A 72,089-nucleotide genomic window follows, 5' to 3' on the forward strand; every position below is an offset into this window, starting at 1 on the left:
ATGATCCCCACAGACCCACATTGTATGATGATCCTCACACAGTTTGATGGCCCCATAGGCCCTCCACAGGACCTCCAAACAATATGATGAAGGTACGCACAGTATGATGGTCAGCACATTTCCCCCTCACACAGTAAGCAGCACAGTGGCTCAGCGGTTAGCACTGCAGCCTTGCAGCTCTGGGGTACTGGGTTCAAATCCCACCAAGGACAACATCTGCCAGGAGTTTGTATGTTCTCCCCGTGTTTGTGTGGGTTTCATCCGGGTTATCCAGTTTCCTTCCACACTCCAAAGACATACTGATAGGGAATGAAAATTGTGAGCACCAGTGGGGATAGTGCTGATAATGTCTGTAAAGTGCTGTGGAATTAATGGCACTATATAAGTGAATAAAATAAATATATACCATATTTTGCGGATTATAAGCCGCACCCCAAATTTTGCGGTGCAAAATAGGAAAAAATATTTGTTGTTTTTTTTTAAATAAAATGGTGGGCCTTATAATCCTTTTTACCTGGGGGCAGTGGTTGTGGAGGGGGGGGGGGGTCATAGGAGCCAGGCTCACACAAACCGGAGACTGGCGGGAGAGAAGGCTACGGCAGGAGACGGGTGATGCTGCGGCCCCGCCCTCAGAAGAAATGTCAGTGATTCAAGGCGGTGGTGGTGGCAGTAGGAGCTAGGCAAGTTCAGCGAGGCGATGCTGCGGCCCTGTCCTCAGAAGTCGGCGGTGAGCGGAGGCGAGGTTCCCTATCCTGTACATAGCCCTGCGCTGTGCTTTTGTAAAATGGCCGCCGGAGCATTCGCAGATCAAGATCTCTAGAGAACTCGGCCAGCTCCCGCCGCCACCACCACCGCCTTGAATCACTGACATTTCTTCTGAGGGCGGGGCCGAAAAATCGCCCCGCTACTGCCGCAGCCGCCGCCAACCTCCTGTGCTTGGGACCCCTATCCGCCGCCGCCCCCCAAGTAGCCATAACTTTTCATTATAAGAGGCACACCCTTTTTCCTCCCAAATTTTGGGGGAAAAAGTGTGTCTTTTTAATCCGAAAAATACAGTGAGTAAAATAAAATAAATAAATAATATTGGCCCCCACAGTAGTCCCCACCACAATATGATGGTTGCCACAAGCCCCCCACATCATATGATGACCCCCTTTCAGTAGTCCCCATCACAGTATAAGACCCCACAGACCCTTACAAGTCCTGACTAGGAGAGCATGAGCTGCCGTGCAGATAAATGTGTGTAAAGCAGTAATTTATACAATTTATTAATGTTCAGCTCTAATCCCCTCTGGTCCCAGAAGTTCCTCCTCAAGCCTTTTGGTGATCGACACAGGACAGTGTGACAGTAGCTCTAGCTCGGTGTGAAGGAGGCTTCCTGACTCTCTTTGTGCACAATCACAGCCCTCCTCCCCATAAACCTGTAAATAGTTAGCAGAATTCTATTTACGACCCCTCCCCCTGACTTAACACCCGCACATCCAACAATCAGCATGCAGGTGGAAACTCATCTGACTGAGTCATTTCACACAGAGAGCCCAGCGCTGCCCTGCTAACCTGCAGTGTCAGCTGAGTGTCACCCCGGCCTCCAGGACGCTCCCTCTGTCTCCATTAGCCAGGCTCCAATGATCACCACGCTCCAGGTGCTCAGCTCCTCTCTGCTGTGCACGCAGCGCAGTGATCTAGAGGGGCGTGTCTATGGAGAGAGCAGCCTACTCCGGGCCCCCTGAACGCTGGGGCCCCATAGCAGTCGCGTGGTCTGCCTCTATGGGCGGTACGCCACTGCGTAGCACCCCATCACTCTCCTTCTTGGTCAAATAGCCCTTACACAGCCTGGAGGTGTGTTTGGGGTCATTGTCCTGTTGAAAAATAAATGATGGTCCAACTAAACGCAAACCGGATGGAATAACATGCCGCTGCAAGATGCTGTGGTAGCCATGCTGGTTCAGTATGCCTTCAATTTTGAATAAATCCCCAACAGTGTCACCAGCAATGCACCCCCACACCATCACACCTCCTCCTCCATGCTTCACGGTGGGAACCAGGCATGTAGAGTCCATCCGTTCACCTTTTCTGCGTCGCACAAAGACACGGTGGTTGGAACCAAAGATCTCAAATTTGGACTCATCAGACCCAAGCACAGATTTCCACTGGTCTAATGTCCATTCCTTGTGTTCTTTAGCCCAAACAAGTCTCTTCTGCTTGTTGCCTGTCCTTAGCAGTGGTTTCCTAGCAGCTATTTTACCATGAAGGCCTGCAGCACAAAGTCTCCTCTTAACAGTTGTTGTAGAGATGTGTCTGCTGCTAGAACTCTGTGTGGCATTGACCTGGTCTCTAATTTGAGCTGCTGTTAACCTGCGATTTCCTCAGAAGCAGAGGTGACTCTTGGTCTTCCTTTCCTGGGGCGGTCCTCATGTGAGCCAGTTTCTTTGTAGCGCTTGATGGTTTTTGCAACTGCACTTGGGGACACATTCAAAGTTTGCCCAATATTTCGTACTGACTGACCTTCATTTCTTAAAGTAATGATGGCCACTCGTTTTTCTTTACTTAGCTGCTTTTTTCTTACCATACTACAAATTCTAACAGTCTATTCAGTAGGACTATCAGCTGTGTATCCACCTGACTCCTGCACAACACAACTGATAGTCCCAACCCCATTTATAAGGCAAGAAATCCCACTTATTAAACCTGACAGGGCACACCTGTGAAGTGAAAACCATTTCCGGTGACTACCTCTTGAGGCTCATCAAGAGAATGCCAAGAGTGTGCAAAGCAGTCATCAAAGCAAAAGGTGGCTACTTTGAAGAACCTATAATATAAGACATATTTTCAGTTGTTTCACACTTTTTTGTTAAATATATAATTCCACATGTGTTAATTCATAGTTTTGATGCCTTCAGTGTGAAAGTACAATTTTCAAAGTCATGAAAATACAGAAAAATCTTTAAATGAGAAGGTATATCCAAACTTTTGGTCTGTACTGTATACCAGGATAGGGATGAGGGGTACCATGTGACTCGCCCCCTGGGCCGTGGGGTACTCGGAACCGGGCAATAGGGATACGATGGGGGTAGTAGTGGCGACCCGGTCCCGTGGCTCAGGGTGATCAAACCAGTGACAGTCTTTTAGATGTTTTAAGTGATGTCCGACTACGCCACCCGTGGATTGCGATTATTAGGAACCGCCGCTGCAAGACAGTCCCCTGAGGTTGATGGTGTATGCAGCTGAGATTATATAACTCCCCACGGGAAGAGTGTAACCCCAGGGCAGTGCGGTGGATGGTGGGGGTGATGGTGCAGAGAGTCCCAGTGCCGTTAGTGCTGGAGGAGCAAAAGAGTACACAGACAACGCACTGCAGTCCAATGTCTTTTACTCACAGTTCAGGTGCTCCGGGTCACTTCTGCGCAACCAGTGACCACCCAAGCCGTGCAGTGTCCACCAGGTGAGGGGCTCGGTCAACCCCCAGGCAGTTCAGGAGCATGGCACAGGACCCCCTTCAATCCTTTCTCTGGCCTGCCTCACCAGTGACCCACTTTTGTCCAGCTGCCGCGGATCTGCGCTGGTAAACGTGGGGCCCGTCCCCCGCTGTCCTATATGGTGCCTTCCTAGCAGGTTTGATGAGGTGTCGCACCAATAAATTATCACGACCTCCGATCTTTGGCTGAGGGTAGTTTCTCCTCCACCAACTTGGGATCCGGTACCCTTAATCTGCCTGACCCTTCACCCTGTATTCTCGTGGGTTCTTAGGGTCCCTTCTACCTTCTTGTTCCTGAGCCCTTCTGTTTCTTCCTCTCTTTCTCTGCTGTTCCTTTCTGTTTCTGTTCCTTTCTGTTCTTGTTCCTTTCTGTTCCTGGCCCTCTCCCTAGGCCTGCCTCATGGAGCCGGGCCCAGACTGAGCCACAGTTCCCTGTCAGCCCTCTCTGGCCGAACTCCTTCTCTCTCTTCTCCTCCTGCTTGAACTGACCCAGAACTAAGATGGTGCCCACCTTTTATACCTCCCTCTAGAAACATGAGCCCAGGTGACCAGCAACCAATGGGCTCCTATCTACGCTCAGGAACCAACCCCTATCTGCTCCTACATCACTGGGTATTCCTCCCCCTCCCCACTCCAGCCAGGGACATGGTCTGTCGTGCCTGCATTTCTGTCTAATGGGAGCACCGTTGAGCTGTCCCTCGGAAATGGGGTGAGTGTGCTGTATGCAGCTAACTGAGACCTGGTCCATATTCCATCCTTACCCGGGAGTGGAATATCACACCTCTGGCAGAGGTGCAATACCCCTGTAGCGGCCGAACCCTCGGGCCGCTACACATGCATACCAGGATGAGGGATGGGGTGCCATGAATACCAGAATAGGGATGAGGGGTACCATGCATACCAGGATGAGGGGTAACAGACATACCAGGATAGGGATGAGGGATGGGGTACCATGCATACCAGGATAGGGATGAGGAGTGCCATGCATACCAGGATGGGGGTAAAGGGCCCATGCATACCAGGATAAGGCTGAGAGGGCCATTCATACCAGGATTGGGTATGAAAGAGCCATGCATACCAGGATGAGGGATGAGGGGTGCCATGCATACCAGGAATGGGGATGAGGGGTGCCATGCATACCAGGATTGGGGGTGAGGGGTGCCATGCATACCAGGATTGGGCGTGAGGGGTGCCATGCATACCTGGATTGGGGGTGAAGGGTGCCATGCATAGAAGGATGTGGATAAAGGGTGTCATGCATACCAGGATAGGGATGAGGGGTGCCATGCATACCAGGATAGGGATGAGGGGTGCCATGCATACCAGGATAGGGATGAGGTGTGATAGGCATACCAGGATAGGATGGGGGCAGCACATAACAGCATGGGATAACAGGATTGGGAAGCACAAATACCAGGATGGGGGCAGCACAAATACTAGGATGGGGGCAGCACATACCAATAAAAATGCTCGCCACCCGGGCGTAGAACGGGTTCAATAGCTAGTATTGTATAAAGCCGTCAGTCATCACTCCTAACTCCTCCTAACACATGCATGTTCCATTTGGCTGAGCATGTGTGTGCTCATATCTGAGAAAAAGCATGAAGACCCCTAAACACATTAGTGCAAAGTCAGCTGAACCCGCCAATTTACTATATCTCACGTGTATTGTGGGGCTCTCAACCCATGACAAACTGCAATGTCCCATACTTTTGTTTTAAGCTTTTGCTTTGAGATAAGTCGCACTTAGAAGGGCCTGGCAGTCAACTACTCCTCTTTCTCCTTAAAAACTGCACGCCTATTTAGGCAGAACCACCTACATGTGTATAGGGAGGACAGGCAAGATGGCTGACTGCCCTTCCTGCATTATACAAACATGACTTAAATGTGTAGGCTCTGCTGTTTATGATTTTTGTAGGACTTTTACTGTTCCAATCAAAATTTTTGAACCCCCATTAAAAATTAGGTTTCTTTGCAAAATTCACAAACTTTCTGCTGTTTCCAATAAACCAATCAAACAAGAACAGTGTAAATGAGGCAAAATAAATAATATAACATCACTACTGCATAAGAGGCCACTAATAATGGAGATTATACAGAAACTTTTATAGATTGTTCTTCTTTTTATTTTTCCATAAATGATGTTATTATCATGGAAGGTGATGGAGCAGATGATGATGATGACTCCACTCCTCAGGCCTCGGCTTGCACTTGAGCTGTTTTTAGAAATCCAGGTCTGCATCACACATGACGGAGAGGTGAAGAGCAGGAATGTTTTCCTGAATCCCTCTAGGATGTTCATCCTACAACACTGCGTTCAACCATATGGCCTTCTTTCTGTCCATGTCCAGGCAGGTGAAGGAGCAGCCGCTTCCTTCTGTCTGTTCATGTCCAGGTGGGTGAAGGAGCAGCCGCTTCCTTCTGTCTATCCATGTCCAGGTATGTGAAGGAGCAGCCGCTTCCTTCAGTATATCCATATCCTATTAATGAAGGAGCAGACGCTTCCTTCTGTCTGTCCTTTTCCACCACATTGTAGATGAGTCGTCCAGATGGTGACATAGCAAGTATGACTGGAAGAATTCCTTCAATTTCAGCCAATAATTACTTACTATGTTGATCCAGAGTAAGGCGAAAAATAACCCCGAAGACTAGTTGTTGGATAATCCTCATATCAGGGGAAAAAAATTCCTTCCTGACCCCAAATATGGCGATCGGAATGAATCCCTGGATGGTTGGTCCTCTAATCTACTTGGATGTTATCTGGTGGAAGCTCGGTAGGTTTGTCAAAGTCTAGTAAATAAGAAAGTCCAGTGTAGTTGTATCGTCCGATTAAAGGTTCATTCCTAGATGTTGCTGGAATGGGGCTGATTTCTCTCAGCCTAATACTCCTGTAAGAAGAGAAATATACACGTCTGAGAATCATCCCCTCACATACAGTATATACTGTATACATGGGGTGCAAGGATAAGGTGTATAGTGTGTATGTGTGTTACTGGGCAGTGATATAGATGTCCCTATATGATATACTTACAGAAGTCCCATGGGAATGGTGGATTGGCTGTGCCGGATTCCACTTTGCTCCAGTCTATGGAGTTGAAGAACGGATGGGATCTGATGGACGATATAATAGCCAATCGAGAGAATGGAATTTTGCAGAGGAGCTGGAAAATGAAAGAGACCATTAGTCATTATATTATGTATTATTAGTAGCAAGTTATTACACAATGTCTATGAACTGTCCAAATCTTATGTTCATATCTTCTTATCACCCTCCATCATCCGTCTTCATCTGATCCTACTCACCCCTTCCATGATATCGATGGCATCAAGGCAGATTCTTGGTGGATAACAAGGAACATCATTCTGCAGTGATTCGCAATATTCCTCTTTTGAGCCGAGGCTATAGAACGGCTGATTACCTACAATCATCGTAAATAGTAGGGCGCCAAAGGAAAATGAGTCCACCTGATAGTTGTGGTCTTCTCCATACATTATCTGTGGGAACATGAGACAGGAGATGAGCTGAATACACTGGTGAGTGGATTTACGCACAGGCCATGAGGACCGATCTGTGATTAGATATGAGCAGGATACATAGGCATCAGAGTATTACTCAGTCCTATCAGCATCAATCAGACGGAGGTTCCTTACCTCTGGCGCAGCGTAACCAATAGAGCCTACTAATTCATTAAATGTTTCCTTCTCAAACACTTTTATTGCTGATGAGCCAAAGTCAGCGATTTTGATGTGTCCGATGTCATCTAGGAGAATGTTCTCAGGCTTCAGGTCACTGCAGGAAAAAGAGCAGATACTGATTGTGAGGAGGATAATTCATAAAAAGAACTTTATATAATAGATATGTAAGAAAGGAGACAACAGGGAGTCAGAGGTGATATATTTATGTCTGTAGCTGTACTGATTACCGATGTATGATGCCTCTTTCATGAAGATATTGGATTCCGCAGACCATCTCTGCTGCAAAGAGCCTATGGAGAAGAAAGTAGAGGATCAGTGGTTACACACACAATCATACAGAGAGCATGAGGAGATCACACACCTGTCCCACGAACATGCACATCTTCATTTTCTCCTGTTGTCATTGTCCATTGCTGGGATTACAATGTACGGGCAACAGATTATTAGGATTCAGTTATAAGACATTTACCTTGTTGCCTTTATATCATAAGGCATTGATTTTTCCATGTGATCAAACAGGTCTCCTCCAGCCATGTAGTCCATCGCTATGATGTATTGATTAGGTGTCTCCATAAATCCCCGCAGAGAGGTTAGGAAGCGGCATCCAGTGGCCCTTTTCAGGACTTCTATCTCAGTAATGACTTTGTCCTCAGCGCGACGACTCTGGTCCATGATTTTGACAGCCAGCAGTTCTTCACTGATCGGATCTGATGCCAAGATGACCTGAAGGAAAATCACAACAGATCAGACCAAACTCTGTCATCCCACAGGAATCAGTCTAATGCAGAGCTGGATAATGTGCGTCTCACGGACCGAGACAGCAAAAAGGCTGTCCCAATGCCACCGCTATCCGCACATCCTCAGTATGCAGACACAGGTAAATACATTGGTGGAAGAGGGGCTGCCAACTACTTCTTCCACCAATCAGCATGTGAGACAGCAGACGTGATGACTTCATTACATCGTGTCTGCTGTATGGAAAGTCAGTTCACCGGAGACAGGAGCAAAGTGTTGGGGGAACGGGACCGAGGTGAGTATGTGCTGGTTTCTTTTTTTCCCCCATATATGTATGAGATGTTTGCATGTATATAGGAGGCCATGAGGGGCTCATACTGTATGAAGGAGGCAATGTGAGGGCTCATACTGTAAATAGTAGGCAATGTGGCGGCTTATACTGTATATAGGAGGCAATGTGGGGGCTCATACTGTATATAAGAGACAATGTTGGGGCTCATACTGTATATAAGAGGCAATGTGGGGGCTCATACTGTAAATAGGAGGCAATGTGGGGGCTCATACTGTAAATTTGAGGCAATGTGAGGGTTCATACCTTAAATAGGAGGCAATGTGGGGGCTCATACTGTAAATAGGAGGCAATGTGGGGGCTTATACTGTATATAGGATGCAATGTGGGGGCTCATACTGTATGTAGGAGGCGATGTGGGAGTTCAAACTGTATATAAGAGGCAATGTGGAGGCTCATACTGTATATAAGAGACAATGTGGAGTTCATACTGTATATAGGGGACAATGTGGAGGTTCATACTGTATAAAGAGAGGTAATGTGGGGCTCATATTTTATATAGGGTCTATGTGAGGGCTCATATTGTATATAAAGAGGCTATGTGGGGGCTCGCTCTGCATATAGAGAGGCTATGTGGAGGCTTAAGCTATATACAGGTTGCTATGTGGGGGCTCATACTTTAAGGGGCAATTTTGGGGCTCATACTGTATATAGAGGGCTGTGTGTGGGCTCATACTGTATATAGAGAAGCTATGTGGGGGCTTACACTTTACGTAGGAAGTTGTGTGGGAGTTCATACTGTAAATAGGGGGCTGTTATTGGGCTCATACGGTATATAGGGGAGTGTCAGCAATACGTAATTTTGCTCAATTTAAGTGATAATATAAAATACTAATTATAATTGTAATAAATATGTTAATTTTAATATTGAGCAGAATAGATTGGGGAACACGGAAGAGTAGAAATTCACACTTACTTTTCCGAAGCCTCCCTCTCCAAGATCTTCATGGAAATTGAGATTGGAAAGTTCAATATGATTTTCTGTGCCGACCAATTCTCTAAAGGGTAAAATACGGAAACTGGCTTCATCAAGGTCTTGTACTGGCATGACCGCTGTGCCGGAGGGTGTCTCAACGCTTCCATCTGCTGAGATGATAAAAGAGTTATTGATAAATATAAATACATTACATTTTTAATCAAATTTCTGTAATTAAGCTGAAAATGTCTGACATTTGTGCCCTGATTCATCCAAACTGTCGAATGTAGAAAAATTGTCCTGTTGCCCATAGCAACCAATCACAGCTCAGATTCCATTTTTTCACATTCTATGGAACAGTGAAAGCTGCATTGTGATGGGTTGCTGTGGCAACAAGGAAAGTATTTCTGCAATTTTGATAATCAAGGCCTGTCAACCCCCAGTCTATTATACTAAACTGTTTCATTCTTACCTGGAGCATCTTTATCCAGTGATGTGTGTGGTGGGGAAACAATCAGGTGTTTGGTCTCTGGGATGGAGATGTTCTCATCTGGTGACCTGGCCCTTTGTAATGCACCATTCCCATTGACAATGGGTTTGGCATAGAAAAGACATCTCCTACATTGGACAACCCAGTCTCTGTTGTTTCTGATTCTCTTCTGGGCTGCCGCTCTTTGTAGGTTTTGAGTCTCTTGGCTTTCAGAACTGGAGAATGAGACATGTCTGGGTCTTCCTTGGCCAACCTCTTCCAGCTCTAATTCTACGCTGATGATATTTCTTCGCTTATTGAGGATGGCATCTTTGTTCCTCCTCCTAATTTCAGGGACAAGTTCTCCGATTTTTTTTATGGAGATAAGAATGGCCCTGTGAAGTTGATTATCTGCGGAGTCTGCAGAGTCAGATTCCATGAGGTTCTCCATTTTCCTTTTCTCTATAAGGATCTCGTGTCTCTTGATCTTTCTCATTTTCTCCAAATTCTGTCTTTTGGACGCCATTTCTGAGGCGTCAGTGTCCATGTCCAGTACTATAAAGTCTTTTCGCCCTAAAGCGAACAGTGGTTTTTGCTCTTCAGCAATTCCTCTCCTCTGTCTTAGAACCCGATCTCTTTGGGCTCTTCTCCTCTCTTCCTCCATTATAAAATTAGCTTTTGCTTTGTTTACAATGAAACGCATAGCAACTACCTCACCCTCGAAAGTCTGCAAGGCAGTGACTTCTCTTCGGCCGGAACACTGGGATATAGAAGGTGATGATGTCATCATACCAATTATGACATGTATTTAATTGTGATGTCATCAGACTAGGGTCCTGTTTTGCGTTCATGAGGTCTCAATGGAGACATTATACCAGGACTTTAGTTTGTATTTTTGTCATTAAATGAAGTAACACTTGTTAAATGGTGATCTTTTATCTCCATATTAGCAGAATCCTTCATTCTGTCTGTTTTTCTCCATATTCTTTTATTGTTTAATTCTGTCCAATTATTGTACATTTTGTCATCAGGTCCACAATCTCCATTTTGTGGGGTGTTCACATTTAGCGTTTAAGCTTCAGTTTATCCTCCTGGACATTACAGGAGAGCTGTACCTTCCTATATAATGTATTTTTGAACTGTTGACTCCTTTTTGCATTATGTGTCATAGAAGTATCAGGTGGTCTTTGTCATTTTATTCTAGTTCCACCTTGTGACCAGGGCCGGCTTTAGACAAATTGTGGCCCTAGGAAAAATTCAAAGTGGGGCCCCAGATTCTGAAATACTGCGCTAACAACAGCACTACAGTCAATTCAGTGCATTGAAGTGAGTTTTGAGCTAATAACAATGTCTTTAAGCGCCAAGAAGCCACTCAGAAGAAAGACAAAAGGAGTGAAACATATCACAAGGTTGTGTTCTTTGCTGACTACAAGCAGTTAAGCCACTAAAAACACAGTTTCACAGGTTTCCTCACTCTAGTTGTAGCCTACAAAGAACACAGCTTTGTAATATGTTTTAATTCAGTACATGAAAAAAATAATATGTGGAAAATATGTAAATCAAAAAATATTATTACAACGTTGAATTTTGCATTGAAGGCTTATTTGTCACGCATGCACAATATCATGCAATGTCTTGTGAATACAGTCTTGTCATCTATATGCTTAGTCCGAACAATCATATGTGTGAGATCTTTTCATTACCATCTGTAGATACTTAGAACTAAGTAAAGAAATAATAAAGTGCTGCTGAGACCAGCATAAATACAGCCATAGATATCATTTTACACTTTGCCAAACACAAATAATAAAAAATAACTTAACATCTCTTACAGGTTTAGTCAAAGGGATCCACAACTTAAATAACTAGAAAATGTTCAAGCAAATGGTTTCTAAAGGAGCCCTTACAGGTCTATGTAATAAAACTGGCAACATAGCGAATGCTTTCTAGAAGCGAACCTTTCTGGCTTTTTCTGAAGCAAAATCTTTAATTATTTTGGAGAAGTCCAGATTTCTGCGAATGTCCCGCTCAATTACAACCTCAGCTAGACCAACAAAGCGATCTTGTAACATTGATGACCTTAAATTATTTTTTATCACTTTGAAAAGTGAGAAACTTCTCTCGCCTGACGCTACGGTCACAGGAACACTCATTAGGACACACAACTCCACACTAAGATTTGGGTACAAATCCAATAGGTTTGTACAGTAAATGTAAGTAAGCATGTTCAATGGTGAATCGGAAACATCATCTGGGATGCTCCTAATTGCTGAACACATTTCAAAATTCAAGTCATTGAGATCAACATCACCCATTTCTTCTGAAGAGTGTTTGCAGCATTCTACAAGCCTCTGCTCATCTTTCACAGCTTCCATTTCCTCCTTCTTAAAAAGGAACCCAAAAAGGTGGTAAAAATCTTTCACCTGAGAAAATCTCTCAGTTATGACCACAAGTGTCGCATCAATCAAGGTTAAAGACAAAACCCTCTTCACCATTTCCTCGGGAGTGCTGGACGTTCATAATCAAACATTTTTCTTTTTTTTTGTTTTCTTTTTATTGGCAATGAAAACTCTACATCTGCTTCTTCAGCTATACTATTTGCAATATAATAACCTGATTCAAAACCATCTTCCCTGTAATCTTACAGAAAATGAAGTACAGATTCAGTTTCTTAAGAGTGTCCATGCCAACTTTTGTTTTCTGAAAGATCTTGCTTGCACCATTAATATGTTATAAGACATCATACCAGGCAACAATGCAAGTGATGCAAACTGACCAGAAGAAATGTCATTCTTGGCCTCCGCAGCTTTTACATCAGCTTTTTTTGATGCAGCACAGATGACAAGGTCTTCAAGCGCAGAACAAACTTCCCTTAGGTCGTAGCGAAGAACTTTTACACTGTAAATCCGACATTCCCAGCGAGGAGAAATAACTGTATTGCCCAAACATCAATGCTATGATGTGAGTGCGGAGGGAATCTTCCCACATTCACCAAATTATACCAGATCTTAACAACCAGTATATATAATGAGGAAACAGAGTTATGATGGCAAAAAAATACATATTTTATTTTATTAAAGACAAAAATTCATATAGAAAAAAGACAACTGTAAATGTGCAAGGGACAGCAACAGCTGTACAGCAAGTGGGTCCACAACCCAAAAGGAATGCCTAGTAAACATTGCAATTATAAAAGGCTGCAGGCATGAATCATAAAGTGCAGCACAGGTAGGGCATAAAACCATACATCTATATTAGCTAAATGCCAATGATAAACGTGTCCATGACATCCGTATCAATTACCCCATAACTAGGCACGCTAATAAGGTGATGGTCTTACCAGTGGTAAGGGCTGTGGGTGAACTGGCAGCACAGTGGGCGTAGTGGAGTACCCCGACGCACGTTTCGAGGCATCCGCAGCCGCTTTCTCAAGGGGCGGTAGCAAAGAAATTTTACTCTGTGAATCCAACATTCCCAGCGAGTATCAGACAGTGATTTGATGGTCAGGTTGGTTACATTTTTCTTTGAAGTTGCACATTGCAGTGTTGATGAGCTGAAGAGCACATACATTTGCTGCAATACTCCAAAGAATGTGACAGAGAGAACAGATGATTTAGCAGCATCAATGATGACTACATTAAGAGTGTGGCTACTTCAGGGCATATACAATGCTCTTTTATTCATGGCCGATGTAAATACTTTTATGGCCAAATATGACAAAAGCATTTTCGGACTGATACCTTTATTAGCTAACCAGAAAAAATATATATGCAAGCTTTCAGAGCACAGAGGCTCCTTCTTCAGGCAGGATTGCAAATGAATTAATAAGACAAATGAATAAGGCATCATCCTTTACACCTCATGATCAAATGTCCTGCTGTAATATCTCTTAAATGTTGTGCCTCCTAAAACCAGGTGAGGAACAATCAGAGAAAGGTATAATAGAAACAAGTCACCAATTCTGCATTTATCACCCACTCCTGGTTTTGGCTCCCACTCCTGAGAAAAAATACTGACCAAATACTGATAGTGGGGCCATAGCCTAACACTTGTTCTCCAATAGGCAAATAGTGCTCCATCCTTCCCGAGTCTCGCCGTATGTCTAAGCAGTACTGTACAGTCACATATGGGGTATTTCTATGTTCAGCAGAAATTGTGGGACAAATTTTGGTGCCATTTTTACCGATTTTCCTTTATGAAATGTAAAATTTGGGGCTAAAACTAAATTTTTCTGGAAAAGATGTAATTATTTTTCTTCACTGCCCAATGGTATAAAATTCTGTGACACCTTTGGTGTCATTATCACTGCATCCCTAGATGAATTCATTGAGAGGTGAAGTTTGTAAAATGGGTCACTTGAGGGAGGTTTTGTAAATTTTTTTGGAAAATTGAGAAATTGTTGATCAACTTTTAACCATTCTGACTTCCTAACAAAAAAAAATATTTAAAAAACGATGCTGATGTTAAGTAGACATGTGGTAAATGTTAATTATTACCTATTTTGTATGATATAACTATCTGGTTTAAGGGTATAAAAATTAAAAGTTTGAAAATTGTGAAATTTTCTCCAGAATTTCCCATATTTTCACAAATAAACACAAAAAATATCGCTCTAAATTTACCACTAACATAAATTACAATGTGTCGCGCTCAGGAGTTATTACCTCATAATGTGACACTGGCCAGAATTGTAAAATGTGGTTTGGACAGGAAGGTGAAAATAGGCTTCAAGGTGAAAGGGTTAATTACATCTCCCATTTGTGAACTTTACATCAGCCTCATTTTTCCATTACTTTTTTATTTTGTTAGAATGTTATAAAGGTTAAAGCTTTAATAGCAAATTTAGATCTTTTCAAGAAAACTTTCAAAGCCTTTTCTACGGCCCTATTCAGGCTTGAAGCGACTTTGAGGGACCGACTTATTGGGAGATTGGGAAGTGATACCATTTTAAAAACTGCACCCCTCAATGTTGCTGCTGTCAGAAAGTTTGTTAACCCGTCACGTGCTACACAGAAATTTACACAAAGTGCCATAAAAAAATGAAAAATTTTATTTTTTCCACTAAATCATTGCTTTAGACTAAACCTAGGCAAAGTGCGGCCCATGAACAAAGGAGGAGAACAGCTCAGCATATATTGCAAAAAGTATTTATCTAGTAATACACAATAAAAACACAAATAGGAAATCAGACAATGTGGTAGTGTCAGATGGTAAAGTGCTTACAGGTCTGGTAAATATATTATAATATGCTTGTAATATATCCGTGAAATTACACAATTGCACGTTGCCCACAATGATAATTGAATTATAAATAATAATAAGTTTAAACAAGTGAACTAGGATAGAAATCACAGGATTAACACATATAACATGATCCCACTGACTGCTAAATGAAAGGGGATGGGGGTGAAACAATGTTCTTAGTATTAAGCTATGTGCCCATCTCTAAAGCCAAAATCATGTTACAACCAGCGGGATAATTACCTGACAGGGAAGCACAGCACGGGCGGAAGTAAGAAAGTGGTGAGGGTGATAGCCCAACGTACGTTTCGCGGCGTCCCAGGCCGTTTTCTCAAGGGCAAGAAGTGATGTCCTCATAGTGACCCAAGATGCATATATATTCATCTCTCCCCTTAGAATCTGGAGTGCAGACAGCTGGTCGGTGAGGCACGTACCAGGTAGTGGCCAGCTATACCGGGGGTGTGCCTCGCGGATCACATGATGTGGGGCCAGTATGCCACACACGGCACATGCGCGCGGCTCAGGGAGCACACTGCGCATGCGCCCCAGCCGTCAAACCACAGAACCGCGCATGCGCGGAAACGAAGTCCCACGCAGGCGCAGGGTGGCCCTCAGACGGCCAGGCGCGCGCGCGCCGCAATCCCCACTGCGAGCACGCGCTCAGCCACGTTAGGAAGCAGCATAGCAGCACTCATTATAAAAGAATTAGGATAAACAGGGAGAGCAGCGGTGAGACAAAGAGGGAGCCTAATGATCATAGATGGAAGAAGGGCCAAAGAAATAGATACTGCATACAGCAAAGTTTTTTTCCAAGAAAAATACATATAAATCTAAAAAATCACATAAGTATAATTAGCAGCAATTGTAGATTCTGATGATCATAACTTCCGTCTAGGCATGAGATCCAATGTGTATATCCAAGTCTCACTGATCTCCAGACACAAGTGGGGTTATAAGGACTTTCAGGAGTATGGACTAATAAAAGAGGAAAAGAAACAAAAGAAAAGACAATGATTAAAACCATTAGAATTAAAATCACATGAAAAATAATAATTCCTCTTATAATCACCCAACCCACATGTGTAAGTACATACATGTGGGGATAGAGGTATACAGGATAAACTTACAGCTACAAAAATGAGTGCAGCCCATGTACGGCCCTCTGGCTGTTCCAGTCCAACTCACTGACCTAGACAGCTACAGGGCTGAAAACACTGGCCCACAGGTCGCACCATTCGACCACCTGGAGTCCCGATATCACAGCTATCTGCCTCCTCAAGAAGCAGATAACTGTCAACACAATGGTGGAGGATGGAGCTGCTGGTTCCTCCTTCCACCACTCAGTTTATGGGACTCAGACAGCAAATGTGATGATGTCATTACTAGTGATGAGCGAGCACTAAAAAACTCGGGTGCTCTTTGCTCGGGTCGAGAAAATCGTAATGCTCAGATGCTGAACCCGAGCAACGAGCCCAATGTAAGTCTATGGGAAACTCGAGCATTTTTCCAGCGGTTCCCCCCGCAGAGATGTGCAGGGGGCCTAAAAATTGCCCTAAACAATGGGAACAGTGCTGAAATGACATGGGAACTCAGGCATCTCTGACTCTCAGGTCACTGCCGTGAACAATGTTGTCAGAGTATTACGCCACTTTTACGGACCAACAATAAAACATACAAAAACTAAACCAAAATGGATGTTCCTGGAAAAAATGTTAAGGGACATTTTTTCCAGGGTAATGACTTGTATATAAGGCAAAAAAAACAAACACAAAAACAAAAATGCTCCTTTACACCTTGGGCTATGTTCACACGTAGCGTTTTTGATGCGTTTTTGCACTTTTGCATTGCTTTCAATGGTGAAAAATACATTCACCAGTAAATGTAATTTTAACATTTTACTATCTTATCTGGTCATGTGGTGTGTGACACATCATCAGACACATCCATACAGTGCTGAAAAGACATGGGAACAATATATGGAAGACCCCTGGAAGCATCTCTGACTCCCAGGTCACTGCCCAAAGCCGTGGCCATCAGACGTGATCCTATATTACTGCTGTAAAAATACAGACATTTTTGGCAACGTGACAAATATTAAACCCCATTTAAAATGGACAAGGTGCGTGGCAAGGGATGGGGAAGTGGACGTAATGGTGATGGTGCACCCAGATGCCGAGGCTGTCGGCAAGATGAAACTGTGCCTACTAAGGAAGCCACAACATCGCCATTGGATTCAATGGGGGGCAAAACCAAACACATACACAACACCTTCAAACGGGCCCAAAAGCTGCCAAAACACATCAAATTAGGGGCAGACACCAGGAAAGTGGCATCAATTGACCCAGAGTACAAGTAATATAATTATTATTATTTATTCTTATAGTGCCATTTATTCCATGGCGCTTTGCATGTGAAAAGAAGTCACCGACTGCTATAAGAGGAGAGAAGACCCTGCCCGTGAGGGCGCACAAACAATCGACAAGGGATGGGTGAGGAAACAGTAGGTGAGGGTAGAGCTGATCATGCAGCGGTATGGTGGAGCGAAGGTTACTGAAAGTTGTACGCATGTCGGAAGAGATGGGTTTTCAGGTTCCTTTTGAAGGTTTCAACAGTAGGCGAGAGTCTGATATGTTGGGGTAGAGAGTTCAAGAGTAGGTGGGAAAATGCACGAGAGAAATCTTGCACAAGTGCTTGTGACCAGGGACGGTACATCTCATTGACGGCACACTGGATTAATATTGTGGAAGCCGTGACCCAGTCGCACCCTGGGACGGAACACGTCTTCCCGACACATAGAATTGTGGGCTCTGGGTCAATCAAGCTTCAACACAATGTTCACAAGGTCTCCTACACAATGAGCAAATTATTCATGATGATAGACGCCACTGTCTCCTTAGCTTGCTGATGGTACTTTTCTGTGGGAATGAGCTTGTCTCCAACCAGTCTGGAATATTTCTAGTGAATTATGGCACGCCATGGTTTGCTATTAGCACCTAGTACCAGAAGCGAAAACATCCACAATTTTCTTCTCAGAAATTTTATTTGGTAGACTGAGTGGCTGCCCAAACTTTAGTCTCTCAAAAAGGAGCTGAAGACACTGAGTGGCAGAAGGTGCAAGTTCCTCCAGCATGTTAGACATCAGAGGAAGAATAGAGAGGGCAGCATGGTGGCTCAGTGGTTTGCACTGCAGCCTTGCAGCGCTAGGGTTCTGGGTTGAAATCCAGCCAAGGACAACATCTGCAAGGACTTTGTATGTTCTCCCTGTGTTTGCATGGGTTTCCCCCAGGCTTTCTGGTTTCCTCTTCAGTAAAAAAAGCAGCCACTGAGTGTCCGGGAATCTTCACACAGACTTTTCTTAGCCAGGGCTGCTTCTTGACAGGGTTGGACGGGCCCACTAGAGAACAGGAGAATCCTCCAGTGCGCCCTGCCTTCTCCTTCAGGAGATTTCATAGTGCAAACCTTGCAGCTGGTATGGGGCTATTGAGTGGGAGAGAAAGGTGGGCCCTCAGAATCAAATCCTCTGGTGGGCCCAATGATCTTCAGTCTTCACAGCCATATTTTTTAGCTCAGTGAAAGGACTGGCATAGAGGGAAAACGTATCTACTCCGGCTGTCATTTCTCCCAGGAAGTCCTCTAATGCAGCTTGTTCCATAAGCAATGGCAGCCCGTCCAAAATCAGCCCACACTTCTTGGTGGTGCTTTGACACACAAAGATCTTTCTTTATGCCTTGAATTTCATGACTACAGAGTTGGGCAATGGCCTGATCTACAATGCATTTGAGAAATAATGTGTAAAAGCACGTCCAATCCACAGCAAAAATGGAGCCATAGAGTGCCCGGAAACCTTAACCTAGACTTTTCTTAGCCAGGGCTGCTTCTCAGCAGGGTTGGATGGGCCCACCAGAGAACCAGAGACTCCTCCAGTGGGGGCCCTGGCTTCTACTTCAGGAGAGTTTATAATGCAACCTTGCAGGTCGTGATGATGATAGAGGCCACCATCTCCTTAGCTTGCTGCTGGTATTTTTTTGTGGGAATGAGCTTGGCTCCAGCCAACCTGGAATATTTTCAGTGAATTCAGGCACGCCATGGTTTGGTATTGGCACCGAGTACCAGAAGCGAAGCCATCCACAATTTCCTTCTCAGGAATTTTATTTGGTAGTCTGAGTGGCTACCCAAACATTAGTTTCTCACAAAGGAGCTCAAGACATTGAGTGGCAGTAGATGCAAGTTTCTCCAGCATGTTAGATACCAGAAGGAGAACAGAGAAGGCAGCACAGTGGCTCAGTCATTAGCACTACAGCGTTTCAGCGCTGGGGTTCTGGTTCCAAATCCCAGCAAGGACAACATCCTTAAAGGAGTTGTCTACTACTTTTACATTCCACGCGGCACCCCCGCCGATCAACTATTATTGGTGCCGACGGCGGCTGCTGCCGGCCGGAAGTGCTTACCTGAGGGGCTCCACCATCAAGTGGTAGTGGCCGCTGCGGTGTACTGCACATCCGCCTCCTATTCAATTGAATATAACAGCTGATCGGCGGGAGTGCCGCGTGCGGGACCCCGGCTGATCATACATTGATGCCCTATCCTACGGATAGGACGTCAATGTAAAAGTATTGGACAACTTCTTTAAGGAGTTTGTATGTTCTCCTCGTGTTTGCGTGGGTTTACCCCAGGTTCTCCGGTTTGCTCCTCAGTAAAAAGGCTGCCATACAGTGTCCGGGAACCCTCACACAGACTTTTCCTAGCCAGGGCTGCTTCTCAGCAGGGTTGGACGGGCCCACCAGAGAACCGGAGACTCCTCCGGTAGGCCCTGGCTTCTCCTTCAGGAGAGTTCATAATGCAAACCTTGCAGGTCGTGATGATGATAGAGGCCATTATCTCACTAGCTTGCTGATGGTACTTTTCTGTGGGAATGAGCTTGTCTCCAACCAGCTTGGAATATTTCCAGTGAATTAAGGCACTCCACGGTTTGGTATTAGCAACCAGTATCAGAGGCGAAGTCATCCACAATTTCCTTCACAGGAATTTTATTTGGTAGACTGAGTGGCTGCCCAAACTTTAGTTTCTCACAAGGGAGCCCAAGACACTGAGTGGCAGTACGTGCAAGTTTCTCCAGCATGACCTGTTTGTTAGATATCAGAGGGAGAACAGAATTTGGCATTGCCAAGGTACCAGAGTCTGTTTTTTTTTTTACTAAAGATCCTGCTGTGTTTTTATATATATATTTTTTTTATGTCTCTTCAAATGTGTATTGGAGTGCGTCCTAATTTTTGGCAGCCCTTGACATTGCTGCATATACGCAATAACAGTATAGGAGAGCCACTCTTTAATAATGGGTAGGACAATTCAAATAGATTCTATATTCTAGAATATTACCGGTCTTATCTGAAATTCGTTTACGGGTGAGGTATCACAGTTTGGATAGCATATTACACCGACCGGTATTAGGTATTATTGCCTAATACTGCATGCTGCTTGTGCTGCCGAAAATTTTTTATTTTTTCCAGAAAAATCCATTTTAGTTTGTTTTTTGTATGTTTTATTGTCAGTCCGTAAAAGTGGCGTAATACTCTGACAACATTGCAATAGTTATCCTTGGCAGGAGAAGAAGGAGAAGGAGGAAAAAGAACAAAGAGCGCTGTGTAACACTGTGGAGAGGTGAAGTGTATGTAATGAACTCACCCAAAATGGTTGTGCTGGACAGACACAACACTGGCAGAAAATTTAGAAGAGGACTGGAGTTTCTCCTCCGGTATGCTGCTCATCCAATGTCGTTGTACTGTGCTTTTCCTGGCCCTGAAGCCACTCCACTTGGAGGTATACAAGGAGAGAAGAACTTGGGATGGCGCTTTCGTTTGAATGTGGAGATCAGACAGTCCATATATCAATATTAGATTTATTGGTTTTAAAAACAGATTTTACTGTCAAACCACATTTACCATAAAAAACTTTTAAAAACACAATGCGTTTCAACTTCCATGAGTCTTCAGGTGTAAAAGAAATAGTGACACATAGAAACTTTTATACCTTATACTTAATTAGTTGTGGGTGGAGTGTTCATAAATAACTTTTTACAGTCTTTTACAGTCTTCATCAGGTGTAAAAGAAATAGTGACATACAGAAACTTTTATACCTTATACTTAATTAGTTGTGGGTGGAGTGTTACACCCACAACTAATTAAGTATACAGTAAGGTATAAAAGTTTCTATATGTCACTATTTCTTTTACACATGATGAAGACTCATAGAAGTTGAAACGCGTTGTATTTTTAAAAGTTTTTTTATGGTAAATGTGGCTTGACAGCAAAATCTGTTTTTAAAACCAATAAATCTAATATGGATATATGAACTGTCTGAACTCTGACAACATTGTACACAGATATGCTATTGGTCAGCGACCAACTGTGGATAGGTTTGAACACACGACTGCCATACTGTAAATGAAGTATAATATCTGACACATTCCCAAAAAATTTCCGTATTATTGCGGCAGTAATATGGGATCACGTCTGATGACCACGGTTTCAGTCAGTCGCCTAATAGTATGGTATTTGTCAGTGACCAAGTATCAATAGTTTGGAACAACATACACCTGGCAGACTTTAAATGGAGTGTAATATCTGACACGTTCCCAAAAATTTCTGTATTGTTACAGTAGTCATATGGGATCAAGTCTGATGGCCACGGTTTCAGGCAGTCACCTAATAGTATGGTATTTGTCAGCGACCAAAACAAAGCTGGCTGACTTTAAATGAAGTATAATATTTGGCACGCTCCACAAAATGTCTGTATTATTACCGCAGTAACATGGGATCACGTGTGATCATGGAAAAGTTTCTCTGCTTCTACAATACAGTATTGCAAATATAATCAAAAAATATGTCTGCATTCTGCTAACAAGCAAATGGAGCAGTAAAATGGTGTACTCTGTATTGCTTTTTAAGCAAATAATCAGGATAAGGAGCAAAAAAGAAAATAGTCTGGTACTGTAGGGCTATGGATATTTGTAACAGCAGCAGCAGACAGAACATGCAATAGACCCTATTGTGCTGTATACACTGCCACAAACCTTACCTGCCTAACTCCTGCTATCACCACTGAATACATGCAGTTGGATTAGTCCTCAGAAGTACTGTTAGATCAGATGGACATATATCTTGTTGTGGAATACCTATACGTAACTAATAAACCACCAATTCTGTCACTCACTCAGCAGCACCTCTCCCTACTCTGCCTGTTTCCGGGGTACACTGTCACAAGCATAGGGTCACCAGGTCTGATATAGACCTGATGACGCTATGCGGCCAGCCAATCACTGTGATACCACAACCAACATAGCTACGGCATTACAGTGCGTGGCAAGCAATCCCTGCATTTTAATTGACTGTCTAAAGAGCACCAAACATGTAGGGAGGGGAGGTGAAATATTCGAGGAGCGCCTGACGCGCCCCCTGTGCCGTGGGGAACTCGGCAGCCGGGCCTCTGGTTGCTTGGGGGATATCACGGTAGCTGGCCCGGTCCGTGACCCAGGGCGGTCAGTAAAAAGGGGAAAATATTGGGGGATTTGGGAAAGTGTTCGTGACGCCACCTGTGGAATGCGTCTAAGGGGTGCCGCCGCTGCGGAGCAGTCCTCTGGAGCTGGTGTTACGGCAGCAGGGATGGTGTGGCTCTCCACAGGTAGAGCTAGCTCCAGGACTGCGTGGGGTGTAATGGATGGTTGTGCTGGCCGCTGTGGTGCAGAGAGGGAATGGTGGCGCAGACGGAATAATTGGACAGAGGCTGTGCGGTGCAGTCATCCGTGTCTTTACTCACAGTTCTTTAGTTCCTCAGGGTGCACTGTCAGATTGCAGCCTCCCGCGTCGCGCTGCATTCACCAGGCAGGGGCTCAGCTCTTCCTCAGGTAGATCAGGGGTACCTGGCAGAACCCCACTTTCACGTGTTCCTAGCTAGACCGACTTCACGCTGGGTCTTTCTCCCTCCTGCCCTGCGCTGCCCACTCTCAATCTCGCTCGGGTGCTCTGAAGTCCCTCCTGTACGTTGGATCCCGGACCTGCTTGACCCTCCTGGGGATTAGAATGCGGCTTACGATCCCTCTGTCTTCTGACAGATTCGGGGCGTACGGGTGCCGTCCTGCACTCGCCGTACCCCCTAGGATCCCTTCTTAGAACGGAGCCTGCTCCCTGCTCCCCTCCTGGGCCTCCAGACTTGGCCCTACTTGTGGAGCAGAGCTCCTTATGAGACTCTGCTCCTGGACTGTTCTTCTGAATTTTCCTGAGCTGTTCTTCTGAACTGCTCTCCTCTACTAATCTATCTGTCCTGCCACCCTAAGATGGCTTCCCTATATATACTCCTACCAAAGTGCTCCCTATAACTACTTCCTCCACCCACACCCACTACTGGTTCCCCCTACCTTTGGTTCCCCCACTCCAGCCAGGGTCAGGGCTCAGCAGAAACATACATTGCGTCTTGCCCCTCCAGCTGGCCTGGAGCAGTGTAGTGTTGGATGCAGGTGTTTGGTGTTCCAGGCAGCACTCCCTCCTTACCTGAGAGAAGGAGATACCACACCTCTGGGTGAGGTGCAGTACCCCTGTGGCGACTGAACCCTCAGGGGCGCCACACTCCCCCCTGGTAAAACACAGCACATCCGTGAGCTGGAACAGAGCAAAACAGGCTAAATTGACATGAAAAATTTTAAGAATGCATTCGCATATAAGACAGTAAAACATTTCTTCCCTTAATGGGAGGCACATCACTTTAATGTTACAGGGTTACATTTTTCAAACAGTTTAAAACATTTTTCATAACGTTCTCGCAACAGGTTACAGTTCATGCTGTAACCGGGTGTCCATTTTACTTCACAAACTGGTGCAACAAGTAGCAGCATCAGGGACCCGTCCGCAAACCCTCAACGTAGGCCCTGGGTGTGGCTGAAGGGCATATGCGATCCTGGAGTTGGACCACGGCTTCCGCCACGCCAGACGGGTTTTCGTTCTGTGATCATGGTTACTAATATAAAACCAATAGGGTGCACCTTAAGAGGTGCTGAACTATTTACAATGCAAGTTCTTGGCCGTTCACTGTCCCCAGCCTGGAGTCTCTATATTCCCTGATGGGTACCTAAGTAAACACACGCTCAAAAAACATTATTTTCAACTTGAACTACTGCACCCTTACAGGTGACTATTTACAAAATCAGTCCCACTCGCTGGACTAATAGTGGGAACCCCGCCTGGGGTATTTCTGATTCTTACCTGACCCAGCCGGGTCATAAGGTATGTCCTGCGGGAGTGTGTCCTCGATGACGCGGTACACATGCAGGGCGAACCACCCACGTTCCCCGTGGTGGCGTGTGTACGTGATACGGTCCCCCGGATACAGATTCCAGTCGGGATGGCCTTCCTCCAGCTCGGGCTCCACATCCCGCCAGTTCACGAATATGTCCCTTTCAAAGTCGGGACTGAGGATAAGGCCCCACCCAGCCTGCAGGTGAAACTTTACCACGAGGCCTTCCTCGCGGGGGCTGGGGTGGGCCGACTCCTCCTGACGGACCTGTGCCTTTGCGGCCTTGTTCCGGGCCTCCAGGCGTTCACAGCGCGCCTGCCGCGCGCGCCGCTCCTTCTCCAGCTGCCGGAGCTCCCGCCTGCAGAACTCCTTCCTCCGCAGGGCTTCGGCCTGGGTCTCCTGCGGGAACCCCATCAGGTCCCCCCCCTGGTTATCCCAGCAAAACTCTTCTCCGCTGGAGTAGGTAACCAGGGGCGCTGGTGTCAGGAGGAGCGGGCACGGCTGCTGGTCCTCGAACCGGGCGCACCAGTCGAAGTCTGGCGCGCCATACACCCACTCGGGTGCCGGAGGTGGAGGCGCCGGGAGGGCATCCAGTAGCAGGCCCGAGGCTTCAGCGCCCGGGAATGGAGGCTCCGGGAGGGCACTAGATGGCAGATCCTCAGGGTCAGCGCCCGGGGGTGGAGGTTCCGGGCTTAGCAGCTGCTCCAGCGAGGGCATGGCGGCATACGGGGAGTGCTGAGTAAAGAGGCCCAGCAGCAGGTCAGCGCTGGCAGTGCTCGGGATAGGGGATTCTTTCCAACTGCTCCTGTACTCCATACGGCCTCCTGGTTCTCCGCGAGCTCCGCCGGGGCTGAGGTGCCGCTGCTGGCATCCGGTGTCGCTTTCCGCCATGCTGCCAATTTTTCCAGCAGTTCGCTCCTCTACTTTGCGACCGCTGCTTGCTGGGCTTGCTCCACTTGTTGGCCCAGCTCGAGGACCTCGCTCTGGAGGAACTCCATGTCCTCCGGGGACAATTTCTCAGCTTCTCCCTCCAGGGTGAGGGGGTCACTTGACGCTGTGGCAGGTCAGAGGCGGAGGCTGGACTTTTGCTTCCTTCCATTCTGGCTGCCGGGTGCGGTCTGTCTAGACTGGTTAAGACCACACCCTGTCTCCATTCCTTTTCTCCTCCTCCTCTCTTCTTTCGGGGGCGGCCCCATGGCAATCTGCTGTCAGTCACTCCCTGTGACGGCCTCCCTGCCTTGACGGACACATCTATGCGGACAGTCACTGTTGCAAGGGGCAGGGTTGGCTTTTGGCGCAATTCTGGGACCCAGCCCACGATGGGAGGTTCCATTTTGTTGTCCTTTAGCACGCACATAATGGTGCCCATTCTTCTGGGGCGGGCGCCACATTCAACAACATAACACAGTCCTTTAGGCACACTTCACCCGCCAATAACGGGTTGGTCACGAATCCTGTCCGTGACGCCAGATCTCACGCGCCCCCAGGGCGGTGGGATACTCGGCAGCTGGGCCTCTGGTAGCTGGGGGATATCACGGTGGCTGGCCCAGTCCGTGACCCAGGGTGGTCAGTGCAAAAAAGGGATATTTTTATATGAGATTTTTAGGATTGTTCGTGACGCCACCTGTGGAATACGGCTAAGGGGTTCCGCTGCTGCGGAGCAGTCCTCTGGAGCTGGTGTTACGGCAGCAGGGATGGTGTGGCTCTCCACCGGTAGATCTAGCTCCAGGGCAGCGTGGGGTGTAATGGATGGTTGTGCTGGGCGTTGTGGTGCAGAGAGGGAATGGTGGCGCAGACGGAATAATTGGACAGAGGCGGTGCGGTGCAGTCATCCGTGTCTTTACTCACAGTTCTTTAGTTCCTCAGGGTGCACTGTCAGATTGCAGCCTCCCGCGTCGCGCTGCATTCACCAGGCAGGGGCTCAGCTCTTCCTCAGGTAGATCAGGGGTACCTGGCAGAACCCCACTTTCACGTGTTCCTAGCTAGACCGACTTCACGCTGGGTATTTCTCCCTCCTGCCCTGCGCTGCCCACTCTCAATCCCGCTCGGGTGCTCTGAAGTCCCTCCTGTACGTCGGATCCCGGACCTGCTTGACCCTCCTGGGGATTAGAATGCGGCTTACGATCTCTCTGTCTTCTGACAGATTCGGGGCGTACGGGTGCCGTCCTGCACTCGCCGTACCCCCTAGGATCCCTTCTTAGAACGGAGCCTACTCCCTGCTCCCCTTCTGGGCCTCCAGACTTGGTCCTACTTGTGGAGCAGAGCTCCTAATGAGACTCTGCTCCCGGACTGTTTTCTGAACTGTCCTGAGCTGTTCTTCTGAACTGCTCTCCTCTACTAATCTATCTGTCCTGCCACCCTAAGATGGCTTCCCTATATATACTCCTACCAAAGTGCTCCCTCTAACTACTTCCTCCATCCACACCCACTACTCTTTCCCCCTACCTTTGGTTCCCCCCACTCCAGCCAGGGTCAGGGCTCAGCAGAGACATACATTGCGTCTTGCCCCTCCAGCTGGCCTGGAGCAGTGTAGTGTTGGATGCAGGTGTTTGGGATTCCGGGCAGCACTCCATCCTTACCTGAGAGAAGGAGATACCACACCTCTGGGTGAGGTGCAGTACCCCTGTGGCAACTGAACCCTCAGGGGCGCCACACGCCGAGCAAGTCGAGCAGTGAGATGCTCGGGCGAGCATCGAACACTGACGCGGACGCTCGCTCATCACTAGTCATTACATCGCGTCTGCTGTGTGGCGCATCGGTTTGCATAGTAAAGACCAGAGCAGCGCCTGGTGAAAGGGAACAAGGTGAGTATGTCCTATAGTGAAAAATGCCATGTTTTCCTGTGTCCACAAAAATTTTATTTTGTCTAATTTTTTTCATTTTCACAAAGGTAATTGGAGAAGATGGAACCTATAATTTATTATGCAATTTCTCCTGAATGTGACAATATTCCATATCTGGTCAATAATTACTGATTAGGTACATGACAGGGCTTGGAATGGATTGCAGATGTCATGTCACATTTGCTCAGTCAGTGAGGTGCTAAAACAGTAGAAACCTCTCACAAGTGACTCCATTTTAGAAATTAAACTCATCAAGACATACATCTTGGCTTGTGGTGAGCATTTTTAATCCTTAGATGCTTCATTTAATTTTATAAGATTGGGCGATAACCATGAAAAATTAAAATTTTCCTATTAAAATGTTGCTTTAACCTCAAATTTTCCATATCACAAGAGGTAATAAGAGAAAGAAGACCCCACAATTTGTGATGCAATTTCTCCACAGTGATGCCCCTATAAATTGAAACTGGATACAATTTTTTCAGCTTGGATGAGAAGGTGCGCTATTTGACTTTTGGAGTGCAATTTTGGCTGGAATAGATTGCTGATGCCATGCACATTAGCAGAGCCCCTGAGGTGGCAGAACAGTGAAACCAACCCCCTCACCATAAATGACATCATTTTGGAAACTATACCAATGAAGGAGTTAATGTAGGAGTGTAGTGAGTATTTTTAACCTACATGTACCTCACAGAATGTTATAACATTGAGCCGTGGTATTCAAAAAATAGGATTTTACAACTAAAATGTTAAACTACCTGGAAATATTTCATTCTCCTTTGGCATAATGTGTAAAATAGATCCCACAATTTGTTTTGAAATTTTTCAATGCAGTGATAACCGATTTGGAAGTGGGGTTGTGTGTAGTCCAGGTCCAGCAAATGTTCAGCCATTTTCGCTTTTTTTTTCTTTTAATAATTTTCTTGATTTTCTGTTGTACATTTTGACAGCCATTAAGTAACAAACAAGTGTTCTCTTCTGTTAGATAGATACAGTTGAAACCAGAAGTTTACATACATTATATAAATAGACAGATATGCATGTTTTTCTCAATAGCTGACATGAAATCAGAGTAACCTTTCCAGTTTTAGGTCAATTAGGATTACCATAATTTTTAATATTTGCCAATTGCCAGAATAATGAGTGAGAAAGAAAAGTTCAACCCTGTTATTTGTTTGACAAGTGTCAAGAAAGTTGATTTGCCACTATTTAATATAGACAGTGTAGGTACCGTCCCAATTTAGGGTCACCTTGTCGCTGGTGGGACGGCTTGTATACTTTTTTTGATCAAAAATAGTTCACTAAGTACCCTATATGTCATATGCAACTTTGCTTTACATTTATATATAATGATTGTAGGGTATGAGAGATATTTTTTGTCTTTTGTAGGTTTTTCTTCTTTTTGCTAGTGTGAACATGCTCCTATTTCTTGCATGTGTACCATCTTAGACCTCAGTTCACATTGCTTGGTTTTTTGTCTTGTTTGCATTCTGTGAAAATTAAGGGTGTGGCATCCCCTTTGTTGAGCTGGTTAGTATATATGTAGCTTACCACGGGCCTAGGTGGTCTGATATTGGGACCCGGTTCTATTTGTCTACCCTTTTATGTGCATTACTTCAACTTTGATATACAGTAAGGTTTTTAATATAGACAGTGTAGGTACCGTCCCAATTTAGGGTCACCTTGTCGCTGGTGGGGCGGCTTGTATACTTTTTTTGATCAAAAATAGTTCACTAAGTACCCTATATGTCATATGCAACTTTGCTTTACATTTATATATATTATGATGGTAGGGTATGAGAGATATTTTTTGTCTTTTGTAGATTTTGCTTCTTTTTGCTAGTGTGAACATGCTCCTATTTCTTGCATGTGTACCATCTTAGACCTCAGTTCACATTGCTTGGTTTTTTGTCTTGTTTGCATTCTGTGCAAATTAAGGGTGTGGCATCCCCTTTGTTGAGCTGGTTATTATATATGTAGATTACCACGGGCCTAGGTGGTCTGATATTGGGACCCGGTTCTATTTGTCTACCCTTTTATATGCATTACTTCAACTTTGATATACAGTAAGGTTTTTAATATAGACAGTGTAGGTACCGTCCCAATTTAGGGTCACCTTGTCGCTGGTGGGACGGCTTGTATACTTTTTTTGATCAAAAATAGTTCACTAAGTACCCTATATGTCATATGCAACTTTGCTTTACATTTATATATAATGATGGTAGGGTATGAGAGATATTTTTTGTCTTTTGCAGGTCTTGCTTCTTTTTGCTAGTGTGAACATGCTCCTATTTCTTGCATGTGTACCATCTGAGACCTCAGTTCACATTGCTTGGTTTTATAACTTGTATTTTGTATTCGCGGCTGTTGTGCCCATACTTTGTAGAAAAGTTCAACCCTGTTATTTGTTTGACAAGTGTCAAGAAAGTTGATTTGCCACTACACTGAGGTCGGAGTCATTCATAGCACCGCCGTATACACATTCGACTAGCGTTCCGGTCGTTACATCTTGACGTAGTTGGCAGGATACGGTGCTCGCTGTGGATGGTGCGTGTAGCACAGAAGGTGCTGCCGCGTCTACTGTAATAATCCAGCCCCCTTCTCCCATTGTGACCGGTAGAGACCGGTTAGTTGGTTGCTCCGCAAAGGGAGCACTGCTTAACCACCTGGCCAAGTTTGATGGGTATAACTTGCTGTTCAGTGATTGGGTAGGCAGGTTGAAGAATGCCATTGCCTTGTACGGCGTCAGCCCCCAGCTACAATCGGAAGTCGCGCTGAATGCTCTGCAGGGGGATGCGCGCAAAGTTGTCTTGTTAAAACCCAAAGACAAACGAAAGACGGTCGACGATATCATCTGCATACTAGAGAAAGCCTTCGACATTGTGGCGGCGGCAGGCTGATGTCGACAGCATTCTTCGGGATCAGTTAATCGAGGGGATACGAAGTGAAGCGCTAAGGAGCGAATTGTTGCTGAAGGTGCGGAGTTCTCCTGGATTCACCTATGCCGAAATACAGGAAGAGGCAGTAGCACGGACTTTGGAAGTGAGGCCTGCTCTGCAGTGGAGTAACCTGCAAGTGGCTAACACAAGAGAGCCGAGACCAGACCCTGTTCAGGCACAGCTGGCAGTTTTACAGAAAACCGTGGAAAGCCTGAAGGAACAGGTGCAACGGATGCAAGTTCAGGAGATGCCTCTGATATGCTCGGCCCTGACTAACCCCCCTATTCCCCTATATGGGCAACCACCCTATACCTCAGGGAGGACGCTGACTGCTCCTTGACCTGATGCAGCCGGAGGTAGGGCAAGAAGATCGGTTCAATGTTGGCGATGGCGAGATCTGGGGCATATGCAGCGGTACTGCCAGAAAAACCTGCCGGCTGAAATCCCGACATCGGTAAAAGAGAGGCCCTCGCTGTAGTTGGGCATACGGCGAGGCAGGAACGAAAATCAACGCCCAACGTCTGTTCCGAAGATCTGATTGCGGAGAATCCCACGTTAGAGGTGCAGTTTGCAGGAAAGTAGGTGGCGTGCTTAGTGGATACTGGATCGGAGGTGACGACCATGCCGATAGAATTTTTCAAGACGCACTTCGAAGAGGCCATCAAGACGGAGTCGGAAAATCTGCTAAGGCTGAAGGCCGCTAATAATGAAGAAATTCCAGTGGCAGGCATTGCATGGATGAAAGTACAGCTGTGCGGTCAGGAATTGGGAACCAAAGGAGTGGTGCTCGTGAAGACACAGGCGAGGCCAAATCTTCCGGTGGTTCTTGGAATGAACATCCTGAGGGAGCTGGGCTCCCTTTTGTTTGAGCGTGATGGCCGAAGATATTGGAAATGAGCGACACCTCACAAAGCCACTTAGAGGGCCCTGCAAAAGGTGGTCCGTTCGTGCGGCATTCAGAAGAGTTCGGCTGAAGGAAGAATGGTGGGAGCAGTGTATGTCCCATGCGGGTCTGCTGTTGTGATCGCCCCTGGTCAAGAGAAGCTTGTGTTGATGCCGGTAGGGATGCACAGGAAGCTGAATGATGTGGAGGTGGTTCTGGAACCGGTGGGACGGTCAGGAGGTACGGACAGTCCGATGATAGCTCGAACGTTGGCTATTGTGCAAAATGGAAGTGTACCAATGAGGTGTCTGAATCTGCAGAATCATGAGGTGACTCTGGCAGTGGGTACGAAGCTGACTGAGGTATATGTGTGTGACGAAGGAGTCATCCCCAAAAGCCAGTTCACACTGAGGGCAGACCGCCGGACCGCCTGGACCCTGTCGATGCAGGCGGCAGCTGAAGAATCCCCCACGCCCACGTGGAATGGCAGAAAGATTATGGAGATCATAGGAGTGGATGAGTCCCAGTTGGCTCCCGAGCAGGCTCGCAGACTGGAGGCTTCACTGTGGGAATATCAGGCTGTTTTCTCCAGGGGAGATGAAGACTTTGGTTGTACATAGATTGTGGAGCACAAGATACCCACAGGAAACGCCCCCCCAATTCGGGAGAGATATCGTCAGATCTCACCGAGGCTTTATCAGGAGGTCAAAGGAATGCTGGCGCAGATGCTGGATAATGGAGTGGTACGGCCAAGTCAAAGTCCTTGGGCTGCACCGGTCGTGTTGGTCTGGAAAAAGGATGGATCCATACGGTTTCGTGTTGATTACCGTAATCTGAATGTGCTCACAGTACGTCAATCCTACCCGTTGCCCCGGATCGAGGAATCCCTGTCTGCCTGGGAAAGGTGAAGTACTTCTCCACTCTTGACCTGGCCATCGGCTACTGGCAGGTGCCCGTGGCATCTCAAGATCGGCAGAAGACAGCATTCATCTTGCTGATGGGACTGTACGAATTTAATCGAATGCCCTTCGGACTGACTAATGCTCCAGGAACGTTTCAGTGGTTAATGGAATACTGGTTGGGCGATTACAATTTTGAGTCCGTGTTGATCTATCTGGAGAATGTGATTATATTTGGAGATTCGTTCGACGACCACCTGAAGAAGCTCGAGCAAGTGTTGCACCGACTGAGGGACAATGGACTTAAGATCAAGTCAATGAAATGTCACTTGTTCCAGACGCAGATCGAGTATCTGTGACATGTAGTGTCGGCTGAGGGTGTGCGGCCAGCACTGAGTAAAATTTAGGCCATTTAGGAGTGGCCCCATCCCAAGACCGTGAGAGAAGTATGGGCATTTCTCGGTTTAGCCGGATACTACCATCGGTTTGTGAAAGACTTTGCTAAAGTGGCTGAACCACTGAATGAGTTGTTGAGAGAGACGGCTCAGGGGCCCAAGAATCAGCCGATTTGGTGGACGGACCGACAATAACAGGCATTCGATCGGATCCGGGCCGCTCTTGTGCAGGCACCTTTATTGGCGTGTGCTCGCTTTGATCAACCATTCACCCTGAACACTGACAGAAGTCTCTATGGTCTGGGAGCCGTGTTAGCTCAAGAACAAGATGGGAGTGAGTGAGTCATCGCGAATGCTAGCCTGTATTTACGGGATACAGAGCGAAATCCGGACAATTACAGCTCGTTTAAGCTGGAGATGTTGGCCCTGGTGTGGGCCATGACCGAGAAGTTTGCAGAGTACCTGGCTGGGTCGGAGATTCTAATGATGGCGGACAATAATCCGCTTGCACACTTAGAAAACGCTAAACTAGGAGCCCTGGAGCAGAGAGAGGTGGCGTGGATGTCCAAGTTTAATTACCGGATCCGGTTCCGTTAGGGTAAAGAAAACTCCAGTGCCAACGCATTATCACGAGTGACCCGAGGCACACCCGAGCAGGTGGTGGATGAAGACCTCAAGGATACTGAGATCCCCGATTTGAGGCGATTGCCTGTGTTCGTGGACGTGGCACGCTCAAGTGGTGTGGCGACACGGGTCGCCACATTGCTGGGCAAGACTTTTCAAGAGTGGGCCGAGTTACAGGATTCAGACTCTGAACTGTCACGAGTAAAGAAATGGCTGAGTCCAAAGTCCTGGCCCGATGGGAGAGCAAGAGCCTGGCTGGGTGCAGAAGGACAAAAGCTGCTAAGGCAGTGGGATCGATTGGCCATAGCGGAGGGGATACTGTAATGCTGGATCTACATAGCGGCAGAGCTAGGTACCGTTGGCTGTTAGTAATCCCAGCTTCAGTGGCTCTGGACATTGCCCGGGAAGCTTATATGCGGGGTGCACACTTTGGGCCTGAGAAGACTTATCGTTGGCTGTAGCGGTACGTGTACACACCTGGCTTGGAAGAAGTTGTGAAAGAGGTGTGTGGTAGGTGCCGGGCATGTGAGCTGAATAAGTCCCTGGAACAGAGGGCTCCTGTTCAGACAATTGTGACGTCTGCCCCGTTGGAAGTGCTAATGGTGTATTATTTGTCAATCGGGTACGCCAGAAGTGGTCATCATTCATGCCTAGTCATGACTGATCTGTGACACCCCAGGGGTCTGGTTGCCACAGTAACGTAATGTTATGTCTGAGAGCAGGTGGGAGGTCCTTTGGTCAGGGATCCTGTGCATGCCACACCTCCTGCCCAGTCTTGGGAGGGGAAGAACTTCCCCTGTATAAACCCGGGGCTGAGGCAGGGTGAGTCAGACAAGGAGAGTGGAGACAAGAAGCAGCATAGGAAACAGCAGGCTTACAAGGAGTCAGGGGCTGGCAGCTGCAGAGCTTGCCCTGACTAAGAAGATTCTTTACCGGACCCGGAGTCCGAGGCTGTGGGGACTAACTCCTGCCCAGCAGCAGAATCCGTCAGGCAGGGGATTTCAGGTCCTCTGGCCCAGAAGCCCGAAGGCACGGTCACACGCGTGGGACCAGCACCGCCATCGTGGAGCGGAAGCCATTAGAAGGCCCCGAGTCACCGGCCATACGGGTGAGCACCACACGGTACACTCAGGGACGTGGGCTACTTACATCAGCTTCTAGCAAGGTAGCCAGAAGAGTACAGTCAGTTTGGGAGGCCTACAACTACGCCTGGCCAGGGGAGATCCCATCTGCTCAAAGACTGACCAGGCCCCGTTTGCTAGCAAGTACTCCGGGAGGGTCTGTCGTTGTTACCAGTAAAGACCCTGAACTACACCGTAACGTCTCTGAGTGGTTCCTGCTACCCCCATCATCCACGTCGGCTGCCCTGAGGCCATACCCCTCCCGTTGGGGGTTATACTATCACGCTGCACAATCCTACCACCGGCCTCAGCGGTCTGCCCTGCAGCAGCAGCTCCCTGGCTGCTCTCAACGGGTGGCGTAGTCATCAACTATTTACTACTAATAGACTGCCGTCTAGTTTGACTCCCTGGGCACGGACCGGGTCACCGCCACGAGACTACAACCCTCCACTGATCCGGCTCCGGGTAGGCTCCCGCGCGCGCAGCGCAGCGCGACACAGGCCCAGGGGCGCGTCAACTTTGGCGTAGTCGGCAGGATTTCGTGCCCGCAACCACCGGGTACTGCGTGCCTGAAAAGCAAAGACTGTTCAAACTTACCAGTGGTGAAGATTCCCGCTATCCGTGGAGGTTTCCCGCCATCCGGCGCCATCTTCTACCTTCTTCCCGCCATCGGTGAAGTTTCCCGCCATCCGGCGCCATCTTCGGCCTTCTTCCCGCCATCCGTGGAGTTTTCCCGCCGTTGGACGCCATCTTGGGGACGCCGCGCGGGAAGAAGAGGGGCGTGGACTCTGAAAGCGCGCGAGAACTGAAGCCCCGCCTCACGTCCGGACGTTGCGTAAGGTCCTGGAAGGAGCCCAGCAGACGCCGACGTCACAGGAGCGCGACGGAAGGTCCTCAACCCTGACGATCCACTGCGGAGCCGCGGCCTACGGAAGAGGATCATCGCAAGGTAGGCCACGGTCCACTAGGGGGGAGGAAGATGTCGGATACGGAGGAGAGCTTCACTGCCCCAACCCCCGCCAGCGCTACCGCTGCTGCAGTTATGCCCTTCACAATGCCCTATATCCTGGGAGCAGCTTGGCTACCCCAGTACTCAGGGGAGTCCCATACCCTGCATGACTTTAGAGAAAAGCTGGATAGCCTCTTCCAGGTGTACCCCCTCACAGAAGAGCAAAAAGTGAGCATCCTGGTGGCCCAACTAACCGGGGCAGCCAAAAGGGAAGTAAAATCCTGGCCACCTGGGAGGAAGACTGTCGCAGGAATACTAACCCGGCTGAAGGACACCTTTGATACCCGCACCTCAGCCGAGATTAAGCTTAGATTCTACGGGTGCAAGCAGCGAGCGCATGAGAGTATAAGGGACTATGCACTAAACCTACAAGAGGCCCTGAGGGCCATAAAGCAGACCGACCCTGATGGGGTGGGAAACGAGGACAGGCTGTTGACTGAACAATTTATAGAGGGTTTATATTGCAATGCCCACCGAACCCAGTTGCGGGCAATGGCCTTACAGGATCCCCATCTGGACTTTGCACAGTTCAAGGACAGAGCCATCCGGGTGCTCCGAGAACCGGCACCAGGTGGCGTTGTGACCCACAGACGCCCCACTACCACTTACTATCAGGAGGCGGCGCCCTTGTCAGCAGGGCCTGTGGGAGCTGATGCGCAGGCTTTGGACAATGACCCGGCTCCAGACCTACACCATCAGGTCCAAGAGCTAGTTAAGAGCGTTGCTGCGCTAACCCGAACTGTGCAGTCTTTACAGGTTTCCACCCCAGGGAAGATCCAGCTGGCATCCGGACCGGAGGACATCCCGTGGCGTCGACCAAGGAGGACCCCACCGGCCAGAGGAAGACCCAGTGACCGATACAGCGAGGACGGACGACCCATCTGCCGCCGCTGCAATCAACCCGGACATATGGAAAGGTACTGTTCTTTAAACGGGCACAACCTGGGGTAGAGGGCCAACCCCCAGGAAAAAGATCACCAGGCCCATCGAACTGGCGCGACAGATATGTGGGAGGACGTCCAGTCTTGCCTGTGGTACTGGATGGCATTCCCATGAGTGCCCTACTGGATACCGGGTCACAGGTCACCACCATCCCGTACGTGCTCTTCAAGCAGTACTGGAATGACTCGGATATTACCCGCTACCCTGACGACGACTTGAGTATCATCGCCAGCAATGGCCAGCCCGTGCCACAGATCGGATTTAAAGAGGTGACCCTCAAAATCGGTAGAGTCGAACTGGCCGCACAGGGACTGATCATTGTAGATATTGATAAACATGAGAGTCACCCAAAAATAACTCTAGGAACTAACGTAATTGAAAATTGTCTTGCAGAGGTGATTTTCCTTTTACAGCAGGTTGCCAAGAACGCCAGCTCCGGCGAGCAGCGGGTGCTCCAGAAAGAGATCCGGGCACTGATGCAACGGCAACAAGTGGAACTCTCCGGCGGTGAGATTGGTAGCGTAAGAATGTGTGACCCTTTTCCTATTGCCATGCCCCCAAAAAGTGAAATGATGATTTGGTGCCGGGCAGCTATTGGTCTGAGAGGTAGAGATTACCAGGCAATGGTAGAACCAGTTTACTCAGACAGTAGGCCCACCATTTTGACAGCACGGGGGGTGGTCAATGTACGCCATGGGAGGGTGCCCGTTCGCATAATAAATATCGGGGAGAGGGAAGTGTACCTGCCCCGGTATGCCACGCTAGCCAAATTATATACCACTAATCAAAATTCTATACAATCTGTGGAACCCTTGCCTCCATCTCACCCGGAGGAAGGTAACGGCTCTAAGAAAGACATGGAGGACTGGTGTCAGCAACTACATTTGGGTACTGATTCCACTCCCTCACATCAGAAACAAGGAGTCTATCGGGTGGTTCAAGAGTATGAGAGAGTGTTTAGTAAACACCCGTTAGACTTTGGGCGGGTCAAGGGGGTAGAACACCGCATCCCCACGGGAGATCATCCTCCCATAAAAGAGAGGTATCGACCCGTACCCCCTGCACACTACCAACACGCCAAGGGGATGCTTCGAGACATGAAGGAGGCTGGGGTAATCCGGGATAGCTGTAGCCCCTGGGCAGCCCCACTAGTTTTAGTCAAAAAGAAAGACAACACCATGAGGATGTGTGTAGATTACCGGAAAATCAACCGTATCACACACAAGGATGCGTACCCCTTACCAAGGATAGAGGAGTCATTGGCTGCTTTAAGATCTGCTAACTTCTTCTCTACCTTGGATCTCACTAGCGGGTACTGGCAGGTTCCTGTAGCAGAGGCGGACCGGGAGAAGACCGCATTCACCACCCCGATGGGACTTAGCGAGTTCACCTGCATGCCGTTCGGACTCTGCAACGCCCCAGGAACCTTCCAACGATTAATGGAGTGCTGTCTGGGCCACAGAAACTTCGAGACGGTCCTGTTGTACCTGGACGATGTCATCGTATACTCCAAAACTTATGAGGATCACCTGAAACACCTGGCGGAGGTGTTCGAAGCTCTGGCGAGTTACGGCCTAAAGGTGAAACCCTCCAAGTGTCACCTCCTGAAACCAAAGGTGCAATACCTGGGACACGTGGTGAGCGCTGACGGAGTGGCTCCCGACCCCGATAAGATCACCGCAATTAAGGGATGGCCAAGCCCCTCCAGCATAAAAGAAGTGCGGCAGTTCCTAGGGTTGGTAGGCTACTACCGAAGGTTTATTCCCGGTTTCACCAAAAAGGCAGCGCCGATGCAGGACCTCCTGATAGGCCAGTCCCGGAAGGCCAAGAACCAGAAGCCGCCCTTCAAATGGGAAGAGCTGGAAGAAGAGTCCTTCCGCCAGCTGAAGATGGCCCTCACGGGGGACGAAATCCTGGCGTACCCGGATTATAGCCAGCCCTTTATCCTCTACACCGACGCCAGTAACATCGGGCTAGGAGCCGTACTGTCCCAGATCCAGCAGGGGAAGGAACGAGTAATCGCCTACGCCAGCCGAAAACTGCGACCCACCGAAAGGAACCCCGAGAATTACAGCTCATTTAAGTTAGAGTTCCTGGCCGTAGTATGGGCAATCACTGAGCGCTTTAAGCATTACCTCGCTTCTTCCCGGTTCACCGTGTACACGGATAACAACCCGCTGACACACCTGGACACGGCAAGACTCGGTGCCCTGGAGCAGAGGTGGATGGCCCGTCTGTCCAACTACGAGTTCACAATTAAATACCGGGCAGGACGCTCCAATACCAACGCGGACGCCCTGTCCAGGATGCCCAACCTGCCGGACGAAGGAGAAGATCCGGAGGGACTGGAAGAAGTTGAACTCCCTGCGTTCCACCGTCATGGGACTATCCAGTATTCCCACCGGGTAAGGGGTAAGCAGGCTGCTACGTTGAACCCCTTACCCCACTACAACTGGGCGGAAACGCAAGACAGTGACCCTGCCGTCCGACTGGTGAAGGAGATGCTGACTCGGCCGGAGGCTCGCCTTGAACCAGACGCTCCGGAGGAAGCCAAACAACTATGGGCGGAGAAGAGTCGACTATTCCTTTACAAGGGGAAGTTGTGCCGCAGAATGGTCAACTCCCGGACGCATGAACTACTCTGGCAAGTAGTGGTGCCCCGAAGAGACGCAGCCATGGTGATGGAGGCATACCACGACGGAGCTGGACACTTCGGGTGGAAAAAGCTGGAGTTCCTGCTGCGCGAGCGGTTCCACTGGGTAGGCATGAGGGGAACCATCGAGAAGTGGTGCAGAGACTGTGGCCCGTGCAATCTGAGAAGGAAGGACCGGGCCAGCCAGAAGACTCCCCTGCAGTCCATCGTCACCCGGCAACCATTGGAACTGGTAGCCTTGGATCATGTAAAACTGACCCCAAGCAGAAGTGGCTACGTCTACGCGTTAACCATCGTGGATCATTACTCCCGATTCTTGGTTGTCGTCCCCGTCAAGGACTTAACGGCTCAAACAGCAGCTAGGGCCTTCCAGCAGCACTTCTGCCGTCCACACGGGTACCCGGACCAAGTGCTGACGGACCAGGGACCTGCCTTTGAAGCGGAGGTCTTCCAGGAATTCTGCAATCTGTATGGCTGCCGGAAGATAAGGACGACACCCTACCATCCGCAAACTAATGGACTTTGTGAAAAAATGAACCAGGTGGTAATGGATCTTCTAAAAACATTGCCCCTGGAAGAACGCAGTCTGTGGCCTGAGAAGTTGCCCGATCTGGTGGACCTATACAACCACATCCCGGTAGGTTCCACCAACTGTACCCCGGCTTACCTAATGAGGGCGAGACCTGGTAAGTTACCTGTTGACCTGGAAATGGGAGTCCTGACACCTGAGGACACTTCACCAGAAACAGACTGGGACACAGAGAGGCAGCAGCAGTACCGGAGAGTACAGGAGAGCGTGGAGCGAAGTCTCTGTCAGGCTAGGGAAAGACAAGAGAAGACTTACAACCAGTATGCTCCCGCTGTTCCCCTGGTACCCGGAGAGCAGGTCTTGAAGAGGAAAAGACGGCTCCACAAGTTGGATGACCAGTGGGAGAAGGACCCGTACACCGTACTGCCCTCAAGCCACGAGAACCCGAAGGTCTGTACCATCAGTAAAGACGGAGGGGAAACCACAGCCATTGTATCCCGGGACCACCTGAAGAAGTGTCCCGAACAACTGAGGAACCCTGAAGAGGAACAAGAAGACCATCGACCCGTGGGAGAAAGGGAAGATATGGTTAGTACCGTGCTCGGGGACTTCCCTCGGTCTTGGACTCAAGTCAATGGTGCAGTTGTGGTACCCGTACTCACCTTCCTCCAACCATCATCCCAAGAACCTACGGAGCAACGGGTAGAGCTGGAAGAACAGCCGGTCCAGGAGGCAGAAGACTCCACACAAGTAGAACAGGGGAATCAACCCTCTGCTTATAGTGAGCCTGCCGTACCCCTAGTGAGACAAAGAGCCGGTAGACAGCTGCCCAGTTTACCCTTGACAGCTCCTACACCCTGTAGTTCAGGGCCAGACAGTCAGCTCCGTAGGTCCACTAGGGCCACTAGAGGCCAGTTACCCGCACGTTGGAGGATCTAAATGTTTAAGCTATTTTATAATGTTTACCTGTCTATAGTTGCTTGTGTGTAATTTTGTATTTCTAGTTGTTTTTAGGAATCCTTGGTGGATTTACCGGGAATCCTTGTATATAGTTGGAGCGTAACCCAGGATGGACTAAAGACTGTCAAGGACTCGGGGTAGAACAGACCCCTACCTGGTTACGTCTCCCTGTGTTGGTGAAATGGACACCTTGCTTTCTTCAGAGACTGCACCCGGTTGCAGACACGCCGTAACCATCTTTATGTGTTTTCTTATTGTATTATTAATGTTTTGCCTTGTTATGTTTTCTAAATGTGTTTAGTCCCGGAGTACTAAATTTTACTAGGGGGGAATGTGACACCCCAGGGGTCTGGTTGCCACAGTAACGTAATGTTATGTCTGAGAGCAGGTGGGAGGTCCTTTGGTCAGGGATCCTGTGCATGCCACACCTCCTGCCCAGTCTTGGGAGGGGAAGAACTTCCCCTGTATAAACCCGGGGCTGAGGCAGGGTGAGTCAGACAAGGAGAGTGGAGACAAGAAGCAGCATAGGAAACAGCAGGCTTACAAGGAGTCAGGGGCTGGCAGCTGCAGAGCTTGCCCTGACTAAGAAGATTCTTTACCGGACCCGGAGTCCGAGGCTGTGGGGACTAACTCCTGCCCAGCAGCAGAATCCGTCAGGCAGGGGATTTCAGGTCCTCTGGCCCAGAAGCCCGAAGGCACGGTCACACGCGTGGGACCAGCACCGCCATCGTGGAGCGGAAGCCATTAGAAGGCCCCGAGTCACCGGCCATACGGGTGAGCACCACACGGTACACTCAGGGACGTGGGCTACTTACATCAGCTTCTAGCAAGGTAGCCAGAAGAGTACAGTCAGTTTGGGAGGCCTACAACTACGCCTGGCCAGGGGAGATCCCATCTGCTCAAAGACTGACCAGGCCCCGTTTGCTAGCAAGTACTCCGGGAGGGTCTGTCGTTGTTACCAGTAAAGACCCTGAACTACACCGTAACGTCTCTGAGTGGTTCCTGCTACCCCCATCATCCACGTCGGCTGCCCTGAGGCCATACCCCTCCCGTTGGGGGTTATACTATCACGCTGCACAATCCTACCACCGGCCTCAGCGGTCTGCCCTGCAGCAGCAGCTCCCTGGCTGCTCTCAACGGGTGGCGTAGTCATCAACTATTTACTACTAATAGACTGCCGTCTAGTTTGACTCCCTGGGCACGGACCGGGTCACCGCCACGAGACTACAACCCTCCACTGATCCGGCTCCGGGTAGGCTCCCGCGCGCACAGCGCAGCGCGACACAGGCCCAGGGGCGCGTCAGATCACTTTACTAATTTTGCCGTTGCTGTCCCCACCAAAGATCAGACTGCTAAGTCCGCAGCTGAGGCAATTTGTAAGCATTTCATCCAGGTTTATGTGTGTCCTCAAAGGATACATTCAGATCAAGGTGCTTGCTTTCAAGGTCAGCTCATGACGGAGTTGCTGCAAGTCTATGGGATTCAGCAATCACGGACAATGCCCTACCATCCACAGGGAAATGGGGCCTGTGAACGGTTCTACCAAACCTTGCTTCAACTGCTGAGAACGCTGGAACAGAGGCAGAAGGAGCTTATGTAGGCCTACAACAATAGGGTCCATAGCACCACAGGATTCACTCCTTACGCGATGATGTTCGGTCGGCCTGGGCGAGAAATTGAAGAAGTGTACCTGACAAGCCAGAATATCATACAGCCAGTGAGTGGGTCCAGGATCATCGCTGAAGGTTTGCGGGAAATCCACCGGATAGTAAAAGACCGTGTGCAGGATCATCCCCACCAAGATCGGGGGCCTGTGCACCTAGATGAGTTCCGGGTGGATGATAAGGTGCTAGTGCGAGTCACGTGTCCGGGAGATAAGTTGAGTGACAGGTGGGAGGATACGCCCTACACAGTAGTGGAAAGGGTATTCCCAGGGGGAAGTGTGTACACAGTGGTTCTTGAAGGGTACATTGGACCCCGTTACACAATGCACAAAAACTGGCTAAGGGGGTGTATGTCCGACACACCTGCCTGTCACCCTGAGACACCTGCCCCACCTACAGCGATTGCACCAAGTAATGTTGAATGTGACTGTTGGGATGACTTGGGGGTGGAACCCTCGGACTTGCAAAGTCCGATAGCGCAAGATCCAGGTGTTCCACACACCGCCCCTGATGTTACTGTTCCACCAGATGCGGTGGACCCTCCATCGAACTCGGCAAGTACTGGTTTGCAGAGATCGAAGAGGAGCACAGCTGGTGTTCTCCAAATACGATATAATCCTGCGGAGTATGTGTTACATATGTGTTGTACGAAACCATTTGTCGGGGCGCCAAATTGTAAGTGGGGTGGATTGTAGCATGTTGGCATGTGTTTCTAGTAATGAGTTCATATTACTGATAGCATAAATTTATCCTGCAATGACTTAGTCCGGCCATTAGGGGTCAGCAAGAGACAAGTAAAGAAAAGCCCGGGGATCTGTGAAAAAGCCCGGGAATCTGAGATCCAGGAAGACCTCTGAGGGGACGAGACGTGTCTGATGTCCAGAGACAATTGGAGCTTGCAGAGACTTGAGCCGGATGGTGTGTCCAAGAAGAAACTGTGCCTTGTGAGTAACTGAGATATGTGACCAGTCACCAACTGTGTAGTTAGCTAGGGAAAGCTAGTTAGTAATCCCAGTAGTACTGAGAACTGCCCGGTGTATATCATTGCTGATGGACTGATCAGGCTTGATCCAGAGATTGCGAAAGATCTGGTATAACAAGACTTTGTGTACGTGGATACTACAAAGGAGCCCTGTTGTGAACTACACATTGAGACTGAGATCAATTCTGATTCCTGCCTGCGCCGGGATATGCTAGAGAACTTGGTATGAAGGAGAAGCTGATTAAACCTTGTGGCCAGAGATCAGGGTCTAATAAAGTTTAGTTTGTTAATTGCTTGTGTATATTAAATTAGAGAGATTTCTCTTTGCTCTTGTAGGAAGAGAAATTGTACACCGTATAGACAACGCGTTGGCTAAACATAGAGTGTTTATTAAGGGGAAAAACAAGGGTACCAGGATCCCATTGTATTAGTGTGGGAGGGGAGTGTAAGGTTATATTCCTGGGAGGACCACGTGCCACGTCCGCAGTAACTTCCTGGGTAGCCCCTGTACTGAATAAGGGTGGGAGCGGCATAGCCCAGGGGTAGTTTGGCTCATTCCTGCGAGATTGGCACTTGGGCTCTCTCGGGCTGCATAACTTGTATTTTGTATTCGTGGCTGTTGTGGCTCATACTTTGTAGGAAAGTACAACCCTTTTATTTGTTTGACAAGTATAAAGAAAGTTGATTTGTCACTACACTGAGGTCAGAGTCATTCATAGCATCGCCGTATCCCTCATACACATTCCACCAGCGTTCCGGACGTTACATCCCCAAGGATGAGTCAGACTAGTGCTAGTTCACAATTCTCTTCCTGATATATTGGCTGATTTCTTTAGACTTTCCCATGATGCTACACAAAGAAGCAGTGTTTCAGGTGTGCATTAAAATACATCCATAGGTGTGTGTCTAATTAACTCAGATGTTGCCAAAAAATCAGAAGCTTCCAAACACATGACATCATCATATGGGCAGTCCAGAATTGTTTAAAGGCATAGTAATCTGTGTATATAAACAATATAGTGTATGTAAACTTTTGACTTTGCAGTAATTAATAAAAATGCCTTAAAACATTTTCTCTCATTATTTTGGCATTTGGCAAATATTAAAAATTATAGTAATCCTAATTGACCTAAAACAGGAAAGGTTTATTCAGATTTCATGTCAGATATTGAGAAAAACATGCATATATAGTGTAAGTAAACTTCTGGTTTTAACTGTATCACTTATAACTTCATGGTGCACGTGTGTCATTACACGGCAGCCAATTCTGAACAAGCTAAGCTGCAGTGTAAAGCATGTGTGAGTTACAGAGCAGCCCCCTGGACCACTAATGAGACTAGAGATGGATTTCAGACCACCCTGACTCCAGTCGACAACAATGCTGCAGTCATGAATGATAGTGCTGTCCTAATGGAGTAACGCTGGGGTGTCCTCTCCTCTAGGACTGTAGTGACGTGTGTTGAGCACAATGGATGAATTCCAATGTGAAATATCAGCCAACACTTCTGATTAGGAATCCTGCTCCTCTGTTGGAGGCTTTTATGACCAGTACATTTTCAGATGTCAGTCTAATCTATTCATTTTTATTTTTGCTCTGGGGATTGAACATTATGATAAAGAATGTGACTGGGCAGATAAACCAGACCACAGATCAGTGGTCAGAGCATTCACAGGACAGTGTCACAGGAAGCGCAATTTACAAAAATACTGTTCCAAAACTCCTGCAGATTCTGGTGTGGAGAGAACTGACATATTTGCTGCTCGCCTTCTTCTCTACCATGTATGTGGAACCCGTCAGCTCTGCACACACAGTGAGGAGATTATCCCGACCTTTACAGCAGGCCATACATCTATAATATAACCGGAGATGCATCCCTCTGTCTGAAGCCGTTATAGACTGCGCAAACGCGACACACCAGTCTGGCTCCAGACAGAAGATCGCATGGAGCCGTTACAAGTAAGAAGAGTGTATGGTGCCAGAGACACTGAATGCATACCGCGATCTCCGGCGCCACACTTACATACTTACCTGACTGGGAGGAGCGTTGCCGCGGAGCCTCTCTTCTCACCGGAGACCGGGGCAGGAGTGAGGAGTCGGAATCAGCGCATGCACCTAGCGCTATCCGGCACCATTTTACTGAAGACACGTTTGCAGTGTGTCTTCAGCAAAATGGCGCCGGACAGCGCGGTATGGGCACGCGTGTACTCGGGAGCCGCACTCCTCCTCTGGCCTCCGGCAGAACGGGACACAGCACTGGAGCACAGGGATGAAAGGTGAGTATAACTGTTTATTTTTTTTGTATGTGTGCAGCGTGATAGGGATGAGGGGTGCCATACATACCAGGATTGGGGAGTGAGGGGACCACACATAGCAGGGGGGGGGCATGCATACCAGGATAGGGATGAGGGGTACCATGTATACTAGGATAGGGATGAGGGGTACCATGCATACCAGGATAGGGATGAGGGGTACCATACATACCAGGATAGGGATGAGGGGTACCATACATACCAGAATCAGGATGAGGGGTACCGTATATACCAGGATGAGGGATGGGGTGCCATGCATACCAGGATTGGGGATGAGGAAGCCATGCATACCAGGATGAGGGATTGAGTACCATGCATACCAGGATTGGGGGATGAGGGGTGCAATGCATACCAGGATTGGGATGAGGGGTGCCATATATACCAGGATGAGAGTTGGGGTGCCATGCATACCAGGATTGGGATGAGGGGTGCCATGCATACCAGGATTGGGGATGAGGGGTGCCATGCATACCAGGATTGGGGATGAAAGGTGCCATGCATACCAGGATTGGGGATGAGGCGGCCATGCATACAAGAATGAGGGATCAGGTGCCATGCATGCCAGGATTGGGATGAGGGGTGCAATGCGTACCAGGATTGGGAATGAGGGGTGCAATGCGTACCAGGATTGGGGATGAGGGGTGCCATGCGTACCAGGATTGGGGATGAGGGGTGCCACGCGTACCAGGAATGGGGATGAGGGGTGCCATACGTACAAAAATTGGGGATGACGGGTGCCATGCGTACCAAGATTGAGGATGAGGGTTGCCATGCGAACCAGGATTGGGGATAAGGGGTGCCATGCATACTAGGATTGGGGATGAGGGGTACCATGCATACCAGGATGAGGGATGGGGAGCCATGCATACCAGGATTCCGATGAGGGGCCATGCATACCAGGATAGGTATGAGGGATACCATGTATACCAGGATAGGGATGAGGGGTACCATGCATACCAGGATAGGGATGAGGGGTACCATACATACCAGGATTGGGGGATGAGGGGTGCCATGCATACCAGGATTGGGATGAGGGGTGCCACATATACCAGGATGAGAGATGGGATGCCATGCATACCAGGATTGGGGATGAGGGATGCCATGCATACCAGGATTGGGAATGAGGGGTGCAATGCGTACCAGGATTGGGAATGAGGGGTGCCATGCGTACCAGGATTGGGGATGAGGGGTGCCATGCGTACCAGGAATGGGGATGAGGGGTGCCATACGTACAAAGATTGGGGATGATGGGTGCCATGCCTACCAAGATTGAGGATGAGGATTGCCATGCATACCAGGATTGGGGATGAGGGGTGCAATGCATTCCAGGATTGGGGATGAGGGGTGCCATGCATACCAGGATTGGGGATGGGGTGTCATGCATACCAGGATTGGGAATGAGGAGTACCATGCATACCAGGATGAGGGATGGGATGCCATGCATACCAGGATAGAGATGTGGGGGGGCCATGCATACCAGGATAGGGATGAGGGGCCATGCATACCAGGATAGGGATGAGGGGTACCATGTATACCAGGATAGGGATGAGGGGTACCATGCATACCAGGATAGGGATGAGGGGTACCATACATACCAGTATGGGGGTTGAGGGGTGCCATGCAAACCAGGATGAGGGATGGGGTGCCATGCATACCAGGATTGGGGATGAGGAAGCCATGCATACCAGGATGAGGGATTGGGCGCCATGCATACCGAGATTGGGAAATGAGGAAGCCATGCATACCAGGATGAGGGATTGAGTACCATGCATACCAGGATTGGGGGATGAGGGGTGCCATGCATACCAGGATTGGGGATGAAAGGTGCCATGCATACCAGGATTGGGGATGAGGGGGCCATGCATACAAGAATGAGGGATCGGGTGCCATGCATGCCAGGATTGGGATGAGGGGTGCAATGCGTACCAGGATTGGGAATGAGGGGTGCAATGCCTACCAGGATTGGGGATGAGGGGTGCCATGCGTACCAGGATTGGGGATGAGGGGTGCCACGCGTACCAGGAATGGGGATGAGGGGTGCCATACGTACAAAAATTGGGGATGACGGGTGCCATGCGTACCAAGATTGAGGATGAGGGTTGCCATGCGTACCAAGATTGGGGATGAGGGGTGCCATGCATACTAGGATTGGGGATGAGGGGTACCATGCATACCAGGATGAGGGATGGGGTGCCATGCATACCAGGATGAGGGATGGGATGCCATGCATATCAGGATAAGGATGTGGGGAAGCCATGCATACCAGGATTCCGATGAGGGGCCATGCATACCAGGATAGGTATGAGGGATACCATGTATACCAGGATAGGGATGAGGGGTACCATGCATACCAGGATAGGGATGAGGGGTACCATACATACCAGGATTGGGGGATGAGGGGTGCCATGCATACCAGGATTGGGATGAGGGGTGCCACATATACCAGGATGAGAGATGGGGTGCCATGCATACCAGGATTGGGGATGAGGGATGCCATGCATACCAGGATTGGGGATGAGAGGTGCCATGCATACCAGGATTGGGGATGAGGGGGCCATGCATACAAGAATGAGGGATGGGGTGCCATGCATGCCAGGATTGGGAATGAGGGGTGCAATGCGTACCAGGATTGGGGATGAGGGGTGCCATGCGTACCAGGATTGGGGATGAGGGGTGCCATGCGTACCAGGAATGGGGATGAGGGGTGCCATACGTACAAAGATTGGGGATGACGGGTGCCATGCGTACCAAGATTGAGGATGAGGATTGCCATGCATACCAGGATTGGGGATGAGGGGTGCAATGCATACCAGGATTGGGGATGAGGGCTGCCATGCATGCCAGGATTGGGGATGGGGTGTCATGCATACCAGGATTGGGAATGAGGAGTACCATGCATACTAGGATGAGGGATGGGATGCCATGCATACCAGGATAGGGATGTGGGGGGGCCATGCATACCAGGATAGGGATGAGGGGCCATGCATACCAGGATAGGGATGAGGGGTACCATGTATACCAGGATAGGGATGAGGGGTACCATGCATACCCGGATAGGGATGAGGGGTACCATACATACCAGTATTGGGGTTGAGGGGTGCCATGCAAACCAGGATGAGGGATGGGGTGCCATGCATACCAGGATTGGGAATGAGGGGGGCCATGCATACCAGGATGCGGATGAGGGCCATGCATACCAGGATAGGAATGAGGGGTACCATGTACAGTACAGACCAAAAGTTTGGACACACCTTCTCATTTAAAGATTTTTCTGTATTTTCAAGACTTTGAAATTTGTACTTACACACTGAAGGCATCAAAACTATGAATTAACACATGTGGAATTATATACTTAACAAAAAATTGTGAAACAACTGAAAATATATCTTATATTCTAGGTTCTTCAAAGTAGCCACCTTTTGCTTTGATGACTGCTTTGCACACTCTTGGCGAGCTTCAAGAGGTAGTCACCGGAAATGGTCTTCCAACAATCTTGAAGGAGTTCCCAGAGATGCTTAGCACTTGTTGGCCCTTTTGCCTTCACTCTGCGGTCCAACTCACCCCAAACCATCTCGATTGGGTTCAGGTCTAGTGACTGTGGAGGCCAGGTCATCTGGCGTAGCACCAGGGGCGTACATAGAAATCATGGGGCCCCATAGCAAAAGTCCAAACTGGGCCCCCCTTCCCCGTAAAAAAAAATCTGCAACGTAACTGGAATCACAGTGTATAGGCGCAGTCACAAAAGGACATAGCTATCTACTTTGGAAGACAGGGAAATGGACATGTCTTGTAGCATATACATAGTAAATGTGCCCTTACTGAAGCCTTTTTATTGTTCTCAACCCTTTTATCGCCGTATAGATTTAAATACCCCCAAAAAAGCATCCAACACACTGTATGATAACCCCTACAGTAAATTACCCTACTGTAACCCCCACATGCACTGTATGATGACTCCATAGTCCCCCCAGCAAAGTATGATGTCCACACAACCACCCACACAATATGATAGCTCTGACAGCATCCAAACACAGTATGATGGTCCACACACACTCCCCATAGCAACCCCCCCTAACACAGTATGAAGGTCCCCGCAAAGTATGATGATCCCCACAGACCCACATTGTATGATGATCCTCACACAGTTTGATGGCCCCATAGCCCCTCCACAGGACCTCCAAACATTATGATGAAGGTACCCACAGTATGATGGTCAGCACATTTCCCCCTCACACAGTAAGCAGCACAGTGGCTCAGCGGTTAGCACTGCAGCCTTGCAGCTCTGGGGTACTGGGTTCAAATCCCACCAAGGACATCATCTGCAATGAGTTTGTATGTTCTCCCCGTGTTTGTGTGGGTTTCATCCGGGTTCTCTAGTTTCCTTCCACACTCCAAAGACATACTGATAGGGAATGTAAATTGTCAGCCCCAATGGGGACAGTGCTGATAATGTCTGTGAAGTGCTGTGGAATTAATGGCACTATATAAGTGAGTAAAATAAATATATACTGTATTTTGCGGATTATAAGACGCACCCCAAATTTTGGGGTGCAGAATAGGAAAAAATATTTGTTGTTTATTTTTAAATAAAATGGTGTGCCTCCTGAGGGGGGGTCACAGGAGCCAGGCTCACACATACCGGAGACTGGCGGGAGAGGAGGCTACGGCAGGAGACGGGCGATGCTGCGGCCCCACCCTCAGAGGAAATGTCAGTGATTCAAGGCGGTGGTGGTGGCAGCGGGAGCTAGGCGAGTTCAGCGAGGCGATGCTGCGGCCCTGTCCTCAGAAGTCGGCGGTGAGCGGAGGCGAGGTTCCCTATCCTGTACATAGCCCTGCGCTGTGCTTTTGTAAAATGGCCGCCGGAGCATGCGCAGATCGAGATCTCTAGAGAACTCGGCCAGCTCCCGCCGCCACCACCACCACCTTGAATCACTGACATTTCTTCTGAGGGCGGGGCCGAAGAATCGCCCCGCTACTGCCGCAGCCGCCGCCAACCTCCTGTGTTTGGAAACCCTATCCGACACCGCCCCCCAAGTAACCATAACTTTTCATTATAAGACGCACACCCTTTTTCCTCCCAAATTTTGGGGGAAAAAGTGTGTCTTATAATCCGAAAAATACAGTGAGTAAAATAAAATAAATAAATAATATTGGCCCCCACAGTAGTCCCCACCACAATATGATGGTCGCCACAAGCCCCCCACATCATATGATGACCCCCTTTCAGTAGTCCCCATCACAGTATAAGACCCCACAGACCCTTACAAGTCCTGACTAGGAGAGCATGAGCTGCCGTGCAGATAAATGTGTGTAAAGCAGTAATTTATACAATTTATTAATGTTCAGCTCTAATCCCCTCTGGTCCCAGAAGTTCCTCCTCAAGCCTTTTGGTGATCGACACAGGACAGTGTGACAGTAGCTCTAGCTCGGTGTGAAGGAGGCTTCCTGACTCTCTTTGTGCACAATCACAGCCCTCCTCCCTATAAACCTGTAAATAGTTAGCAGAATTCTATTTACGACCCCTCCCCCTGCCTTAACACCAGCACATCCAACAATCAGCATGCAGGTGGAAACTCATCTGACTGAGTCATTTCACACAGAGAGCCCAGCGCTGCCCTGCTAACCTGCAGTGTCAGCTGAGTGTCACCCCGGCCTCCAGGACGCTCCCTCTGTCTCCATTAGCCAGGCTCCAATGATCACCACGCTCCGGGTGCTCAGCTCCTCTCTGCTGTGCACGCAGCGCAGTGATCTAGAGGGGCGTGTCTATGGAGAGAGCAGCCGGCTCTGGGCCCCCTGAACGCTGGGGCCCCATAGCAGTCGCGTGGTCTGCCTCTATGGGCGGTACGCCACTGCGTAGCACCCCATCCCTCTCCTTCTTGGTCAAATAGCCCTTACACAGCCTGGAGGTGTGTTTGGGGTCATTGTCCAGTTGAAAAATAAATGATGGTCCAAATAAACGCAAACAGGATGGAATAGCATGCCACTGCAAGATTCTGTGGTAGCCATGCTGGTTCAGTCTGCCTTCAATTTTGAATAAATCCCCAACAGTGTCACCAGCAAAGCACCCCCACACCATCACACCTCCTCCTCCATGCTTCACGGTGGGAACCAGGCATGTAGAGTCCATCCGTTCACCTTTTCTATGTCGCACAAAGACATGGTGGTTGGAACCAAAGATCTCAAATTTGGACTCATCAGACCCAAGCACAGATTTCCACTGGTCTAATGTCCATTCCTTGTGTTCTTAAGCCCAAACAAGTCTCTTCTGCTTGTTCCCTGTCCTTAGCAGTGGTTTTCTAGCAGCTATTTTACCATGAAGGCCTGCAGCACAAAGTCTCCTCTTAACAGTTGTTGTAGAGATGTGTCTGCTGCTAGAACTCTGTGTGGCATTGACCTGGTCTCTAATCTGAGCTGCTGTTAACCTGCGATTTCTGAGGCTGGTGACTCGGATAAACTTATCCTCAGAAGTAGAGGTGACTCTTGGTCTTCCTTTCCTGGGGCGGTCCTCATGTGAGCCAGTTTCTTTGAAGCGCTTGATGGTTTTTGCAACTGCACTTGGGGACACATTCAAAGTTTGCCCAATTTTTCGTACTGACTGACCTTCATTTCTTAAAGTAATGATGGGCACTCGTTTTTCTTTACTTAGCTGCTTTTTTCTTGCCATACTACAAATTCTAACAGTCTATTCAGTAGGACTATCAGCTGTGTATCCACCTGACTTCTGCACAACACAACTGATGGTCCCAACCCCATTTATAAGGCAAGAAATCCCACTTATTAAACCTGACAGGGCACACCTGTGAAGTGAAAACCATTTCCGGTGACTACCTCTTGAAGCTCATCAAGAGAATGCAAAGAGTGTGCAAAGCAGTTATCAAAGTAAAGGTGGCTACTTTGAAGAACCTAGAATATAAGACATATTTTCACTTGTTTCACACTTTTTTGTTAAGCATATAATTCCACATGTGTTAATTCATAGTTTTGATACCTTCAGTGTGAAAGTACAATTTTGAAAGTCATGAAAATACAGAAAAATCTTTCAATGAGAAGATGTGTCCAAACTTTTGGTCTGTACTGTATACCAGGATAAGGATGAGGGGTACCATGCATACCAGGATGAGGGATGGGGTGCCATGCATACCAGAATAGGGATGAGGGGTACCATGCATACCAGGATGAGGGGTACCATACATACCAGGATAGGGATGAGGAGTGTCATGCATACCAGGATGGGGGTGAAGGGCCCATGCATACCAGGATAAGGCTGAAAGGGCCATTCATACCAGGATTGGGTATGAGAGACCATGCATACCAGGATGAGGGGTGCCATGCATACCAGGATTGGGGGTGAGGGGTGCCATGCATACCGGGATTGGGGGTGAAGGGTGCCATGCATACGAGGATGTGGATAAAGGGTGTCATGCATACCAGGGTAGGGATGAGGGGTGTTATGCATACCAGGATATGGATGAGGGGTGCCATGCATACCAGGATAGGGATGAGGGGTGCCATGCATACCAGGATAGGGATGAGGTGTGATAGGCATACCAGGATAGGATGGGGGCAGCACATAACAGCATGGGATAACAGGATTGGGGAGCACAAATACCAGGATGGGGGCAGCACAAATACCAGGATGTTGGCAGCACATACCAATAAAAATGCTCGCTACCCGGGCGTAGAATGGGTTCAATAGCTAGTATTGTATAAAGCCGGCAGCCATCACTCCTAACTCCTCCTAACACATGCATGTTCCATTTGGCTGAGCATGTGTGTGCTCATATCTGAGAAAAAGCATGAAGACCCCTAAACACATTAGTGCAAAGTCAGCTGAACCCGCCAATTTACTATATCTAACGTGTATTGTGGGTCTCTCAACCCATGACAAACTGCAACGTCCCATACTTTTGTTTTAAGCTTTTGCTTTGAGATAAGTCGTCCTTAGAAGGGCCTGGCAGTCAACTACTCCTCTTTCTCCTTAAAAACTGCACGCCTATTTAGGCAGAACCACCTACATGTGTATAGGGAGGACAGGCAAGATGGCTGACTGCCCTTCCTGCATTATACAAACATGACTTATTTGTGTAGGCTCTGCTGTTTATGATTTTTGTAGGACTTTTACTGTTCCAATCAAAATTTTTGAACCCCCAATAAAAATTAGGTTTCTTTGCAAAATTCACAAAGTTTCTGCTGTTTCCAATAAACCAATCAAACAAGAACAGTGTAAATGAGGCAAAATAAATAATATAACATCACTACTGCATAAGAGGCCACTAATAATGGAGATTATACAGAAACTTTTATAGATTGTTCTTCTTTTTATTTTTCCATAAATGATGTTATTATCATGGAAGGTGATGGAGCAGATGATGATGATGACTCCACTCCTCAGGCCTCGGCTTGCACTTGTGCTGTTTTTAGAAATCCAGGTCTGCATCACACATGACGGAGAGGTGAAGAGCAGGAATGTTTTCCTGAATCCCTCTAGGATGTTCATCCTACAACACTGCGTTCAACCATATGGCCTTCTTTCTGTCCATGTCCAGGCAGGTGAAGGAGCAGCCGCTTCCTTCTGTCTATCCATGTCCAGGTGGGTGAAGGAGCAGCCGCTTCCTTCAGTATATCCATATCCGATTAATGAAGGAGCAGCCGCTTCCTTCTGTCTGTCCTTTTCCACCACATTGTAGATGAGTCGTCCAGATGGTGACATAGCAAGTATGACTGGAAGAATTCCTCCAATTTCAGCCAATAATTACTTACTATGTTGATCCAGAGGAAGGCGAAAAATAACCCCGAAGACTAGTTGTTGGATAATCCTCATATCAGGGGAAAAAAATTCCTTCCTGACCCCAAATATGGCGATCGGAATGAATCCCTGGATGGTTGGTGCTCTAATCTACTTGGATGTTATGTGGTGGAAGCTCGGTAGGTTTGTCAAAGTCCGGTTAATAAGAAAGTCCAGTGTAGTTGTATCGTCCGATTAAAGGTTCATTCCTAGATGTTGCTGGAATGGGGCTGATTTCTCTCAGCCTAATACTCCTGTAAGAAGAGAAATATACACGTCTGAGAATCAGCCCCTCACATACAGTATATACTGTATACAGGGGGTGTAAGAATAAGGTGTATAGTGTGTATGTGTGTTACTGGACAGTGATATAGATGTCCCTATATGATATACTTACAGAAGTCCCATGGGAATGGTGGATCGGCTGTGCCGGATTCCACTTTGCTCCAGTCTATGGAGTTGAAGAACGGATGGGATCTGATGGACGATATAATAGCCAATCGAGAGAATGGAATTTTGCAGAGGAGCTGGAAAATGAAAGAGACCATTAGTCATGACATTATGTATTATTAGTAGCAAGTTATTACACAATGTCTATCAACTGTCCACATCTTATGTTCATATCTTCTTATCACCCTCCATCATCCTGTCTTCATCTGATCCTACTCACCCCTTCCATGATATCGATGGCATCAGGGCAGATGCTTGGTGGATAACAAGGAACATCATTCTGCAGTGATTCGCAATATTCCTCTTTTGAGCCGAGGCTATAGAACGGCTGATCACCTACAATCATCGTAAATAGTAGGGCGCCAAAGGAAAATGAGTCCACCTGATAGTTGTGGTCTTCTCCATACATTATCTGTGGGAACATGAGACAGGAAATGAGCTGAATACACTAGTGAGAGGATTTACCCACAGGCCATGAGGACCGATCTGTGATTAGATATGAGCAGGATACATAGGCATCAGAGTATTACTCAGTCCTATCAGCATCAATCAGACGGAGGTTCCTTACCTCTGGCGCAGCGTAACCAATAGAGCCTACTAATTCATTAAATGTTTCCTTCTCAAACACTTTTATTGCTGATGAGCCAAAGTCAGCGATTTTGATGTGTCCGATGTCATCTAGGAGAATGTTCTCAGGCTTCAGGTCACTGCAGGAAAAAGAGCAGATACTGATTGTGAGGAGGATAATTCATAAAAAGAACGTAATACAATAGATATGTAAGGAAGGAGACAACAGGGAGTCAGAGGTGATATATTTATGTCTGTAGCTGAACTGATTACCGATGTATGATGCCTTTTTCATGAAGATATTGGATTCCGCAGACCATCTCTGCTGCAAAGAGCCTATGGAGAAGAAAGTAGAGGATCAGTGGTTACACACACAATCATACAGAGAGCATGAGGAGATCACACACCTGTCCCATGCACATGCACATCTTCATTTTCTCCTGTTGTCATTGTCCATTGCTGGGATTACAATGTACGGGCAAAAGATTATTAGGATTCAGTTATAAGACATTTACCTTGTTGCCTTTATATCATAAGGCATTGATTTTTCCATGTGATCAAACAGGTCTCCTCCAGCCATGTAGTCCATCGCTATGATGTATTGATTAGGTGTCTCCATAAATCCCCGCAGAGAGGTTAGGAAACGGCACCCAGTGGCCCTTTTCAGGACTTCTATCTCAGTAATGACTTTGTCCTCAGCACGACGACTCTGGTCCATGATTTTGACAGCCAGCAGTTCTTCACTGATCGGATCTGATGCCAAGATGACCTGAAGGAAAATCACAACAGATCAGACCAAACTCTGTCATCCCACAGGAATCAGTCTAATGCAGAGCTGGATAATGTGCGTCTCACGGACCGAGACAGCAAAAAGGCTGTCCCAATGCCACCGCTATCCGCACATCCTCAGTATGCAGACACAGGTAAATACATTGGTGGAAGAGGGGCTGCCAGCTACTTCTTCCACCAATCAGCATGTGAGACAGCAGACGTGATGACTTCATTACATCGTGTCTGCTGTATGGAAAGTCAGTTCACCGGAGACAGGAGCAAAGTGTTGGGGGAACGGGACCGAGGTGAGTATGTGCTGGTTTCTTTTTTTCCCCCATATATGTATGAGATGTTTGCATGTATATAGGAGGCCATGAGGGGCTCATACTGTATGTAAGAGGCAATGTGAGGGCTCATACTGTAAATAGTAGGCAATGTGGCGGCTTATACTGTATATAGGAGGCAATGTGGGGGCTCATACTGTATATAAGAGACAATGTTGGGGCTCATACTGTATATAAGAGGCAATGTGGGGGCTCATACTGTAAATAGGAGGCAATGTGGGGGCTCATACTGTAAATTTGAGGCAATGTGAGGGTTCATACCTTAAATAGGAGGCAATGTGGGGGCTCATACTGTAAATAGGAGGCAATGTGGGGGCTTATACTGTATATAGGATGCAATGTGGGGGCTCATACTGTATGTAGGAGGCGATGTGGGAGTTCAAACTGTATATAAGAGGCAATGTGGAGGCTCATACTGTATATAAGAGACAATGTGGAGCTCATACTGTATATAGGGGACAATGTGGAGGTTCATACTGTATAAAGAGAGGTAATGTGGGGCTCATATTTTATATAGGGTCTATGTGAGGGCTCATATTGTATATAAAGAGGCTATGTGGGGGCTCGCTCTGCATATAGAGAGGCTATGTGGAGGCTTAAGCTATATACAGGTGGCTATGTGGGGGCTCATACTTTAAGGGGCAATTTTGGGGCTCATACTGTATATAGAGGACTGTGTGTGGGCTCATACTGTATATAGAGAAGCTATGTGGGGGCTTACACTTTATGTAGGAAGTTGTGTGGGAGTTCATACTGTAAATAGGGCGCTGTTATTGGGCTCATACGGTATATAGGGGGTGTCAGCAATACGTAATTTTGCTCAATTTAAGTGATAATATAAAATACTAATTATAATTGTAATAAATATGTTAATTTTAATATTGAGCAGAATAGATTGGGGAACACGGAAGAGTAGAAATTCACACTTACTTTTCCGAAGCCTCCCTCTCCAAGATCTTCATGGAAATTGAGATTGGAAAGGTCAATATGATTTTCTGTGCCGACCAATTCTCTAAGGGGTAAAATACGGAAACTGGCTTCATCAAGGTCTTGTACTGGCATGACCGCTGTGCCGGAGGGTGTCTCAACGCTTCCATCTGCTGAGATGATAAAAGAGTTATTGATAAATATAAATACATTACATTTTTAATCAAATTTCTGTAATTAAGCTGAAAATGTCTGACATTTGTGCCCTGATTCATCCAAACTGTCGAATGTAGAAAAATTGTCCTGTTGCCCATAGCAACCAATCACAGCTCAGATTCCAGTTTTTCACATTCTATGGAACAGTGAAAGCTGCATTGTGATGGGTTGCTGTGGCAACAAGGAAAGTATTTCTGCAATTTTGATAATCAAGGCCTGTCAACCCCCAGTCTATTATACTAAACTGTTTCATTCTTACCTGGAGCATCTTTATCCAGTGATGTGTGTGGTGGGGAAACAATCAGGTGTTTGGTCTCTGGGATGGAGATGTTCTCATCTGGTGACCTGGCCCTTTGTAATGCACCATTCCCATTGACAATGGGTTTGGCATAGAAAAGACGTCTCCTACATTGGACAACCCAGTCTCTGTTGTTTCTGATTCTCTTCTGGGCTGCCGCTCTTTGTAGGTTTTGAGTCTCTTGGCTTTCAGAACTGGAGAATGAGACATGTCTGGGTCTTCCTTGGCCAACCTCTTCCAGCTCTAATTCTACGCTGATGATATTTCTTCGCTTATTGAGGATGGCATCTTTGTTCCTCCTCCTAATTTCAGGGACAAGTTCTCCGATTTTTTTTATGGAGATAAGAATGGCCCTGTGAAGTTTATTATCTGCGGAGTCTGCAGAGTCAGATTCCATGAGGTTCTCCATTTTCCTTTTCTCTATAAGGATCTCGTGTCTCTTGATCTTTCTCATTTTCTCCAAATTCTGTCTTTTGGATGCCATTTCTGAGGCGTCAGTGTCCATGTCCAGTACTATAAAGTCTTTTCGCCCTAAAGCGAACAGTGGTTTTTGCTCTTCAGCAATTCCTCTCCTCTGTCTTAGAACCCGATCTCTTTGGGCTCTTCTCCTCTCTTCCTCCATTATAAAATTAGCTTTTGCTTTGTTTACAATGAAACGCATAGCAACTACCTCACCCTCGAAAGTCTGCAAGGCAGTGACTTCTCTTCGGCCGGAACACTGGGATATAGAAGGTGATGATGTCATCATACCAATTATGACATGTATTTAATTGTGATGTCATCAGACTAGGGTCCTGTTTTGCGTTCATGAGGTCTCAATGGAGACATTATACCAGGACTTTAGTTTGTATTTTTGTCATTAAATGAAGTAACACTTGTTAAATGGTGATCTTTTATCTCTATATTAGCAGAATCCTTCATTCTGTCTGTTTTTCTCCATATTCTTTTATTGTTTAATTCTGTCCAATTATTGTACATTTTGTCATCAGGTCCACAATCTCCATTTTGTGGGGTGTTCACATTTAGCGTTTAAGCTACAGTTTATCCTCCTGGACATTACAGGAGAGCTGTACCTTCCTATATAATGTATTTTTGAACTGTTGACTCCTTTTTGCATTATGTGTCATAGAAGTATCAGGTGGTCTTTGTCATTTTATTCTAGTTCCACCTTGTGACCAGGGCCGGCTTTAGACAAATTGTGGCCCTAGAAAAAATTCAAAGTGGGGCCCCAGATTCTGAAATACTGCGCTAACAACAGCACTACAGTCAATTCAGTACATTGAAGTGAGTTTTGAGCTAATAACAAAGTCTTTAAGCGCCAAGAAGCCACTCAGAAGAAAGACAAAAGGAGTAAAACATATCACAAGGTTGTGTTCTTTGCTGACTACAAGCAGTTAAGCCACTAAAAACACAGTTTCACAGGTTTCCTCACTCTAGTTGTAGCCTACAAAGAACACAGCTTTGTAATATGTTTTATTTCAGTACATGAAAAAAATAATATGTGGAAAATATGTAAATCAAAAAATATTATTACAACGTTGAATTTTGCATTGAAGGCTTATTTGTCACGCATGCACAATATCATGCAATGTCTTGTGAATACAGTCTTGTCATCTATATGCTTAGTCCGAACAATCATATGTGTGAGATCTTTTCATTACCGTCTGTAGATACTTAGAACTAAGTAAAGAAATAATAAAGTGCTGCTGAGACCAGCATAAATACAGCCATAGATATCATTTTACACTTTGCCAAACACAAATAATAAAAAATAACTTAACATCTCTTACAGGTTTAGTCAAAGGGATCCACAACTTAAATAACTAGAAAATGTTCAAGCAAATGGTTTCTAAAGGAGCCCTTACAGGTCTATGTAATAAAACTGGCATCATAGCGAATGCTTTCTAGAAGCGAACCTTTCTGGCTTTTTCTGAAGCAAAATCTTTAATTATTTTGGAGAAGTCCAGATTTCTACGAATGTCCCGCTCAATTACAACCTCAGCTAGACCAATAAAGCGATCTTGTAACATTGATGACCTTAAATTATTTTTTATCACTTTGAAAAGTGAGAAACTTCTCTCGCCTGACGCTACGGTCACAGGAACACTCATTAGGACACACAACTCCACACTAAGATTTGGGAACAAATCCAATAGGTTTGTACAGTAAATGTAAGTAAGCATGTTCAATGGTGAATGGGAAACATCATCTGGGATGCTCCTAATTGCTGAACACATTTCAAAATTCAAGTCATTGAGATCAACATCACCCATTTCTTCTGAAGAGTGTTTGCAGCATTCTACAAGCCTCTGCTCATCTTTCACAGCTTCCATTTCCTCCTTCTTAAAAAGGAACCCAAAAAGGTGGTAAAAATCTTTCACCTGAGAAAACCTCTCAGTTATGACCACAAGTGTCGCATCAATCAAGGTTAAAGACAAAACCCTCTTCACCATTTCCTCGGGAGTGCTGGACGTTCATAATCAAACATTTTTCTTTTTTTTGGTTTTCTTTTTATTGGGAATGAAAACTCTACATCTGCTTCTTCAGCTATACTATTTGCAATATAATAACCTGATTCAAAACCATCTTCCCTGTAATCTTACAGAAAATGAAGTACAGATTCAGTTTCTTAAGAGTGTCCATGCCAACTTTTGTTTTCTGAAAGATCTTGCTTGTACCATTAATATGTTATAAGACATCATACCAGGCAACAATGCAAGTGATGCAAACTGACCAGAAGAAATGTCATTCTTGGCCTCCGCAGCTTTTACATCAGCTTTTTTTGATGCAGCACAGATGACAAGGTCTTCAAGCGCAGAACAAACTTCCCTTAGGTCGTAGCGAAGAACTTTTACACTGTAAATCCGACATTCCCAGCGAATAGAAATAACTGTATAGCCCAAACATCAATGCTATGATGTGAGTGCGGAGGGAATCTTCCCACATTCACCAAATTATACCAGCTCTTAATAACCAGTATATATAATGAGGAAACAGAGTTATGATGGCAAAAAAATACATATTTTATTTTATTAAAGACAAAAATTCATATAGAAAAAAGACAACTGTAAATGTGCAAGGGACAGCAACAGCTGTACAGCAAGTGGGTCCACAACCCAAAAGGAATGCCTAGTAAACATTGCAATTATAAAAGGCTGCAGGCATGAATCATAAAGTGCAGCACAGGTAGGGCATAAAACCATACACCTATATTAGCTAAATGCCAATGATAAACGTGTCCATGACATCCGTATCAATTACCCCATAACTAGGCACGCTAATAAGGTGATGGTCTTACCAGTGGTAAGGGCTGTGGGTGAACTGGCAGCACAGTGGGCGTAGTGGAGTACCCCGACGCATGTTTCGAGGCATCCGCAGCCGCTTTCTCAAGGGGCGGTAGCAAAGAAATTTTACTCTGTGAATCCAACATTCCCAGCGAGTATCAGACAGTGATTTGATGGTCAGGTTGGTTACATTTTTCTTTGAAGTTGCACATTGCAGTGTTGATGAGCTGAAGAGCACATACATTTGCTGCAATACTCCAAAGAATGTGACAGAGAGAACAGATGATTTAGCAGCATCAATGATGACTACATTAAGAGTGTGGCTACTTCAGGGCATATACAATGCTCTTTTATTCATGGCCGATGTAAATACTTTTATGGCCAAAAATGACAAAAGCATTTTCGGACTGATACCTTTATTGGCTAACCAGAAAAAATATATATGCAAGCTTTCAGAGCACAGAGGCTCCTTCTTCAGGCAGGATTGCAAATGAATTAATAAGACAAATGAATAAGGCATCATCCTTTACACCTCAAGAACAAATGTCCTGCTGTAATATCTCTTAAATGTTGTGCCTCCTAAAACCAGGTGAGGAACAATCAGAGAAAGGTATAATAGAAACAAGTCACCAATTCTGCATTTATCACCCACTCCTGGTTTTGGCTCCCACTCCTGAGAAAAAATACTGACCAAATACTGATAGTGGGGCCATAGCCTAACACTTGTTCTACAATAGGCAAATAGTGCTCCATCCTTCCCGAGTCTCGCCGTATGGCTAAGCAGTACTGTACAGTCACATATGGGGTATTTCTATGTTCAGCAGAAATTGTGGGACAAATTTTGGTGCCATTTTTACCGATTTTCCTTTATGAAATGTAAAATTTGGGGCTAAAACTAAATTTTTCTGGAAAAGATGTAATTATTTTTCTTCACTGCCCAATGGTATAAAATTCTGTGACACCTTTGGTGTCATTATCACTGCATCCCTAGATGAATTTATTGAGAGGTGAAGTTTGTAAAATGGGTCACTTGAGGGAGGTTTTGTAAATTTTTTTGGAAAATTGAGAAATTGTTGATCAACTTTTAACCATTCTGACTTCCTAACAAAAAAAAATATTTAAAAAACGATGCTGATGTTAAGTAGACATGTGGTAAATGTTAATTATTACCTATTTTGTATGATATAACTATCTGGTTTAAGGGTATAAAAATTAAAAGTTTGAAAATTGTGAAATTTTCTCCAGAATTTCCCATATTTTCACAAATAAACACAAAAAATATCGCTCTAAATTTACCACTAACATAAATTACAATGTGTCGCGCTCAGGAGTTATTACCTCATAATGTGACACTGGCCAGAATTGTAAAATGTGGTTTGGACAGGAAGGTGAAAATAGGCTTCAAGGTGAAAGTGTTAATAACATCTCCCATTTGTGAACTTTACATCAGCCTCATTTTTCCATTACTTTTTTATTTTGTTAGAATGTTATAAAGGTTAAAGCTTTAATAGCAAATTTAGATCTTTTCAAGAAAACTTTCAAAGCCTTTTCTACGGCCCTATTCAGGCTTGAAGCGACTTTGAGGGACCGACTTATTGGGAGATTGGGAAGTGATACCATTTTAAAAACTGCACCCCTCAATGTTGCTGCTGTCAGAAAGTTTGTTAACCCGTCACGTGCTACACAGAAATTTACACAAAGTGCCATAAAAAAATGAAAAATTTTATTTTTTCCACTAAATCATTGTTTTTAGACTAAACCTAGGCAAAGTGCGGCCCATGAACAAAGGAGGAGAACAGCTCAGCATATATTGCAAAAAGTATTTATTTAGTAATACACAATAAAAACACAAATAGGAAATCAGACAATGTGGTAGTGTCAGATGGTAAAGTGCTTACAGGTCTGGTAAATATATTATAATATGCTTGTAATATATCCGTGAAATTACACAATTGCACGTTGCCCACAATGATAATTGAATTATAAATAATAATAAGTTTAAACAAGTGAACTAGGATAGAAATCACAGGATTAACACATATAACATGATCCCACTGACTGCTAAATGAAAGGGGTTGGGGGTGAAACAATGTTCTTAGTATTAAGCTATGTGCCCATCTCTAAAGCCAAAATCATGTTACAACCAGCGGGATAATTACCTGACAGGGAAGCACAGCACGGGCGGAAGTAAGAAAGTGGTGAGGGTGATAGCCCAACGTACGTTTCGCGGCGTCCCAGGCCGCTTTCTCAAGGGCAAGAAGTGATGTCCTCATAGTGACCCAAGATGCATATATATTCATCTCTCCCCTTAGAATCTGGAGTGCAGACAGCTGGTCGGTGAGGCACGTACCAGGTAGTGGCCAGCTATACCGGGGGTGTGCCTCGCGGATCACATGATGTGGGGCCAGTATGCCACACACGGCACATGCGCGCGGCTCAGGGAGCACACTGCGCATGCGCCCCAGCCGTCAAACCACAGAACCGCGCATGCGCGGAAACGAAGTCCCACGCAGGCGCAGGGTGGCCCTCAGACGGCCAGGCGCGCGCGCGCCGCAATCCCCACCGCGAGCACGCGCTCAGCCACGTTAGGAAGCAGCATAGCAGCACTCATTATAAAAGAATTAGGATAAACAGGGAGAGCAGCGGTGAGACAAAGAGGGAGCCTAATGATCATAGATGGAAGAAGGGCCAAAGAAATAGATACTGCATACAGCAAAGTTTTTTTCCAAGAAAAATACATATAAATCTAAAAAATCACATAAGTATAATTAGCAGCAATTGTAGATTCTGATGATCATAACTTCCATCTAGGCATGAGATCCAATGTGTATATCCAAGTCTCACTGATCTCCAGGCACAAGTGGGGTTATAAGGACTTTCAGGAGTATGGACTAATAAAAGAGGAAAAGAAACAAAAGAAAAGACAATGATTAAAACCATTAGAATTAAAATCACGTGAAAAATAATAATTCCTCTTATAATCACCCAACCCACATGTGTAAGTACATACATGTGGGGATAGAGGTATACAGGATAAACTTACAGCTACAAAAATGAGTGCAGCCCATGTACGGCCCTCTGGCTGTTCCAGTCCAACTCACTGACCTAGACAGCTACAGGGCTGAAAACACTGGCCCACAGGCCGCACCATTCGACCACCTGGAGTCCCGATATCACAGCTATCTGCCTCCTCAAGAAGCAGATAACTGTCAACACAATGGTGGAGGATGGAGCTGCTGGTTCCTCCTTCCACCACTCAGTTTATGGGACTCAGACAGCAAATGTGATGATGTCATTACTAGTGATGAGCGAGCACTAAAAAACTCGGGTGCTCTTTGCTCGGGTCGAGAAAATCGTAATGCTCAGATGCTGAACCCGAGCAACGAGCCCAATGTAAGTCTATGGGAAACTCGAGCACTTTTCCAGCGGTTCCCCCCGCAGAGATGTGCAGGGGGCCTAAAAATTGCCCTAAACAATGGGAACAGTGCTGAAATGACATGGGAACTCAGGCATCTCTGACTCTCAGGTCACTGCCGTGAACAATGTTGTCAGAGTATTACGCCACTTTTACGGACCAACAATAAAACATACAAAAACTAAACCAAAATGGATGTTCCTGGAAAAAATGTTAAGGGACATTTTTTCCAGGGTAATGACTTGTATATAAGGCAAAAAAAACAAACACAAAAACAAAAATGCTCCTTTACACCTTGGGCTATGTTCACACGTAGCGTTTTTGATGCGTTTTTGCACTTTTGCATTGCTTTCAATGGTGAAAAATACATTCACCAGTAAATGTCATTTTAACATTTTACTATCTTATCTGGTCATGTGGTGTGTGACACATCATCAGACACATCCATACAGTGCTGAAAAGACATGGGAACAATATATGGAAGACCCCTGGAAGCATCTCTGACTCCCAGGTCACTGCCCAAAGCCGTGGCCATCAGACGTGATCCTATATTACTGCTGTAAAAATACAGACATTTTTGGCAACGTGACAAATATTAAACCCCATTTAAAATGGACAAGGTGCGTGGCAAGGGATGGGGAAGTGGAAGTAATGGTGATGGTGCACCCAGATGCCGAGGCTGTCGGCAAGATGAAACTGTGCCTACTAAGGAAGCCACAACATCGCCATTGGATTCAATGGGGGGCAAAACCAAACACATACACAACACCTTCAAACGGGCCCAAAAGCTGCCAAAACACATCAAATTAGGGGCAGACACCAGGAAAGTGGCATCAATTGACCCAGAGTACAAGTAATATAATTATTATTATTTATTCTTATAGTGCCATTTATTCCATGGCGCTTTGCATGTGAAAAGAAGTCACCGACTGCTATAAGAGGAGAGAAGACCCTGCCCGTGAGGGCGCACAAACAATCGACAAGGGATGGGTGAGGAAACAGTAGGTGAGGGTAGAGCTGATCGTGCAGCGGTATGGTGGAGCGAAGGTTACTGAAAGTTGTATGCATGTCGGAAGAGATGGGTTTTCAGGTTCCTTTTGAAGGTTTCAACAGTAGGCGAGAGTCTGATATGTTGGGGTAGAGAGTTCAAGAGTAGGTGGGAAAATGCACGAGAGAAATCTTGCACAAGTGCTTGTGACCAGGGACGGTACATCTCATTGACGGCACACTGGATTAATATTGTGGAAGCCGTGACCCAGTCGCACCCTGGGACGGAACACGTCTTCCCGACACATAGAATTGTGGGCTCTGGGTCAATCAAGCTTCAACACAATGTTCACAAGGTCTCCTACACAATGAGCAAATTATTCATGATGATAGACGCCACTGTCTCCTTAGCTTGCTGATGGTACTTTTCTGTGGGAATGAGCTTGTCTCCAACCAGTCTGGAATATTTCTAGTGAATTATGGCACGCCATGGTTTGCTATTAGCACCTAGTACCAGAAGCGAAAACATCCACAATTTTCTTCTCAGAAATTTTATTTGGTAGACTGAGTGGCTGCCCAAACTTTAGTCTCTCAAAAAGGAGCTGAAGACACTGAGTGGCAGAAGGTGCAAGTTTCTCCAGCATGTTAGACATCAGAGGAAGAATAGAGAGGGCAGCATGGTGGCTCAGTGGGTTGAAATCCAGCCAAGGACAACATCTGCAAGGACTTTGTATGTTCTCCCTGTGTTTGCATGGGTTTCCCCCAGGCTTTCTGGTTTCCTCTTCAGTAAAAAAAGCAGCCACTGAGTGTCCGGGAATCTTCACACAGACTTTTCTTAGCCAGGGCTGCTTCTTGACAGGGTTGGACGGGCCCACTAGAGAACAGGAGAATCCTCCAGTGCGCCCTGCCTTCTCCTTCAGGAGATTTCATAGTGCAAACCTTGCAGCTGGTATGGGGCTATTGAGTGGGAGAGAAAGGTGGGCCCTCAGAATCAAATCCTCTGGTGGGCCCAATGATCTTCAGTCTTCACAGCCATATTTTTTAGCTCAGTGAAAGGACTGGCATAGAGGGAAAACGTATCTACTCCGGCTGTCATTTCTCCCAGGAAGTCCTCTAATGCAGCTTGTTCCATAAGCAATGGCAGCCCGTCCAAAATCAGCCCACACTTCTTGGTGGTGCTTTGACACACAAAGATCTTTCTTTATGCCTTGAATTTCATGACTACAGAGTTGGGCAATGGCCTGATCTACAATGCATTTGAGAAATAATGTGTAAAAGCACGTCCAATCCACAGCAAAAATGGAGCCATAGAGTGCCCGGAAACCTTAACCTAGACTTTTCTTAGCCAGGGCTGCTTCTCAGCAGGGTTGGATGGGCCCACCAGAGAACCAGAGACTCCTCCAGTGGGGGCCCTGGCTCCTACTTCAGGAGAGTTTATAATGCAACCTTGCAGGTCGTGATGATGATAGAGGCCACCATCTCCTTAGCTTGCTGCTGGTATTTTTTTGTGGGAATGAGCTTGGCTCCAGCCAACCTGGAATATTTTCAGTGAATTCAGGCACGTCATGGTTTGGTATTGGCACCGAGTACCAGAAGCGAAGCCATCCACAATTTCCTTCTCAGGAATTTTATTTGGTAGTCTGAGTGGCTACCCAAACATTAGTTTCTCACAAAGGAGCTCAAGACATTGAGTGGCAGTAGATGCAAGTTTCTCCAGCATGTTAGATACCAGAAGGAGAACAGAGAAGGCAGCACAGTGGCTCAGTCATTAGCACTACAGCGTTTCAGCGCTGGGGTTCTGGTTCCAAATCCCAGCAAGGACAACATCCTTAAAGGAGTTGTCTACTACTTTTACATTCCACGCGGCACCCCCGCCGATCAACTATTATTGGTGCCGACGGCGGCTGCTGCCGGCCGGAAGTGCTTACCTGAGGGGCTCCACCATCAAGTGGTAGTGGCCGCTGCGGTGTACTGCACATCCGCCTCCTATTCAATTGAATATAACAGCTGATCGGCGGGAGTGCCGCGTGCGGGACCCCGGCTGATCATACATTGATGCCCTATCCTACGGATAGGACGTCAATGTAAAAGTATTGGACAACTTCTTTAAGGAGTTTGTATGTTCTCCTCGTGTTTGCGTGGGTTTACCAAAGGTTCTCCGGTTTGCTCCTCAGTAAAAAGGCTGCCATACAGTGTCCGGCAACCCTCACACAGACTTTTCCTAGCCAGGGCTGCTTCTCAGCAGGGTTGGACGGGCCCACCAGAGAACCGGAGACTCCTCCGGTAGGCCCTGGCTTCTCCTTCAGGAGAGTTCATAATGCAAACCTTGCAGGTCGTGATGATGATAGAGGCCATTATCTCACTAGCTTGCTGATGGTACTTTTCTGTGGGAATGAGCTTGTCTCCAACCAGCTTGGAATATTTCCAGTGAATTAAGGCACTCCACGGTTTGGTATTAGCAACCAGTATCAGAGGCGAAGCCATCCACAATTTCCTTCACAGGAATTTTATTTGGTAGACTGAGTGGCTGCCCAAACTTTAGTTTCTCACAAGGGAGCCCAAGACACTGAGTGGCAGTAGGTGCAAGTTTCTCCAGCATGACCTGTTTGTTAGATATCAGAGGGAGAACAGAATTTGGCATTGCCAAGGTACCAGAGTCTGGTTTTTTTTTTACTAAAGATCCTGCTGTGTTTTTATATATATATTTTTTTTATGTCTCTTCAAATGTGTATTGGAGTGCGTCCTAATTTTTGGCAGCCCTTGACATTGCTGCATATACGCAATAACAGTATAGGAGAGCCACTCTTTAATAATGGGTAGGACAATTCAAATAGATTCTATATTCTAGAATATTACCGGTCTTATCTGAAATTCGTTTACGGGTGAGGTATCACAGTTTGGATAGCATATTACACCGACCGGTATTAGGTATTATTGCCTAATACTGCATGCTGCTTGTGCTGCCGAAAATTTTTTATTTTTTCCAGAAAAATCCATTTTAGTTTGTTTTTTGTATGTTTTATTGTCAGTCCGTAAAAGTGGCGTAATACTCTGACAACATTGCAATAGTTATCCTTGGCAGGAGAAGAAGGAGAAGGAGGAAAAAGAACAAAGAGCGCTGTGTAACACTGTGGAGAGGTGAAGTGTATGTAATGAACTCACCCAAAATGGTTGTGCTGGACAGACACAACACTGGCAGAAAATTTAGAAGAGGACTGGAGTTTCTCCTCCGGTATGCTGCTCATCCAATGTCGTTGTACTGTGCTTTTCCTGGCCCTGAAGCCACTCCACTTGGAGGTATACAAGGAGAGAAGAACTTGGGATGGCGCTTTCGTTTGAATGTGGAGATCAGACAGTCCATATATCAATATTAGATTTATTGGTTTTAAAAACAGATTTTACTGTCAAACCACATTTACCATAAAAAACTTTTAAAAACACAATGCGTTTCAACTTCCATGAGTCTTCAGGTGTAAAAGAAATAGTGACACATAGAAACTTTTATACCTTATACTTAATTAGTTGTGGGTGGAGTGTTCATAAATAACTTTTTACAGTCTTTTACAGTCTTCATCAGGTGTAAAAGAAATAGTGACATACAGAAACTTTTATACCTTATACTTAATTAGTTGTGGGTGGAGTGTTACACCCACAACTAATTAAGTATACAGTAAGGTATAAAAGTTTCTATATGTCACTATTTCTTTTACACATGATGAAGACTCATAGAAGTTGAAACGCGTTGTATTTTTAAAAGTTTTTTTATGGTAAATGTGGCTTGACAGCAAAATCTGTTTTTAAAACCAATAAATCTAATATGGATATATGAACTGTCTGAACTCTGACAACATTGTACACAGATATGCTATTGGTCAGCGACCAACTGTGGATAGGTTTGAACACACGACTGCCATACTGTAAATGAAGTATAATATCTGACACATTCCCAAAAAATTTCCGTATTATTGCGGCAGTAATATGGGATCACGTCTGATGACCACGGTTTCAGTCAGTCTCCTAATAGTATGGTATTTGTCAGTGACCAAGTATCAATAGTTTGGAACAACATACACCTGGCAGACTTTAAATGGAGTGTAATATCTGACACGTTCCCAAAAATTTCTGTATTGTTACAGTAGTCATATGGGATCAAGTCTGATGGCCATGGTTTCAGGCAGTCACCTAATAGTATGGTATTTGTCAGCGACCAAAACAAAGCTGGCTGACTTTAAATGAAGTATAATATTTGGCACGCTCCACAAAATGTCTGTATTATTACCGCAGTAACATGGGATCACGTGTGATCATGGAAAAGTTTCTCTGCTTCTACAATACAGTATTGCAAATATAATCAAAAAATATGTCTGTATTCTGCTAACAAGCAAATGGAGCAGTAAAATGGTGTACTCTGTATTGCTTTTTAAGCAAATAATCAGGATAAGGAGCAAAAAAGAAAATAGTCTGGTACTGTAGGGCTATGGATATTTGTAACAGCAGCAGCAGACAGAACATGCAATAGACCCTATTGTGCTGTATACACTGCCACAAACCTTACCTGCCTAACTCCTGCTATCACCACTGAATACATGCAGTTGGATTAGTCCTCAGAAGTACTGTTAGATCAGATGGACATATATCTTGTTGTGGAATACCTATACGTAACTAATAAACCACCAATTCTGTCACTCACTCAGCAGCACCTCTCCCTACTCTGCCTGTTTCCGGGGTACACTGTCACAAGCATAGGGTCACCAGGTCTGATATAGACCTGATGACGCTATGCGGCCAGCCAATCACTGTGATACCACAACCAACATATCTACGGCATTACAGTGCGTGGCAAGCAATCCCTGCATTTTAATTGACTGTCTAAAGAGCACCAAACATGTAGGGAGGGGAGGTGAAATACTCGAGGAGCGCCTGACGCGCCCCCTGTGCCGTGGGGTACTCGGCAGCCGGGCCTCTGGTTGCTTGGGGGATATCACGGTAGCTGGCCCGGTCCGTGACCCAGGGCGGTCAGTAAAAAGGGGAAAATATTGGGGGATTTGGGAAAGTGTTCGTGACGCCACCTGTGGAATGCGTCTAAGGGGTGCCGCCGCTGCGGAGCAGTCCTCTGGAGCTGGTGTTACGGCAGCAGGGATGGTGTGGCTCTCCACAGGTAGAGCTAGCTCCAGGACTGCGTGGGGTGTAATGGATGGTTGTGCTGGCCGCTGTGGTGCAGAGAGGGAATGGTGGCGCAGACGGAATAATTGGACAGAGGCTGTGCGGTGCAGTCATCCGTGTCTTTACTCACAGTTCTTTAGTTCCTCAGGGTGCACTGTCAGATTGCAGCCTCCCGCGTCGCGCTGCATTCACCAGGCAGGGGCTCAGCTCTTCCTCAGGTAGATCAGGGGTACCTGGCAGAACCCCACTTTCACGTGTTCCTAGCTAGATCGACTTCACGCTGGGTCTTTCTCCCTCCTGCCCTGCGCTGCCCACTCTCAATCTCGCTCGGGTGCTCTGAAGTCCCTCCTGTACGTTGGATCCCGGACCTGCTTGACCCTCCTGGGGATTAGAATGCGGCTTACGATCCCTCTGTCTTCTGACAGATTCGGGGCGTACGGGTGCCGTCCTGCACTCGCCGTACCCCCTAGGATCCCTTCTTAGAACGGAGCCTGCTCCCTGCTCCCCTCCTGGGCCTCCAGACTTGGCCCTACTTGTGGAGCAGAGCTCCTTATGAGACTCTGCTCCTGGACTGTTCTTCTGAATTTTCCTGAGCTGTTCTTCTGAACTGCTCTCCTCTACTAATCTATCTGTCCTGCCACCTTAAGATGGCTTCCCTATATATACTCCTACCAAAGTGCTCCCTATAACTACTTCCTCCACCCACACCCACTACTGGTTCCCCCTACCTTTGGTTCCCCCACTCCAGCCAGGGTCAGGGCTCAGCAGAAACATACATTGCGTCTTGCCCCTCCAGCTGGCCTGGAGCAGTGTAGTGTTGGATGCAGGTGTTTGGTGTTCCGGGCAGCACTCCCTCCTTACCTGAGAGAAGGAGATACCACACCTCTGGGTGAGGTGCAGTACCCCTGTGGCGACTGAACCCTCAGGGGCGCCACACTCCCCCCTGGTAAAACACAGCACATCCGTGAGCTGGAACAGAGCAAAACAGGCTAAATTGACATGAAAAATTTTAAGAATGCATTCGCATATAAGACAGTAAAACATTTCTTCCCTTAATGGGAGGCACATCACTTTAATGTTACAGGGTTACATTTTTCAAACAGTTTAAAACATTTTTCATAACGTTCTCGCAACAGGTTACAGTTCATGCTGTAACCGGGTGTCCATTTTACTTCACAAACTGGTGCAACAAGTAGCAGCATTACGGACCCGTCCGCAAACCCTCAACGTAGGCCCTGGGCGTGGCTGAAGGGCATATGCGATCCTGGAGTTGGACCACGGCTTCCGCCACGCCAGACGGGTTTTCGTTCTGTGATCATGGTTACTAATATAAAACCAATAGGGTGCACCTTAAGAGGTGCTGAACTATTTACAATGCAAGTTCTTGGCCGTTCACTGTCCCCAGCCTGGGGTCTCTATATTCCCTGATGGGTACCTAAGTAAACACACGCTCAAAAAACATTATTTTCAACTTGAACTACTGCACCCTTACAGGTGACTATTTACAAAATCAGTCCCACTCGCTGGACTAATAGTGGGAACCCCGCCTGGGGTATTTCTGATTCTTACCTGACCCAGCCGGGTCATAAGGTATGTCCTGCGGGAGTGTGTCCTCGATGACGCGGTACACATGCAGGGTGAACCACCCACGTTCCCCGTGGTGGCGTGTGTACGTGATACGGTCCCCCGGATACAGATTCCAGTCGGGATGGCCTTCCTCCAGCTCGGGCTCCACATCCCGCCAGTTCACGAATATGTCCCTTTCAAAGTCGGGACTGAGGATAAGGCCCCACCCAGCCTGCAGGTGAAACTTTACCACGAGGCCTTCCTCGCGGGGGCTGGGGTGGGCCGACTCCTCCTGACGGACCTGTGCCTTTGCGGCCTTGTTCCGGGCCTCCAGGCGTTCACAGCGCGCCTGCCGCGCGCGCCGCTCCTTCTCCAGCTGCCGGAGCTCCCGCCTGCAGA

Source organism: Phyllobates terribilis, unplaced genomic scaffold (assembly GCF_046119375.1).
Source record: "Phyllobates terribilis strain yellow unplaced genomic scaffold, ASM4611937v1 Scaffold_8__6_contigs__length_399053987, whole genome shotgun sequence".
NCBI lineage: Eukaryota > Metazoa > Chordata > Amphibia > Anura > Dendrobatidae > Phyllobates > Phyllobates terribilis.